Genomic DNA, 72089 nt, shown 5'->3' with positions numbered 1-72089 from the left:
TCTTACGTGAATGAGCTAAATAATATTATTTGATATTTTACGGTAATGTGTTAATAATTTCACACATAAGTCGCTCCTGAGTATAAGTCGCACCCCCGGCCAAACTATGAAAAAAAACTGTCACTTATAGTTCGAAAGATACGGTAGCTAATTGCTGTCGGAAACAGGGGGAGGCAGGGTGCAGGTAAAAAGGTGTCAAATACTTAAACCAAAAATAAACAAAAGGTGAGTGCCCCTAAGAAAAGGCATTGAAGCTTAGGGAAGGCTATGCAGAACAAAACTAAAACTGAACTGGCTACAAAGTAAACAAAAACAGAATGTTGGACGACAGCAAAGACTTACTGTGGAGCAAAGACGGCGTCCACAATGTACATCCGAACATGACATGACAGTCAACAATTTTCTACACGAAGGGTAAAAACAACTGAAATCTTCTTGATTGCTAAAACAAAGTAGATGCGGTAAATATCGCTCAAAGGAAGACATAAAACTGCTACAGGAAAATACCAAAAAAAGAGAAAAAGCCACCAAAATAGGAGCGCAAGACAAGAACTAAAACACTACACACAGTAAAACAGCAAAAAAGTCCAAATAAGTCAGGGCGTGATGTGACAGGTGGTGACAGTACACCTACTTTGAGACAAGAGCTATATTGATGCATGCTTGGTTATGGTTTAAAGTCATATCCAACAATTGCGACGACTTTTTACTGTCAACTGAGTTTATGATTTCTGCTGGTGGTGTGCCTCCGGATTTTTTCAACGCAAAAAATGTGCCTTGGCTCAAAAAAGGTTGAAAAACACTGACTTAGAATGTGTTCCCCATACTAAAGTGTTACCGTTCTTTTTTAATCCACAGTCATTATTAAAGGGGAACATTATCACCAGACCTATGTAAGCGTCAATATATACCTTGATGTTGCAGAAAAAAGACCATATATTTTTTTAACCGATTTCCGAACTCTAAATGGGTGAATTTTGGCGAATTAAACGCCTTTCTATTATTCGCTCTCGGAGCGAATAATAGACACATCGGGAAGCAATCCGCCATTTTCTCACTTTCGTCGGTGTGTTGTCGGAGGGTGTAACAACACAAACAGGGACGGATTCAAGTTGCACCAGTGGCCCAAAGATGCGAAAGTGGCAAGTAATTGGACGAAATTTGTTAAAAATACGAGGCTGTGGGGAAAGCCGACGAAATGGTCAGTCGTTTGTTCCGCACACTTTACCGACGAAAGCTATGCTACGACAGAGATGGCAAGAATGTGTGGCTATCCTGCGACACTCAAAGCAGATGCATTTCAGATCAGCTTTCAGGAATAAAGAGCGGATGAGGGTATGTCTACAGAATATATTAATTGATGAAAACTTTATTCATTACTCGCGGTTTTACGTAAATTATTATACATAAACTGTGTTTATCAATACATTAGCTTAAAAACATTTATTTTTTTCAATCATTCGAGTACATTCGGGTAGTCTTGTGTAATGCAGTATTTTGTGTCTATTTAGGTATGGTTAACCTGAGTGCTGAAATCGTGGAAAAATATATGTTCTTAGCGCGTCTGAAATGGGCTGTCTGCACTCTCAAAGTGCATGTTGTTGCCAAATGTATTTCATATGCTGTAAACCTAGTTCATAGTTGTTAGTAATTTATCTTATCAGACAGTGTTAAGCTGCTGAAATCCGAGTCTGAATCCGAGCTAATGTCGCTATTCCTTGCTGTTCTATCCGACATGTTTGTTTGTATTGGCATCACTGTGTGACGTCACAGGAAAATGGACGGGTGTATATAACGATGGTTAAAATCAGGCACTTTGAAGCTTTTTTTAGGGATATTGCGTGATGGGTAAAATTTTGAAAAAAAACTTCGAAAAATAAAATAAGCCACTGGGAACTGATTTTTAATGGTTTTAACCCTTCTGAAATTGTGATAATGTTCCCCTTTAAAGAAGCTAGCACTTTCCTATGGAGTGTGTCTTCTCGTGAACTCCTTGATTTTATCTTATGTTGTTTTTTTTGTTTTGTTTTTTTTGTTTGTTTTTTTATTCGCACAATATAAACAGTACAAGAGGTACCAGTAACATTGTAAAAAAAAAAAAAAAAAAACATGGAGAAAATAAATTAGTAATGAGAAATACGTAATAAGAAATAAGAAATAAGTGCAGGTGAGAAAAGAAACCCAAAAACGCTTATACAAAGTTCTCACCTAAAGCAGTAAATTAACAAACACAATTAAACATAGTATATAGAGAAAATAAGATATCAAGTAGTCTACCTTGTGTGGATTGAGCCTAGGTGAGTGTGAGGGTGTGTGTATATGCATACTTGCCATCCCTCCCGGATTTTCCAGGAGACTCCCGAAATTCAGCGCCTCTCCCGAAAACCTCCCGGGACAAATTTTCTCCCGAAAATCTCCCGAAATTCAGGCGGAGCTGGAGGCCACGCCCCCTCCAGCTCCATGCGGACCTGAGTCCGCTTTTCCACAATATAAAGAATGTCTACAGTAAAGCAGTCTGTCTGCAGTAAACAGCAATGTTGTGACACTCTTAAACAGGACAATACTGCCATCTAGTGCATTTGATGAAAGCACTTTTGTGCGTGCCACACAGCAATGCATAATCAGAGAGGGTGTTCAGCATGGTTAGAAAGATAGTGACAGAGAATAGAACAAGGTTGGACAATTCAACCCTTAACTCAACAATGAGTAGATGAGTGTTATGTGTGTGTATATGTGTAAATAAATGAACACTGAAATTCAAGTATTTATTTTATTTATATATATATATATATATATATATATATATATATATATATATATATATATATATATATATATATATTTTTTTTTTATTATTATTTTTTTTTTTATATATATATATATAGCTAGAATTCACTGAAAGTCAATTATTTCTTATATATATATATATATATATATATATATATATATATATATATATGTATATATATATATATATATATATATATATATATATATATATATATATATATATATATATATATATATATATATATATATATATATATATATCTCCATCCATCCATCCATCCATTTTCTACCGCTTATTCCCTTCGGGGTCGCAGGGATATATATACCGTATATATATATATATATATATATATATATTTATATATATATGAAATACTTGACTTGGTGAATTCTAGCTGTAAATATACTCCTCCCCTCTTAACCACGCCCCCAACCACGCCCCCCGCACCCACCCCCCACCTCCTGAAATTGGAGGTCTCAAGGTTGGCAAGTATGTGTATATGTGTTAGGAAGTGTAGGGCTACATTTCAAGGTAGGAACAAATAGAGAATGTTGATTCATCAGGCTGGCCCTTAAGCTATGTTTAAAGTTCGTGAGTGAAGATGAGGAGTTTGCAATACATCGGTGACTATTCCAGAGTAAAGGACCTCTGTGTTTGATGGAAAACTCAATATTATGTCAGACCCACTCGACATCCATTGCATTCGGTCTCCCCTAGAGGGGGGGGGGGGGGGGTTACCCACATATGCGGTCCTCTCCAAGGTTTCTCATAGTCATTCACATCGACGTCCCACTGGGGTGAGTTTTTCCTTGCCCTTATGTGGGCTTTGTACCGAGGATGTCGTTGTGGCTTGTGCAGCCCTTTGAGACACTTGTGATTTAGGGCTATATAAATAAACATTGATTGATTGATTGAAACTGGCCAAGAGTGATACGGCCAAAGATAGGACGGAGATTATCAGTTTGTCTAGTATTATGATAATGAACTTGCGAATTGGTCTTAAAATGATCTTTGAAAGGTGTAGGAAGTGTATTAGGTAGATAAAAGAAGAGGACTGAACTGTGTTGATATCATAAATAGATAGTACATTTAGTTTCCTAAAAAGGGGAGCAGATGGAGCCATATAGTTAGAGGAGGTAGCTATTCTTACAAATTTATTTTGCATAATGAATAATTTGTGTCGATTTGATGGATATGTACTGGCCCAGACAATATTGCATTAGATAAGTTATGGATAAATTAAACTGTAATAAAGAGATGTTGAACCAAACCCCTGATTCTTCTGATGATACCAAGAGATCTTGACAATTTGTTCGTTCCCTATGTGTTCTGTCCATGGCAATTTTTCATCCACTAGGATACCTAGAAACTTGGTAGATGAACCTTGACCAATTTCGATTCCTCCAATAGAAATCTTAGCACTCTGTTGACAGTATGTTTTGTTTTCACTTGCAAACACAATAAAGTTCAATCAATCAATCAATCAATCAAAGTTGACTTATATAGCCCTAAATCACGAGTGTCTCAAAGGGCTGCGCAAGCCACAACGACATCCTCGGCTCAGATCCCACACCAGGGCAAGAAAAAACTCAACCCAATGGGATGACGTCGAGTGGATCTAGCATAATATAGTAGTAGTAATACTATATTTTGCCTTTATATTATGGTAATAATATAAAGTTGGATTATTTTTTTTTACATTTAGTGATAGTCTATTAACAAGAAACCATTCAAATAGCACTGCTATACCAGAATTAGCTTCCCTTATGAGGTTTTCAAATTTCTTGTGAGTTAGGATCAAATTTGTATCATCAGCAAACAGAATCGGTGTAAAGGATGAAGATACAGTAGCCAGGTCATTGATGTAAATGAGAAATAGTAGGGGTCCAAGTATAGACCCTTGAGGAACTCCACATGGCATCTTAAGTTTGGATGAAGAACAACCATTGACATACACAAATTGCTCACAGTTAGAAACATAACAAGACAGCCATTTAAAAGCAATATTTTGAAAACCATCCATCCATCCATCTTCTTCCACTTATCCGAGGTTCGGTCGCGGGGGCAGCAGCCTAAGCAGGGAAGCCCAGACTTCCCTCTCCCCAGCCATTTTGTCCAGCTCCTCTTGAGGGATCCTGAGGCGTTCCCAGGCCAGCCGGAAGACATAGTCTTTCCAACGTGTCCTGGGTCTTCCCCGTGGCCTCCTACCGGTCGGACGTGCCCGAAACACCCCCCTCGGGAGGCGTTCAAGTGGCATCCTGACCAGATGCCCGAACCACCTCATCTGGCTCCTCTCGATGTGGAAGAGCAGCGGCTTTAGTTTGAGCTCCTCCCGGATGACAGAGCTTCTCACCCTATCTCTAAGGGAGAGCCCTGCCACCCGGCAGAGGAAACTCATTTTGGCCACTTGTAACCGTGATCTTGTCCTTTCGGTCATAACCCAAAGCTCATGACCATATGTGAGGATGGGAACGTAGATCGACCGGTAAATTGAGAGCTTTGCCTTCCGGCTCAGCTCCTTCTTCACCACAACGAATCGATACAGCGTCCCAAAACTGAAGACGCCGCACCGATCCGCCTGTCGATCTCACGATCCACTCTTCCCTCACTCGTGAACAAGACTCCTAGGTACTTGAACTCCTCCACATAGATATGTGATTTATCAAGTAAAATAGTATAAAAAGCTCTAGAAAGATCCAGGCATATGCCAAGCGCACTGTCAGCACAGTCGTTTGTTTGTCTGCCCGTCAATGTGCTCTGAAATGGCAGACCCGTCAGCGATCCTGTTCTGTCTCCCTGTAATGTTTGATCCTGTTCTGTCTCCCTGTAATGTTTGTCTGCTCTTGAATGGGATTCTGCTGAAAATCTTAATTTTCCCTCTGGGATTATTTAAGTACTTGTGATTCTGATTCTGAAGAACTATTTAATAACTTCCAATGATGAAGTAGTATTTATTAACTTCCAAAGGTGAAGTAGTATTCAATAACTTCCAATGATGTAGTATTTAATAACTTCCAAAGATGAAGTAGTATTTAATAACTTTCAATGATGAAGTAGTATTCAATAACTTCAAAGGATGAAGTGGTATTTAATAACTTCCAAATATGAAGTAATATTTAATAACTTCCAAAGATGAAGTAGTATTTAATAACTTCCAAAGATGAAGTAGTAGTATTTAATAACTTCCAATGATGAAGTAGTAGTATTTAATAACTTCCAATGATGAAGTAGTATTTAATAACTTTCAATAATGAAGTAGTATTTAATAACTTCCAAAGATGAAGTAGTAGTATTCAATAACTTCAAAGGATGAAGTAGTATTTAATAACTTCCAAAGATAAAGTAGTAGTATTTAATAACTTCCAAAGATGAAGTAGTAGTATTTAATAACTTCCAAAGATGAAGTAATATTTAATAACTTCCAAAGATGAAGTAGTAGTATGTAATAACTTCCAAAGATTAAGTATTTAATAACTTCCAATGATGAAGTAGTATTTAATAACGTCCAAAAATGAATTAGTATTTAATAACTTCCAAAGACGAAGTAGTAGTATTCAATAAGTTCAAAGGATGAAGTAGTATTTAATAACTTCCAATGATGAAGTAGTAGTATTCAATAAGTTCAAAGGATGAAGTAGTATTTAAAAACTTCCAAAGATGAAGTAGTAATATTTAATAACTTCCAAAGATGAAGTAGTAATATTTAATAACTTCCAAAGATGAATTAGTATTAAATAACTTCCAAAGATGAAGTAGTATTCAATAACTTCAAAGGATGAAGTAGTATTTAATAACTTCCAAAGATGAAGTAGTAGTATTTAATAACTTCCAAAGACGAAGTAGTAGTATTCAATAACTTCAAAGGAGGAAGTAGTAGTATTTAATAACTTCCAAAGATGAAGTAGTAGTATTTAATAACTTCCAAAGACGAAGTAGTAGTATTCAATAACTTCAAAGGATGAAGTAGTAGTATTTAATAACTTCCAAAGATGAAGTAGTAGTTTTTAATAACTTCCAATGATGAAGTAGTATTTAAAAACTTCCAAAGATGAAGTAGTAATATTTAATAACTTCCAAAGATGAAGTAGTAATATTTAATAACTTCCAAAGATGAATTAGTATTAAATAACTTCCAAAGATGAAGCAGTATTCAATAACTTCAAAGGATGAAGTAGTATTTAATAACTTCCAAAGATGGAGTAATATTTAATAACTTCCAAAGATGGAGTAATATTTAATAACTTCCAAATATGAAGTAGTAGTATTCAATAACTTCAAAGGATGAAGTAGTATTTAATAACTTCCAAAGATGAAGTAGTAGTATTTAATAACTTTCGAATATGTAGTAGTAGTATTTAATAACTTCCAAAGATGAAGTAATATTTAATAACTTCCAAAGATGAAGTAGTAGTATGTAACAACTTCCAAAGATTAATTATTTAATAACTTCCAATGATGAAGTAGTATTTAATAACGTCCAAAGATGAATTAGTATTTAATAACTTCCAAAGACGAAGTAGTAGTATTCAATAACTTCAAAGGATGAAGTAGTATTTAATAACTTCCAAAGATTAAGTTTTTAATAACTTCCAATGATGAAGTAGTATTTAATAACTTCCAAAGATTAAGTTTATAATAACTTCCAATGATGAAGTAGTATTTAATAACTTCCAAAGACGAAGTAGTAGTATTCAATAACTTCAAAGGATGAAGTAGTATTTAATAACTTCAAAGGATGAAGTAGTATTTAATAACTTCCAAAGATTAAGTTTTTAATAACTTGCAATGATGAAGTAGTATTTAATAACTTCCAAAGATTAAATTTTTAATAACTTCCAATGATGAAGTAGTATTTAATAACTTCCAAAGATTACGTATTTAAAAACTTCCAATGATGAAGTAGTATTTAATAACTTCCAAAGACGAAGTAGTAGTATTCAATAACTTCAAAGGATGAAGTAGTATTTAATAACTTCCAAAGATGAAGTAGTAGTCTTTAATAACTTTCGAATATGTAGTAGTAGTATTTAATAACTTCCAAAGATGAAGTAATATTTAATAACTTCCAAAGATGAAGTAGTAGTATGTAACAACTTCCAAAGATTAATTATTTAATAACTTCCAATGATGAAGTAGTATTTAATAACGTCCAAAGATGAATTAGTATTTAATAACTTCCAAAGACGAAGTAGTAGTATTCAATAACTTCAAAGGATGAAGTAGTATTTAATAACTTCCAAAGATTAAGTTTTTTATAACTTCCAATGATGAAGTAGTATTTAATAACTTCCAAAGATTAAGTTTATAATAACTTCCAATGATGAAGTAGAATTTAATAACTTCCAAAGATTAAATTTTTAATAACTTCCAATGATGAAGTAGTATTTAATAACTTCCAAAGATTAAGTTTATAATAACTTCCAATGATGAAGTAGTATTTAATAACTTCCAAAGACGAAGTAGTAGTATTCAATAACTTCAAAGGATGAAGTAGTATTTAATAACTTCAAAGGATGAAGTAGTATTTAATAATTTCCAAAGATTAAGTTTTTAATAACTTCCAATGATGAAGTAGAATTTAATAACTTCCAAAGATTAAATTTTTAATAACTTCCAATGATGAAGTAGTATTTAATAACTTCCAAAGATTACGTATTTAAAAACTTCCAATGATGAAGTAGTATTTAATAACTTCCAAAGACGAAGTAGTAGTATTCAATAACTTCAAAGGATGAAGTAGTAGTATTTAATAACTTCCAATAATGAAGTAGTAGTATTTAATAACTTCCAAAGATGAAGTAGTAGTATTTAATAACTTCCAAAGATTAAGTTTTTAATAACTTCCAATGATGAAGTAGTATTTAATAACTTCCAAAGATGAAGTAGTATTTTATAACTTCAAAGGATGAAGCAATATTTAATAACTTCCAAAGATGAAGTAGTAGTATTCAATAACTTCAAAGGATGAAGTAGTAGTATTTAATAACTTCCAAAGATGAAGTAGTAGTATTTAATAACTTCCAAAGATGAAGTAGTAGTATTTAAAACTTCCAAGGATGAAGTAGTAGTATTTAATAACTTCCAATAATGAAGTAGTATTTAATAACTTCCAATGATGAAGTAGTAGTATTTAATAACTTCCAAAGATTAAGTTTTTAATAACTTCCAATGATGAAGTAATATTTAATAACTTCCAATGATGAAGTAGTATTTAATAACTTCCAAAGATGAAGTAGTATTTTATAACTTCAAAGGATGAAGCAGTATTTAATAACTTCCAAAGATGAAGTAGTAGTATTCAATAACTTCAAAGGATGAAGTAGTAGTATTTAATAACTTCCAAAGATGAAGTAGTAGTATTTAAAACTTCCAAGGATGAAGTAGTAGTATTTAATAACTTCCAAAGATGAAGTAGTAGTATTTAATAACTTCCAAATATGAATTAGTATTTAATAACTTCCAAAGATGAAGTAGTAGTATTTAATAACTTCCAAAGATTAAGTTTTTAATAACTTCCAATAATGAAGTAGTATTTAATAACTTCCAATAATGAAGTAGTAGTGTTTAATAACTTCCAAAGATTAAGTTTTTAATAACTTCCAATGATGAAGTAGTATTTAATAACTTCCAAAGATGAAGTAGTATTTTATAACTTCAAAGGATGAAGCAGTATTTAATAACTTCCAAAGATGGAGTAATATTTAATAACTTCCAAAGATGAAGTAGTAGTATTCAATAACTTCAAAGGATGAAGTAGTAGTATTTAAAATTTCCAAAGATGAAGTAGTAGTATTTAATAACTTCCAAAGATTAAGTTTTTAATAACTTTCAATGATTAAGTAGTATTTAATAACTTCCAATGATGAAGTAGTAGTGTTTAATAACTTATAAATGATAAATGGGTTATACTTGTATAGCGCTTTTCTACCTTCAAGGTACTCAAAGCGCTTTGACAGTATTTCCACATTCACCCATTCACACACTGATGGCGGGAGCTGCCATGCAAGGCGCTAACCAGCACCCATCAGGAGCAAGGGGTGAAGTGTCTTGCCCAAGGACACAACGGACGTGACTAGGATGGTAGAAGGTGGGGATTGAACCCCAGTAACCAGCAACCCTCCGATTGCTGGCACAGCCACTCTACCAACTTCGCCACGCCGTCCCCAAAGATTAAGTTTTTAATAACTTCCAATGATGAAGTAGTATTTAATAACTTCCAAAGATGAAGTAGTATTTTATAACTTCAAAGGATGAAGCAATATATAATAACTTCCAAAGATGGAGTACTATTTAATAACTTCCAAAGATGAAGTAGTAGTATTCAATAACTTCAAAGGATGAAGTAGTAGTATTTAATAACTTCCAATGATGAAGTAGTAGTATTTAATAACTTCCAAAGATGAATTAGTATTTAATGACTTCCAAAGATGAAGTAGTAGTATTTAATAACTTCCAAGGATGAAGTAGTAGTATTTAATAACTTCCAATGATGAAGAAGTAGTATTTAATAACTTCCAATGATGAAGTAGTAGTATTTAAAGAGTAAAGTTAATGTAGTATTGTCATCAAAGTACTGTGGTGTTGTCAGGGTGTTGTGCTGCCCCCCAGCGGCCAATGATGGAGGTGCAGCGAGTGCATTTGTGAATGAACGATCTGTTTCACTTTCATTTCCCAAAACAAAACAACAAATCCTGCGAGCCTCGTCTTTCTGCCCTAAATCAGTGCATTGACGCACCGCGGCCAGCAGGTGGCAGCCTTGTCATTCACAGGCGGGAGAAAGAAACAAGACAGCCTCCATTATCGCTTCAGAAGGTACATTTCCACAAAGTATTTCATGTTTTTATACATATTTGATACATTTCAAGTACTTTAGCACACACTTGTTAAGCTCTTGAAACACTTCATGTGCGCTAAAGCAGGGGTGTCCAAAGTACGGCTGGGGGGCCATTTCCAGCCCGCCGCACTTTTCTAAATATACTATTAAAAAAACTTTGAAAAAAAATTAAAAAGTGGAATAAAAGAGCAAACAGGTGAAATGTAGCAAGAACATGTTGACTCTAATAACACAAAACTGCCATTGTTTGGAAAGAGTAATGAATCAAAATCAATGTTATGAATTATTGACATATTTAAGGCTACAATTATTTCACTTTAAATATTCCACTTTGAAATATTTTTGGGGGAAATATTGCATATTTTGTGTTTTTCATATGATAAAAAAAAGGGCATAAAACAAACAAGAAAAAACTTGAAAAATATTTAAAAATTATAATCGATAGATTGATTTACAGGTTTAAGGGTTGGATTTATTTATTTTTTTTAAATAGTTAATGACTTATTTTTTCAACACTTTTATGAGTGGAACCTTTTTGGATCCCCAATAGTTCTTTTTGGGAACTGGAACGATGCATGACGTCTTCCAGAGGGTGGTCGCTTTCCCCAGCTGCAGGCTGAGGCATACTTGCCAACCCTCTCGATTTTCCCGGGAGACTCCCGAATTTCAGTGTCTCTCCCGAAAATCTCCCGGGACAACCATTCTCCCGAATTTCTCCCGATTTCCAGCCGGACAACAAGGCACGCCCCCTCCAGGTCCATGCGGACCTGAGTGAGGACAGCCTGTCGTCACGTCCGCTTTTCCTCCATATAAACAGCGTGACGGCCCAGTCACGTCATAACATCTACGGCTTTTGGAGAGTGCACAACTGCGCACACAACAAGCAGGAGACAGAGCAGAAGAACGAAGAAGACACAGTCATGGCGACGACGAGTGACAGAGAATAGAACGAGGATGGCCAATTCACCCCTAAACTCACTCCTCTCCTGCAAATTAAATTTCCCAGATGCTGCCCATACCTATGCTCCTTCAAAGGCTGTGCTACTGGCTGCAAAGCATTGCACTTTCAAATACAACAATGAGTAGAGGAGTGTTATGTGTGTGTATATGTGTAAATAAATGAACACTGAAATTCAAGTATTTATTTAATTTATTTATATATATATATATATATATATATATATATATATATATATATATATATATATATATATATATATATATATATATATATATATATATATAGCTAGAATTCACTGAAAGTCAAGTATTTCTTGTATATATATATATATATATATATATGTATGTATATATATATATATATATATATATATATATATATATATATATATATATATATATGTATATATATATATATATATATATTAGGGATGTCCGATAATGGCTTTTTGCTGATATCCGATATTCCGATATTGTCCAACTCTTTAATTACCGATACCGATATCAACCGATATATGCAGTCGTGGAATTAACACATTATTATGCCTAATTTGGACAACCAGGTATGGTGAAGATAAAGTACTTTAAAAAAAAAATAATAATAATAAAATAAATAAATTAAAAACATTTTCTTGAATAAAAAAAAAAGTAAAAAAATATAAAAACAGTTACATAGAAACTAGTAAATAATGAAAATTAGTAAAATCAACTGCTAAAGGTTAGTACTATTAGTGGACCAGCAGCACGCACAATCATGTGTGCTTACGGACTGTATCCCTTGCAGACTGTATTGATATATATTGATATATAATGTAGGAAGCAGAATATTAATAACAGAAAGAAACAACCCTTTTGTGTGAATGAGTGTAAATGGGGGAGGGAGGTTTTTTGGGTTGGTGCACTAATTGCAAGTGTATCTTGTGTTTTTTATGTTGATTTAATAAAAAATAAAAAAATTGAAATAAAAAAAAAAATAAAAAAACGATACCGATAATAAAAAAACGATACCGATCATTTCCGATATTACATTTTAACACATTTATCGGCCGATCATATCAGCAGGCCGATATTATCGGACATCCCTAATATATAAATATATATATAAATAAAATAAATACTTGACTTTCAGTGAATTCTAGCAATAAATATACTCTTAACCTCGCCCGACCCCGCCCACCTCCTCCCCAATTTCCCGAATTCGTAGGTCTCAAGGTTGGCAAGTATGGGCTGAGGTTGAAGATCCGCTGGAGTGGTTCACCCAGTCCTGCAGCACAGGTCTTCAGGAGTCGGGGGCACACCTTGTCTGGGCCTGCTGCTTTCCCAGGCTGTAGTTTCCTCAGTTGACCTCTGACCTGGTCCACGGAGATGACTAATGTCTGCGTAGAGGTGGTGGAGGAGGAGGAGGGGGGGTGCTGCCATGGCTAGGGGGGGAGGTGTGTTGAGGAGAGAAGAAGAGGGGGTGGCTGCGATGAGGGGAGGGGGGGACACGGGCTGGTTGAACCGGTTGAAGAAGTTATTCAACTCATTGGCCCTCTCTATTGTCCCCCCATTCTGTAAATCCACTACACTGGTAGTTTTTAGCGCTTCCATAGCGAGATATAAGTTAGGCCTTTACGCTACTTTATATTAGAAATGGCAACAGCAGAGGGTGAATGTCCCATAAAAAGAAGATAGAGAAAAAGAAGAAGCTTATCAAGTACGTAATTGGCACAGACTACAGTGGCGGAGGAGCGCAAATTATCACGACTTATGCAGATCCCAAATACACATCAGCAGGTACCAGAAGGTAAGAAAATGTGGTTTTGCATAATATTGTGAAACAAAACGCCAAATAATATGTCTGCTAATGGGTGCCATTTTGCGGTCCTTATACACACACCATAGTATTGTACTGTCTTATGTGTGACTGCCATCTACTGGTCACACTTATACCAAATACCAAATAATCGTAACAAATAAAATGGCTTAGAGGTCGGTAAACACAACCAGAATTATAAGGCGCACTGTCGATTTTTGAGAAAATGAAAGGATTTTAAGTGCGCCTTATAGGCCGAAAAATACGGTGTATAAGACAATGTAACAATAGCATCAAAATGATACAATTATTCTCTCTTACCGCATTCAATTATTTGAGCCAACAGTAAAGTCAAAATAACGAAACAAAAAAGCAAAAACTATCATTTGCTCTCATTGTAATCTTTTAACTTTTGAGCCCAATCACCTTCTGTCTCATGAATTTGTAAGCAGTAACTAATATAAAAATATATATATACTGTATATATGTATGTATGTATGTATTAGTGTTGTCCCGATACCAATATTTTGGTACCGGTACCAACATGTATTTCGATACTTTTCGATACTTTTCTAAATAAAGGGGCCCACAAAAAATTGCATTATTGGCTTTATTTTAACAAAAAATCTTACGGTACATTAAACATATGTTTCTTATTGCAAGTTTGTCCTTAAATAAAATAGTGAACATACAAGACAATTTGTCTTTTATTAGTAAGTAAACAAACAAAGGCTCCTAATTTAGTTAGCTGACGTATTCAGTAACATATTGTGTCATTTTCCATTCTATTATTTTGTCATCATTATTAAGGACAAGCGGTAGAAAATGAATTATTAATCTACTTGTTCATTTACTGTTAATATCTGGTTATTTTCTCTTTTAACATGTTCTATTTACACTTCTGTTAAAATTTAATAATCACTTATTTTTCTGTTGTTTGGATGCTACCACAAATTTGGGTATCAATCCGATACCAAGTCGTTACAGTATCATACATTGGTCATATTCAAAGTCCTCATGTGTCCAGGGACATATTTGCTGAGTTAATAAACATAATTTTTTTTTTTTCTAAACGAAAGAAGATAGAAAAGAAAAAATATAGATGTAATCATAGTAGTATCGACTAGATACGCTCCTGTACTTGGTATCATTACAGTGGATGTTAGTTTTAGATCCACCATTGGCCTTTGTTTCCATTTTGATGCCGGTGAGAACATGTCTAGCTATTCCTCGTCTTGCAGGGATGATACTTGTAAGAAACTTACTTTATTTGTCGCCATGGAGACAAGGATTAGTGATTTAGAAGTAGCTTGCTACTTAGCCATGTCTTAAAGCACCTCTTCCTGAGGGCGTTTCAGTGTTATAGCTTCACCTTTATCGTTAGTTTTTAAGCCAAAATGCGTCCATTCTCCCTTTTCTGTCTACACACATTGTCTGCTTGTAAGTACTCTGTGATTGTGCGCTGCCGAACATGCTCCTCTGCTCGTGAAACCAGCAATGACACGATGTGACGACGACGGATGTTTGGGGGACCGGTACTTTTTAGAGGCGGTATAGTACCGAATATGATTAATTAGTATCGCGGTCATATACTAATACCGGTATACCGTACAACCTTAGTATGTATATATATATATGTATGTGTGTATAAATAAATAAAGTTACACAAATGTGTCATAACAAAGAAAAATAATCAAAGAAATTCAGTTAATCCACTTTGATCTGTTTAGATTTGATCAGATTATTATTAGTTTTATGTACATTGATGTTTTATTGAATTATAGGGCTGTTGATATACCAATTTCCTCTTCCTCTCTGTTGCCTTCTCATGTCCTTGATCTCAAGGCACTCACACACACCCAAATACAGACACATACGCACACACACACGCACACACACAAGCAGGCACACATGGAAGTCAGAGCAACCTTCAAGTCAACAGCATGGTGGTGTTTGTAAAAAATTAATAATAATAATAATAATGTAACAACTGATAAAAACTGGTATTATCTGACGAATATGATTTATTTTAAACTGTGAATGTAAACACCTAAAATTGTTATTCAACTTGTTTAACTCGAGTCACTGTTTAGCTTTCTAAATATTAGGAATTGAAGCTGAAGGGTATCTTATGGTGTTTATAACGTTGTACTTAGATCAGAACACAGCTGTAAACAAAGGCTGTAAATAAACTGTCACGCTGGCAAATCCTGTTAAACAAGTTCACTTTGTGCTGTACCAGGAAATAAAATATGACAGAAGCACACTGGCAACATGGAAAAAAACATGAATGAAAAAAATGTGTGTGGATGGAAAAAAAAAAAGGTGAAAATGTAAACATAGATTAGGTTTCACATTTATTTCTGTTTTTTTTTTTGTCTTTGTTAGTAACTTTTGACTGTTAGTACTCAAGTAGTTGTTAAAGTGACAAATGCTGTGTGTTAAATAATCTTGACTGACTCTGTTGAGGCCATCGAGACTACATCATTTGCAAATGAGCCAACTTTCAAAGTGTTAGTCTATAAAAACAATGATCTGATTCAGTGACAAAAGGCATCCTTGGCTAGGGCCAATGTTTACCATGAATTGATTAACGTGGACCCCGACTTAAACTAGTTGAAAAACTTATCCGGGTGTTACCATTTAGTGGTCCATTGTACGGAATATGTTCTGTACTGTGTAATCTACTAATAAAAGTCTCAATCAATCAATCAATGCCTTTGCATGCCGGCCCAATCACATAATACCTACGGCTTTTCACACACACAAGTGAATGCAAGCATACTTGGTCAACAGCCATACAGGTCACACTGAGGGTGGCCGTATAAACAACTTTAACACTGTTACAAATATGCGCCACACTGTGAACCCACACCAATCAAGAATGACAAACACATTTAGGGAGAACATCCGCACCGTAACACAACATAAACACAACAGAACAAATACCCAGAACCTCTTGCAGCACTAACTTTTCCGGGCCGCTACAATATACACCCCTACCCCCAATCTTACTTGGAGGGGAGGGAACAGGTTGTAGAAGTGAACGGCTAACGTCCCTCATCTGACGGTCTGCTTTGGGGTTGTGCCGGTGGTGCTTGGAGGTTCTGGGCACTGTGGGGAGTGTCCGGGCCTGGATCCTCCTCCGTCTCATCAGGTGCCGTACAGGGTACTGGCACTGTGCGTTGCACCACGGGTTTCCTTAGGCAGCCTATCTTGGTCTGATGTATCTTTAGGGTTTTTCGTAGCGTTGTATGGGTGCTCCCTTGCGAGAGCTGCAGCTTGGGATGCTACCCCTCCCTTCCCCGGTTGCCGTCTTTCCGGGCTGTCAACTGTCTCTCCAGTTGTCACCACTCTTTTGGGGTTGTCATCCAGCCTCTTCCTGGAAGTCAATGGCGATGCCATACTAGATTCGTTTTATAATACACCTCATGGTGCAACCTGGACACATCATCAGTGATTCTCCCGGGGTCATATAATGTAAATAATGTAAATAATTCAATGCATATACTCTGATGATTAACTTGTGTGATGACTGTATTATGCTGATAGTATATATTTGTACCATGAATTGATTAACTTAAAAAAGTTGAAAAACGTATTGGGGTGTTACCATTTAGTGATCAAATTGTACGGAATATGTACTGTACTGTGCAATCTACTAATAAAAGTTTCAATCAATCAATCAATCAATCAAATAGATCAATATATGAATTGATCAACTCAGTCCTACATTCCAGAGGGCTAATTGTGTTCCTACTGCTTGCATTTACATTTAGATTATGTATTTGTCAGAGTATCTTAAAGGGGAACATTATCACCAGACCTATGTAAGCGTCAATATATACCTTGATGTTGCAGAAAAAAGACCATATATTTTTTTAACTGGTTTCCGAACTCTAAATGGGTGAATTTTGGCGAATTAAACGCCTTTCTATTATTCGCTCTCGGGAAGCAATCCGCCATTTTCTCAAACACATTACAAACACCGAGTCAAATCAGCTCTGTTATTTTCCGTTTTTTCGACTGTTTTCCGTACCTTGGAGACATCATGCCTCGTCGGTGTGTTGTCGGAGGGTGTAACAACACGAACAGGGACGGATTCAAGTTGCACCAGTGGCCCAAAGATGCGAAAGTGGCAAGAAATTGGACGAAATTTGTTCAAAATACGAGGCTGTGGGGAAAGCCGACGAAATGGTCAGTCGTTTGTTCCGCACACTTTACCGACGAAAGCTATGCTACGACAGAGATAGCAAGAATGTGTGGTGTGCTCTCTCGTCCGGTATCCATTGCCTGACAGTGACCACAGGAACACCTGATAATCGTAAAAGAATATTTCAATTTACTCTTTCAAATGCACTGAGAAGGCAAGATGAACACACAATACAAACACTATCTTGACAACATTTTGAATTGAACTGGTGATTTCGAGATGCACTTATTTATTTATTTATTTATTATTTATTAACCACAATCGAGGCAGAAAGGAACGGATATGCGAAGGCTGTTCAAATGTCCAGATTGAGCCAGTACTTGCAATTAATAAATCACCCAAAAGCAATCACCCACTGATTTAATAATGGTGCCAGTGAAGCCAGAAAAACAGATAGTTAGTTTCAGTGATGAAGGGATGCCATTTTTTCCAGCGAAGATTGATTGCACATGGAAAAATGACAAAAAATAGTTAAAATCTTTTTAATCGGTCACTTCTGCTGTAACTGTAGGCTAGTATGTATCTTACTGGACAAAAACAGCACATTTAAAATGCTGAAATCGTGGAAATATATGTTCTTAGCGTGCCTGAAATGGGCTGTCTGCACTCTCAAAGTGCATGTTGTTGCCAAATGTATTTCATATGCTGTAAACCTAGTTCATAGTTTCCTTTAATGCCAAACAAACACATACCAATCGTTGGTTAGAAGGCGATCGCCGAATTCAATCAATCAATCAATCAATCTTTATTTATATAGCCCTAAATCACAAGTGTTTCAAAGGGCTACACAAGCCACAACGACATCCTCGGTACAAAGCCCACATACGGGCAAGGAAAAACTCACCCCAGTGGGACGTCGATGTGAATGACTATGAGAAACCTTGGAGAGGACCGCATATGTGGGTAACCCCCCCCCTCTAGGGGAGACCGAAAGCAATGGATGTCGAGTGGGTCTGACATAATATTGTGAGAGTCCAGTCCATAGTGGATCCAACATAATAGTAAGAGTCCAGTCCATAGTGGGGCCAGCAGGACACCATCCCGAGCGGAGACGGGTCAGCAGCGTAGAGATGTTCCCAGCCGATGCACAGGCGAGCGGTCCACCCCGGGTCCCGACTCTGGACAGCCAGCACTTCATCCATGGCCACCGGACCTGTGCCCCCCCCCCCCCTCAAGGAAAAGGGGAGCAGAGGAGAAAAGAAAAGAAACGGCAGATCAACTGGTCTAACAGGGGGGCTATTTAAAGGCTAGAGTATACAAATGAGTTTTAAGATGGGACTTAAATGCTTCTACTGAGGTAGAATAAGGTAATTCGTCCTCGCTTTCTCCCGTGTCGCTGGCTGTCGTGTCGTTTTCGTCGGTTTCGCTTGCATACGGTTCAAACCGATATGGCTCAATAGCTTCAGTTTCTTCTTCAATTTCGTTTTCGCTACCTGCCTCCACACTACAACCATCCGTTTCAATACATGCGTAATCTGTTGAATCGCTTAAGCCGCTGAAATCCGAGTCTGAATCCGAGCTAATGTCGCTATAGCTTGCTGTTCTTTCCGCCATGTTTGTTTGTATTGGCATCACTATGTGACGTCACAGGAAAATGGACGGGTGTATATAACGATGGTTAAAATCAGGCACTTTGAAGCTTTTTTTAGGGATATTGCGTGATGGGTAAAATTTTGAAAAAAACTTCTAAAAATATAATAAGCCACTGGGAACTGATTTTTAATGGTTTTAACAATTCTGAAATTGTGATAATGTTCCCCTTTAATGTGATTTTATTCTGGGGGAAAACATGTATGTGCGAGAGCAAATTGAGTAAGCATGTTCTTAGAGTCAAACATTTCCACCCACATTCCACAAACATGTTTGTTCGGTTCATTAAAGGCCGATTGTTTGTTCGCCGGTTTGAATAAGTGTCACTGTTTTGTCAGTCTGCCATTGACTCGCAGTAACATGGAGTAAACTCTTAAAAGCTTTCCATCAGCCTGGAAATGGATGAAAACATTTGATTTAGGGATGTTTCGGGTTTTTTTTTCTTTCACACCTGGCGTGACCTTTGAAGTGCAATAGGTGGAGAGAGAGAGAAAGAGAGAGCGAGAGAGAGAGAGAGCGAGAGAGAGAGAGAGAGAGGAAGTGGCGAAGTCGAAGCTTCTCACCACAGTCAGCCTGACCTGTAAAAAGTAAGACAACTTCTCTTATTTTTTATCTAACCTGTTTCCACTTCTTGTTCATATGTCTACAAATCAGTAAGGACTATTTTAGAGCAACTTCTGTGAAATGTTGTTAGTTTTCCTGACGCGAATGATAATCTGTCGCCGAAAGAAGATAACTGCTGTGTGTGTGTGTGGTGTAGAAAAAGGAAATAAACGTCACAACCCTTAAAATATATTTGGATTTCTTCCAAACAAAATAACTTTTAGCAACATTTTTACTACACATTCATTGACAATATTATGATTATTATTTTCATAGATGGAAGTCATAAAAAAAAAATTAAAAAAGGGGAAACAATAACAGTATTATTGTGTCACTGCGACCACAAAGTGGAATCAACAACATGTTGGACCTACTGAACTAGTGTTGTCCCGATAACAATAATTTTGGTAATTATTTTGATATTTTTCGTTACTTCTCTAAAGAAAGAGGACCACAAAAAATTGCATTATTGGCTTTATTTTAACAAAAAATCTCACGGTACATTAAACATATGTTTCTTATTGCAAGTGTGTCCTTAAATAAAATAGTGAACACACAAGACAGCTTGTCTTTTATTAGTAAGTAAGCAAACAAAGGCTCCTAATTTAATCTGCTGACATATGCAGGAACATATTGTGTCATTTTCCATTCTAATATTTTGTCAACATTATTAAGGACAAGTGGTAGAAAATGAATTATTAATCTACTTGTTCATTTACTGTTAATATCTGCTTACTTTCTCTTTTAACATGTTCTATCTTCACCAGTGTTTTTCAACCTTTTTTGAGCCAAGGCACATTTTTTGCGTTGAAAAAATCCGGAGGCTCACCACCAGCAGAAATCATAAAAAAACGAAACTCAGTTGACAGTAAAAAGTCGTTGTCGCAATTGTTGGATATGATTTTAAACCATAACCAAGCATGCATCAATATAGCTCTTGTCTCAACGTAGGTGTACTGTCACCACCTGTCACATCACGCCGTGACTTATTTGGACTTTTTTGCTGTATTCCTGTGTGTAGTGTTTTAGTTCTTGTCTTGCGCTCCTATTTTGGTGGCCTTTTTCTCTTTTTTTGGTATTTCCCTGTAGCAGTTTCATGTCTTCCTTTGAGCGCTATTTCCCGCATCTACTTTGTTTTAGCGATCAAGAATATTTCAGTTGTTTTTATCCTTCTTTGTGGGGAAATTGTTGATTGTCATGTCATGTTCGGATGTACATTGTGGACGCCGTCTTTGCTCCACAGTAAGTCTTTGCTGTCGTCCAGCATTCTGTTTTTGTTTACTTTGTAGCCAGTTTCGTTCTCAAGGTTCAACTTTATTGTCCCCGCGGGGAAATTTGTCTTGGGCACAGTGCATCATTGCTTTCTTAACATACCCCAAAACAACAGAATAAAAACACAAGCACAGACACAACCACAACCATACAACTAACATTTAAACATCAGAACATGGAGCTTGATAGACATAGGTGGCACTTTGATGTCGGCATAAAATCTACAGTACGGAGATAAAGATAAAGTACCAGTGTGCATTGCACTAGAGCTCATGGATAAAGTGCTGTGTGCTAAAGTGCTTAGTTCTAAAGTGCTATGTGCTAAAGTGCTATGTGCTAAAAAAGTGCTAACCTATGTATTAACATTCTATTGCACATTGTTGGTCAGCTTAATGGAGGCTGGGACAAATGATAATTTAAGGCGGTTAGATTTGCATAGTGGGACCCGGAGTCTTCTCCCTGATGGCATGGTTCCATATTCAGGGAGGGTGTTGTGAGTTGGAAATCATTTTCTTAGCTTTTTTCCTAACTGCCTGCTCATAGATGCTCTGTATAGGCTCATATTCTTTCCTCCCTACGATTTTCATTGCCGTTTTATGCCTGCCGGCCAGTTTGCTTTTTAGCTTAACGGTTAAGTTGCCAAACCATGAGGTGATCCCGTATCTAATGATGCTCTCTACAATGGCACGGTAGAAAATCATCATGATGTGGCTGCTTACGCCGTACAATCTTAATCTTCGCAAAAAATATAGCCTCTGTTGCAGTCTATTGCACAGTTTGTCAATATGTGTCTTCCAGCAGAGAAAATTATCAATATGAACCCCTAAATATTTGTATGAGGATACCTTGGTGATTTCCTGATTTTTGATGACCACTGGCTCATGGTCAGTCACTTTCCTCGGATCCAAAACCATTTCCTGTGTCTTGGTCACATTTAGAATAAGATGGTTGGTATCACACCACCTAATAAATAGGTCTATCTCGTCTTGGTACACAGAGGGGTCCGTACCCTTGTGTAGAAGGCTTAGGAGCACGGTATCGTCCGCAAATTTCACCATATAATTGTTAGGGTGCACAGTCGTACAATCATTGGTGTACAATGTAAACAGTGTTGGTGATACAACGCAACCCTGTGGGACGCCTGTGTTGCAGTGTTTGGTGTCTGACAGTGTTCTGTTGACCTTCACTTGCTGTGTTCTGTTTGTTAAAAAAGAGTGGAACCATTTGATCAAGGTGGAGTTTACACCCATGTCTTTGAGCTTCTCCAAGAGTATGTGAATTTGCACTGTATTAAAAGCTGAGCTGAAATCAACAAATACAATTCTAGCATAAGCTTTTGTGTTTTCAAGGTGCTTGGAGATCAAATGCAAGGTGCAAAGGATTGCATCATCAGTACTGCATTCCTGCTTGTACGCAAACTGGTACACATCTAAATTTGGCTTGACATCGTTCATGAGCAGTGACACAACAAATTTTTCAAAACATTTCATAACAATCGAAGTGAGAGCTACGGGACGAAAGTCGTTGTTTACTGTGACACCGGGCTTTTTAGGCACTGGAGTTATAATTGACTTCTTCCACAGAGCTGGAACAGTGTGAGTGTTAAGTGACTGTTGGAATATTGGACACCATGCTGTAGTTAGTTCCTCTGCACAGCTTTTGAGCAAAAAGCCAGGAGGCCGTCAGGGCCTGCGGCCTTGCCCGTACGTACTCTACTAAAGAGACGGCGGATGCTGGTCGGGTCGACTTCCAGGCAGCAGGTGTCATCAGTGTCTGGCAGGGACTGCAAAACACTGTCACACTCCTGAGAGAAGTTTTGACGGTCGAATCTCAAATAAAAGTCATTTAGCTCATTTGATTTTTGCTGCTCATCCAGGGTGATGATTTGTTTCTTTGCAGGGTTCATATTAGTGACTGATTTCATTGTGTCCCAAAGTTTTTTTGTATTTGACATTTGGAGATTATGTTCCATTGTTTGCCTATGTTGTTCTCTTTGACATTTGGAGATTATGTTCCATTGTTTGCCTATGTTGTTCTCTTGCATTAGTGAGAAGTTGTTTGAGTTCTTTTTGGACAACTGACAGTCCTGCTCTGTCTTTACTTCCAAATGCCTGCTTTTTCCTATTTATGCAGTCTTTTATTTCTTTTGTTACATAGGGTTTGTTATTGGGATAGACTACAATGTTTTTCTTGGGTACCACATTGCCAACACAAAACTCAATGTAGTCCGTTATAGTTACTGTAGCCTCATCTAGTCCTAGTGCATGGAACAGGGACCAGTCTGTGCACATGAAACACCCCTTCAGTGTCTCAATAGCATCGTCTGACCACACATTAATTGTCTTATGCTCTGCATAGCCTTCCCTAAGTTTCACTGCCTTTTCTTAGGAGCACTCACCTTTTGTTTATTTTTGGTTTAAGCATGAGACACCTTTTTACCTGCACGCTGCCTCCCGCTGTTTCCGACATCTGCAAATCAATTAGCTACCTGCTGCCACCTACTGATATGGAAGAGTATTACACGGTTACTCTGCCGAGCTTTAGACAGCACCGACACTCAACAACAACACATCATTTGCAGACTATAATTACTGGTTTGAATTTGACATTTAAAAAAAATATTTTTCACTAAAGAAGAGTTCGGTGAATGCGCATATGAAACTGGTGGGGTTCGGTACCTCCAACATGGTTAAGAACCACTGGACTAGATACTACTATTGTACTTGGTATCATTACAGTGGATGTCAGGTGTTTGCCTATGTTGTTCTCTTGCATTAGTGAGAAGTTGTTTGAGTTCTTTTTGGACAACTGACAGTCCTGCTCTGTCTTTACATTGTTTGCCTATGTTGTTCTCTTGCATTAGTGAGAAGTTGTTTGAGTTCTTTTTGGACAACTGACAGTCCTGCTCTGTCTTTACTTCCAAATGCCTGCTTTTTCCTATTTATGCAGTCTTTTATTTCTTTTGTTACATAGGGTTTGTTATTGGGATAGACTACAATGTTTTTCTTGGGTACCACATTGCCAACACAAAACTCAATGTAGTCCGTTATAGTTACTGTAGCCTCATCTAGTCCTAGTGCATGGAACAGGGACCAGTCTGTGCACATGAAACACCCCTTCAGTGTCTCAATAGCATCGTCTGACCACACATTAATTGTCTTATGCTCTGCATAGCCTTCCCTAAGTTTCACTGCCTTTTCTTAGGAGCACTCACCTTTTGTTTATTTTTGGTTTAAGCATGAGACACCTTTTTACCTGCACGCTGCCTCCCGCTGTTTCCGACATCTGCAAATCAATTAGCTACCTGCTGCCACCTACTGATATGGAAGAGTATTACACGGTTACTCTGCCGAGCTTTAGACAGCACCGACACTCAACAACAACACATCATTTGCAGACTATAATTACTGGTTTGAATTTGACATTTAAAAAAAATATTTTTCACTAAAGAAGAGTTCGGTGAATGCGCATATGAAACTGGTGGGGTTCGGTACCTCCAACATGGTTAAGAACCACTGGACTAGATACTACTATTGTACTTGGTATCATTACAGTGGATGTCAGGTGTAGATCCACCAATGGCGTTTGTTTACATTCTGACGCCGGTGAGCTACGGTGTGTAGTGAAGCATGTTTAGCTATTCCTCGTCCTGCAGGGATGATACTTGTAAGAAACTTACTTTATTTGTCGCCATGGTGGCGAGGATTAGTGATTTAGAAGTAGCTAAAACACTGCTGACGGCGGATGGTCGTTAGCCGCTAGCTACTTAGCCATGTCTTAAAGCACCTCTTCCTGAGGGCGTTTCAGTGTTATATCTTCACCTTTATTGTTAGTTTTTAAGCCAAAATGCGTCCGTTCTCCCTTTTCTGTCTACACACATTGTATGTTGTAGCGTCCCGGAAGAGTTAGTGCTGCAAGGGGTTCTGGGTATTTGTTCTGTTGTGTTTATGTTGTGTTACGGTGCGGATGTTCTCCCGAAATGTGTTTGTCATTCTTCTTTGGTGTGGGTTCACAGTGTGGCGCATATTTGTAACAGTGTTAAAGTTGTTTATACGGCCACCCTCAGTGTGAGCTGTATGGCTGTTGACCAAGTATGTCTTGCATTCACTTGTGTGTGTGAAAAGCCGTAGATATTATGTGACTGGGCCGGCACGCAAAGGCAGTGCCTTTAAGGTTTATTGGCGCTCTGTACTTCTCCCTACGTCCGTGTACACAGCGGTGTTTTAAAAAGTCATACATTTTACTTTTTGAAACCGATACCGATAATTTCCGATATTACATTTTAAAGCATTTATCGGCCGATAGTATCAGCAGTCCGATATTATCGGACATCCCTATTTTTGACAGTTACAGATGGTTTTCATGATATGATTTATGTAACTAAGGTGTTGCTGTAGCTCGTTTGCAGATGCAGTCAGTAGTCATTTATTCATCTTCTTTAGTTATACTAATGGTGGTCCTCAAAGTGTGGGCTATTCAACTGGTGGCCTACAAGTTCAGTAAAAAAAAACTTGTAAGAGACTCACATTTTTGCTGCAGATTTGTAAAAACTGATGAGTGCTGTCATAGAGACGTTCTTTGACTCGCAGAGCGCCCCTGTAACTCCGACAAAATAAATAAACCGTTGAGGAATGCTGGTTCTCTAGAATATATAAAATAAGACTAGAAGAAGAACAGGTCCTTTGCTTTCTGGAAATGTGGCCCCGAAAACAATTTAGTTGAATATCCCTGGTCTGTAGAAATTATAGTGTATTATTATTTTTGTACAAAATCCTGCTAAATGGTGTACTTCAATGTTTGCACACACAGGGCGTGATCTATCACCTGCTCAGTGGCCTTGTGGTTAGAGTGTCCGCCCTGAGATCGGTAGGTCGTGAGTTCAAACCCCGGCCGAGTCAAGCCAAAGACTATAAAAATGGGACCCGTTGCCTTCCTGCTTGGCACTCCGCATCAAGGGTTGGAATTGGGGGTTAAATCACCAAAATGATTCCCGAGTGCGGACACCGCTGATGCTCACTGCTCCCTTCCCAGGGATGGAACAAGGGGACGGGTCAAATGCAGAGGGTAATTTCACCACACCCCGTGTGTGTGACTATCAGTGGTACTTTCACTTTTTTTAAAGGCTTGTGTGTATTAAAACACCCAATTGACAGCACACGCAAAGCTGATCTACTAAACTTAAGTGAGCAGAATAAGGAGTGCAATCCATTTAGCGTGTGTGTCTTCATGAACATGCAGGATATGTGCTGACCATCAGAACGCACAAAATACTGGGAAGGAGAAAATGCAAACATAACTATTTAGCACACGCAGTGTAATTTATCATAACTAAAACTAAACTGCAAGTGCTATTTTGCGTCTTTGTTTAGCGCATCTGAAAAGTATGCGCAAACTGACAGTTACACACACGGCTGTGAGAAAGGAGCAACATCCTACTTGTGCTTGTCAACATAAATGTCAAAAATAAAAAATATTAGACATATTTTGTCTGTTCAGCAATATCATTTCACAATTGTATAGCTTCTGGGTGATTTAAGGGGCTGATTAAAACCAATACAATTGCTATGTTTTGATGTCTGCGAGCATTTTTTCAATAATGTTAGTTTTTTCCTATCTATGTGAAGAACACTTCTTGCTGTGTGCATTTTCTTGCGTCTGGCCTCCGGCGCGCACACTCGCAGTTAGTGCCATGAGCGCAAATTCAGCGCACTAAAAAAGTGATTTCCATTGTACAAACCCCAAAACCAGTGAAGTTGGCACGTTGTGTAAATCGTAAATAAAAACAGAATACAATGATTTGCAAATCCTTTTCAACCTATATTCAATTGAATAGACTGCAAAGACGAGATGCTTAACGTTCGAACTGGGAAACTTTGTTATTTCTTGCAAATATTAGCTCATTTGGAATTTGATGCCTGCAACATGTTTCAAAAAAGCTGGCACAAGTGGCAAAAAAGACTGAGAAAGTTGAGGAATGCTCATCAAACACTTGTTTGGAACATACCACAGGTGAACAGGCTAATTGGGAACAGGTGGGTGCCATGATTGGGTATAAAAGCAGCTTCCATGAAATGCTCAGTCATTCACAAACAAGGATGGGGCGAGGGTCACCGCTTTGTGAACAAATGCGTGAGCAAATTGTCCAACAGTTTAAGAACAACATTTCTCGACGAGCAATTGCAAGGAATTTAGGGATTTCACCATCTACGGTCCGTAATATCATCAAAAGGTTCAGAAAATCTGGAGAAATCACTGCACGTAAGCGATTATATTACGGACCTTTGATCCCTCAGGCAGTACTGCATCAAAAAGCAACATCAGTGTGTAAAGGATATCACCACATGGGCTCAGGAACACTTCAGAAAACCACTGTCAGTAACCACAGTTGGTCGCTACATCTGTAAGTGCAAGTTAAAACGCTACTATACAAAGCGAAAGCCATTTATCAACAACACCCAGGAACGCCGCCGGCTTCGCTGGGCCCAAGCTCATTTAAGATGGACTGATGCAACGTGTAAAAGTGTTCTGTGGTCTGACGAGTCCACATTTCAAATGGTTTTTGGAAACTGTGGACGTCGTGTCCTCCGGAACAAAGATGAAAAGAATTATCCGGATTGTTCTAGGCGCAAAGTTCAAAAGCCAGCATCTGTGGTGGTATGGGGGTGCAGTTTAACAAACGGAGAGCATTCAATTAACAGACAGTTGCGATAGCCGATCAGATGACAAGTTGTTGATAGTAGCCTTACGTTGAACGTGACTGTGATTGGATATTCACCTTTCACTCAAAAGTGAGTACCGCTGATTTCTCCGCTGGCCGGGTATGGTTCCGGCACCACTTTCTGCTTTCGTAAATCACAACTTGTGATTGGATGCTTGGGAGTGAAAGGTGAGTATCCAATCACATACTTGGATACTTGGGAGTGAAAGGTGAGTGTCCAATCACAAGTTGTGATTTACGAAAGCAGAAAGTGGCGCCGGAGTCATACCCGGCCAGCGGAGAAATCAGCGGTACTCACTTTTTTAACCAACAAAATAGCAGAGCAAAACGTTGATTAGGTGGCAAATATAATGGTTTGCCTGCCACTTCCACTCAAATCAACCAACTACGAGCGGTATTGTGAGTTCAAATATATTTTTTCAAATTCAACATGTTTTTGACAATTATTTTTTGTTTTGACAGTACCACGTCCGATGCGGGTTTATTGATTTTTAAATACGCCAAAAAATAGCCCTTTTTGTACACTAGTGACAAATTGAGTTTGACAAGTGTGTCTCTGTATAGTATTTTACAAGCCGGGGTCATGTGGCGACATAAATTATGGTATATTGAAGTCGGACTAAGTAGGACATCACTGAAGGCCTAGATGGGAAATGCACGGTCCGCCACTGCGTAACAGAGTATGTATTTTGAAAATGTACACTGTTTAAATAAATATCTTAAAGTCGTCAGACACGGTCCGTAGCACCATTAGGTACACCTGCACAACCTCAGATGGATTCAAACTGCATGTCTGTGTTATGTGCATGCTATGAGTAGATAAAAATAATACTTTCTTACCTTTTTTAGTGTTTCCTCATTGCCTGAAGCAGAGGGAGAAGAGCTCCTCCCCCAATGGCTGAGAACTTGACTTAATGTCCAAATAAGTACGTCCACCTTGCTGTGACATCACGACTTAGCCAGACTGCAATACAGCACAGACAAAAAGGCATCCAAAATTAGGCGCAAGATGCAGGAACCTTATTATTTGACGCTTTAGCTTTGTTTAACACAAATATTCAACATTGCAACAACATTCATAGGTCAGAAAAGACTAAATTCATCATAGGTGCCTTTTCAATATTTATTTATCATTCATGTGTATTTCTCCATGTTTTATGCATGTAAACCATTTTTTCTATAACATGTGTGTTGTGTTAATATTTGTTGATGTCTGTAATGCAGTGTTTTTCCACCACTGTGCCGCGGCACACTAGTTTGCCGTGAGATACAATCTGGTGTTTCCGTGGGAGATTATCTAATTTCACCTATTTGGGGTAAACAATATTTTTTGCAAACCAGTTATTATAGTCTGCAAATTATGTGTTGTTGTTGAGTGTCGGTGCTGTCTACAGCTCGGCAGATTAACCGTGTGATACTCTTCCATATCAGTAGGTAGCAGCAGTTGCAATTGCTTTGTAGATGTCGGAAACAGCGGAAGGCAGTGTGCAGGTAAAAAGGTGTGTAATGCTTAAACAAAAAATAAACAAAAGGTGAGTGCCCCTAAGAAAAGGCATTGAAGTTTAGGGAAGGCTATGCAGAACGAAACTAAAACTGAACTGGTTACAAAGTAAACAAAAACAGAATGCTGGACGACAGCAAAGACTTACTGTGGAGCAAAGATGGCGTCCACAATGTACGTCCGAACATGACATGACAATCGACAATGTCCCCACGAAGAAGGATAAAAACAAAGTAGATGCGGGAAATAGCGCTCAAAAGGAAGACATGAAACTGCTACAGGAAAATACCAAAAAAAGAGAAAAAGCCACCAAAATTGGAGCGCAAGACATGAACTAAAACACTACACACAGAAAAACAGCAAAAAACTCCAAATAAGTCAAAGCGTGATGGGACAGGTGGTGACAGTACACCTACTTTGAGACAAGAGCTATATTGAACAATTGTGACAACGACTTTTTACTGTCAACTGAGTTTCGTTGTTTAATGATTTCTGCTGGTGGTGTGCCTCCGGATTTTGTCAACACAAATAATGTGCCTTGGCTCAAAAAAGGTTGAAAATCACTGCTGTAATGGATTAGTTGGATTAAACTATTTCTTACAGAAAAATTGCTTCGGTTTTCCTTAGATATGGTTTCCGTCTGAACTTTGATTCAGATATGGTTTATCTTAAAAGGGGATGCTACATATCATTGACCATTTGACATGTAAATATGTGAGATTATAGCCAATTGCTAATTTTGAAACAGATTATTGATGAAAGCCAAGACACCTGTTGTATGCTGGCAGTGTTTGCGAGTCCAAAAACGCGGAGGACGAGGCTAGAATTAAATGTCATTAACAAGACATGAACATAAACTTCAGGGAGTAGCATAAAGCCGAACAAAACAGTTGTGTGTAGTGAACAATGAACCACCCCTCAAGCCTGGTTGAGACGGGTATAAATAAGGGCATTGATTAGTGATAAGGATGGCCAACCGCTATGAGTCCCAGTAGCCCAAACAGAAGCCGGTGTAAAGATAGTGCATCTAGCAAGGGAAAGTAGGCAAAGGAGACGCATGGCGCTAGGAACAAAACCAAAACACTAAACACAAGGGAATAATATAATGAAAACAACACAGGATATGTCCCCCCCTGTAGTTCAACACCTGAATAACAGATCAGGACTATCTATATACAATACTCTCTTCATGCCTGTGAATATTATAATATATATATAATATCAGGTCACTGTATTCTCAGGGCATTCAATTCATCCCAACTGGTCTGTTTAGATCGTCTTAGAAGATATTTGTGTCATGATTTGCTTTGTCGTAGTAGGACCCCAAAGCAGAGAAGAAATAATTAGAATATTAACAAAAGTGCACTCAAAAAGGAGTGAGCAAAAAATACCTAAGGAGGCACAAAAGGTGTACGGAGGAAACAGTTAACATGAGGAGGTAAACACAATTGGAAGGGTGAACCATCAGGAATTTGCTGGCGCCAAATTAATGGACTGCAGAGCTTGAAGTACCAGTAGAGTGGAAAAACAAGTTGACTTCAAACACTGCAAAAATTTAAATCTAAGTAAGATTAAATATCTCAAAAAAGGGTGATATTTGCTTATTTTCGGTCTGATAAGATAATTCTTCTCACTAAGCAGATTTTATGTTAGTGTTTTACTTGTTTTAAGGGTTTTGGTCCTAAATTATCTCAGTAAGATATTACAGCTTGTAGCTGAGATTTTATGACCTACAAACGTATATTGAGTAAAACATGCTTGAAACTTGAATATCAACTGTTGCAAAGCTGTGTCATCAACACTCACAAGTATAAAACTGCTTTTTCAAAAGTAATAATTTCTTATTTCAAGCATGAAAATAAAAATCATGATTTTGACACAAATGTGTCTCATGATTAAAACAGATGAGAGCCAAATGGACTTTGCTGTTTTATTTTCAATAAAACAAAAGAAAATACGTACTCATATAGTAGTACAGTTGGCACAGTACAGTAAACGGACAGTTAATATTTAAACATTTAACATGTGACATTTCAAACCATTTTGAACAGAAATAGTTCATGCACATTCAGATAAATTCTTCAAACTTACCATAAAAAAAAAGTGTATATATGCGCACTAATTGACTGAAAGAGCACGCACTTGGCGCGATGATGTCATGTTATCAATGGAAAAATGCATTTTTAGACAATATGATTTGCCTGAGTGGCTAGGAGACCCCGAGAGTAACAAGCGGTTGCCTTGTTGCCTTTCCATTAAGAACAATACATTAGTTTTAGTATAAGTTTGCTGGTTTCAAGAAATGTAACCGCATATCATTATGTCAAGATAATGGCAATAGCATTTACTTAATTTAAGAATATTTTTCAACATATTAAGCAAAAAGGTCTCTTTTTTTTCTACCAAGAAAAGTGCACTTGTTATTAGTGAGAATATTCTTATTTTAAGGTATTTTTGGGTTCATTGAGGTTAGCTAATTTTGCTTGTTTTGGAAAGTCTTGACAAGCCGAATGTTCTTGTTCTATTGGCAGATAATTTTGCTTAGTTCAAATAAAATACCCCTAATTTTTTTTTTTTCCCTTGTTTTTGAACACTGACTTTTTGCAGTGTATATGCTTAATTCTGTTTCATTGTATCCATTAAACCATATCCAATTGTATTTACAATCTGTACAGTATGTGAAAATACCGTCTAAACATCACAAAATGCCATTTTGAATATTCTGCTCCGAACGTCTTCGGTAATTTCCATAGGTTGACGTCACTGGAATAACACTTCTGCACTCTGACCATAGTATCAGAACAGTCATACTGGAAATATGCGGAAATTAGAGAGGGATGTGCTGTCTATCATTTACATTCCTTATATAAGGCATGAACACATGTTTGTTTTTGTGCATTCTTAGTCGTAAACAAATACTGTACATGGATAGTCTGTCAATGGGGGCTCTCTATTTTACCCACAAAACCCTCTAAATAACCATCTAAAACCCACCAACAGTACTTAACCAAATATTAGCCATGTTGTTATTATAAGCGCTAACGCAGACCAACTTTTTTTTAGCAGCGGATTGATAACACACAGCTAAGTACCCCTCTGTTGCTTTACCGTGAGCCGGCCGCGATGTCTTGCTGCTCCCGCATCATCGCGACTCGGCTTGTCAAAATTATTCTCCATTATAAATCATGCCTCACATCTGGATATTAGGAGGATTTAGCCATGAATCTAGAAGTTGTTCATCTGTGACATTAAATTTTTAACCGGAGATGGAGACAAACACACACAACCTAAGAGTTAATTAATTAATTCTTCATATAAACGGGAAAATATGGACATCCTATCAGTCGTCATCGAAGTAACAGCAGACATTGTGCAGTAAACTATCGTTTTATTATGTTTGTAGTTTGTATTTCTTGTTTAGCACTTAGCAATACTGCTACATGATGCTTCGTGTTTCGCTAAAGCTGGATCTGTTTAGCAGAGCATCCAAAACTTGTAGCTCATGCTCCTTATATTCAGGTTTAACAATATAAGATTCTTGATTCTTAATTTTTCCCAAAGTAATCATTGCTGGCTCTCACAAAGTCTGCTTGATTAGCATTGTTGTTGATGGGGAAGGGAGCTGTCGTTCCTACCTCTACGTTATGCAATCGTGTCTCCGTGAGATTGATACTATTTTGATCATACCTAAGTCTTTAAGTGTCATAAATCAGATATATATGATAATAGCTTTAATATAGAGGCAACTTGTTTTTCAAATACTACTGGTACTTTAATTAGGAGGAAATGGGAATCAGGTGGCTCCACCCCGTGACCCAGAAACCAGGCACTGCAACAAAAAGCAAACAGGCGGCAGCAGAGGTGACAGTTCATGACAGTTTGGTTCACTTCATGCTCACAGACTTTGATAAGAAAGATCAAGTCTGACAGGATGGATCATGGTCCGAAGTATGTATCCTCAAAATGAGGGGACATGTCCAGACAAGGATGTATTTGCTCTATTGTGGTACTGTCAGGTTCAAACACTGATGACATCTATTAAACAGACAAGAAGCAAGGAATCATGCGTACATACATCTCTGAGGCTGTCGCTGAGGGAAGGGGGTAATCTCAACAGCCCCAGTTAGACACAATATATGACTATTAATGAAATGCAAATGTGCTGACACTCGTGATATCGCCCTGTCTCTGCTTTGTCTGCGTCACGGTACTCGATGTTCGGCCTTGGCAGTCAGCAGGCCAAGTCTGGACACAACACTGATACGAGACGACTGGCAATCTTTTGGGTTGCCAGCTGTCCCTTTGCACAGATAGAAAAGTACAACTTCAGTACAATTGATAATAACTATAGCAACGGCCCTTAAGCATAAGAGTTGTGTGATAACGGCATGGCGCAGTGGAAGAGTGGCCGTGCGCAACCCGAGGGTCCCTGGTTCAATCCCCACCTAGTACCAACCTCGTCATGTCCGTTGTGTCCTGAGCAAGACACTTCACCCTTGCTCCTGATGGGTGCTGGTTAGCGCCTTGCATGGCAGCTCCCTCCATCAGTGTGTGAATGTGTGTGTGAATGGGTAAATGTGGAAGTAGTGTCAAAGCGCTTTGAGTACCTTGAAGGTAGAAAAGCGCTATACAAGTACAACCCATTTATCATTATTTATTATAATATATACATAATTATTTTAACAGGTACAAAACGACAGTTGTTGAGATAACAATGAAGTGAGACCTGTGCCAGCACAACAACAGTTGTTAAGATGGAATCACCCTCATGAGCATTCCATTCGGTTTATCAGTGGTGAAAGGTGCACCTAAAACCATAAACCTTAACAGTGGTAATTGTTTTGAACCGCAATAGTGTGAAACCATCCTTATCCCCTCTTGAAGAGGACAAATACGTTAGATTCTGCACCATCCTCTCAAGACTACAGCTCTTAAGTATGTACGCATGAACTGATGAAACCTTCTTGGATGAGAGGACAAACGTCTTCTAAGGCAGGGGTGTCAAACTCATTTTAGCTCAGGGGCCGCATGGAAGAAAATCTGTGCACACGCAGGCCGGACTATTAAAATGATGGCATTAAAACTAAAAAATAAAGACAACTTCAGATTGTTTTCTTTGTCTTACTTTGGCCAAAAATACAACAAACACATTCCGAAAATATTACAATAAATATATAGAAAAAAATACCGGCAGCTGTAAAGAAAGAAGAAAGTGAATGAATTTTTATAACTGAATAAATCTGCATATGCATAACAATGTTTTCTTTTGTATAATTTTTTTTAATGAATTAAGTAACGTTTGACATTTTTCCAAAACACAATATAGAATGTGAGATATAACAGGATAATGTATACATTTATCATGTTTTTAAAACGGTTACAAAAAAGTGGGACCCCAAAAAGTTACTGTGGGATCCCATTTTTATGACTTGAAGACCCCATTTTGAAAATTCCTTGCGCCAACACTGATGGAGTATTGGTGCGTGCAAAACAGCAGCAGGCGGCTGTAGCCTGCGGGCTGTTTCTAATACTAATCAAATATCATCCCGGGGGCCATAGATAATTAATTTGTGGGCCAGATCTGGCCCACGAGCCTTGACTTTGACACCCCTGTTTTAAGACAACCTAAACAGTCCAGTTGTGATGAATTCATATTCATATACAAATATCTAAATACAATATGAACAAACAAACAAACCTTATATATTTGAAAACACAAGAGACACAATCCAAATAAAAAAATCTGCGTACATGGAAGAAAGGTTTGAAAAAAATCAGTTATTCATATATCTCTGGAGAAATTCACAAATAAATCAAAGGCTAGTTTTGATTCTGACAACAGCTGTGTTGACAACCACTTATGTCGACGTCAGGAAGCCAATCCAAGGGGTGTCGAAATGAGTGTTCCAGTGTACAGTATTTATTTTGTGTGTAAATGTATTTCATTTTCATTGGTTAGGTCAGGGGTCGGCAACCCAAAACGTTGAAAGAGCCATATTGGACCAAAAATACAAAAAAACTAATCTGTCTGGAGCCGCAAAAAATGAAAAGCTGTATATAAATCTTATAATGAAGGCAACACATGACATAAGTGTCTATATTAGCTATAATAGCCTACTATCAAAATGACTATGTGTCGCAGGCTGACGCAAACCTTCGTTGATAGAAATGTTGAATTTTAATATTTATTCTACACATTAGAAACCAATAGTAATTCAGAGGCTTCTCACAGGACGAGATAACTTCTGGAAATTACTGGCTTTTAATGGCCAAAGGTATAGATGTGTGTGTTCAACTTAAAGGAAACGGCAGGCTGTCTTCTTTTATTTATTACAATCTTTGGCAAGTTAGGTAATGTTTGCTGTAGTCTGGAACAACATGGCACACAAAACAACTATCTGAAATGCGGCCAATATTACATACAGATAATGTGTCATGAGACATGCAAATATAAATTATACACAAAGAGGATAAAAGTAAAGGATATTAAATGAGCTCAAATATACCTACAAATGAGGCATAATGATGCAATTTGTACATACAGCTAGCCTGATTAGCATGTTAGCATTGATTAGCTTGCAGTCATGCACTGACCAAATATGCCTGATTAGCACTCCACACAAGTCAATAACATCAACTAAGTGCAATTTTGTGCATTCACACACACAGCATAAAACATTTGGTGGACAAAATGAGACAAAGTAGTGGAAGATTTTACATGTTAACAAACTGTTGCGTTTGTTTGTATTTTTCTATTTTCAATCATTTTTAAAAAATGCTCCAGGGAGCCACTAGGGCGGCATTAAAGAGCTGCATGCGGCTCGAGAGCCGCGGGTTGGTGACCCCCAGGTTAGGTCTTTGTAAACAGGAAATCATGAGTTTAATGATTTGGTGTAAAACGATGGTTGATTAATAAGAGTTAAACCAGTAAGTATTTTTCACTAGAATTTGGTAACAATAAATAATTATCACATATCCGTTTTGAACTTGGTGTTTGATGAATTTTGGGTTTGTTTGCATTCATCTTCCTCCTGTGTTCATGCACTTCCTGTCTCTGTTGTGAAGGTTTTAGCCATTCACATATTAGCGAAACAGTAGTTTGTTCTCTTCCAGAAGACATTTGGAGAACAGTGACCAAGATGCAGAGAACAGCAGTTGGAATGCATGTAAAAGATCTAATAGCAAATGCATAAGACACAAAACCACATACACTGTCTGGGTAGAGCAGCACCAACCAGCAACACCCAACAGGAGATAATGATCCAGCCCTGAATAAAGGGCAGGGCTGGCATGCTTTGTAGGAGCCTGATTGGCAACCAGGAACAGGTGTGTCCCAGTTGCCAATGAGGAACAGGTGTGGGAGTAAGCGCTCAGGAACAGACGTGGGTGAAGAAACACACAAGTCCACAACCTGTCACAGAGGTCATGACAATTTGTGTAGTTTTCTGACTGAGGACCTGATATTGAATTGTACAGACACAGACCACAAAAACACCATCCACAATTCTAAAAATAACACATACCTGCCAACTACTCCGGTTTTCCCGTAATTAGTACGGTTTTCATCAACCTATTCCGGGTTACGGTTGCAGTGATAAAAAATACGGTTTTTCATTAATTAAAAAAAAAAAAAAAAATTTAAGTTTTATTCACGAAATCGCGTAACAACAATGACAATCGACACTGCTTCCCGTAACTTCCTATCGAGCCATTCCGAATGCCATGCGCGAGGCTATTTATAGCACCGCTGCCAAGCACGAGGCACCAGTTGCCATTGTTTCCAAACGAGCGAACGATCATGGAATCAGCCGGAGAAAAATCGCAAACGAGTCTTAAACCGAAAAGAAAACTGCAGTCATTCCGTGAAGAATATTCAAAAGCCTATCCGGGAATAATTATCCGTTCCAAAAAGGGTGAAAACTACGCGAATTGCACCTTGTGCAGACAAGATTTTTCGATCGGACACGGAGGAATTAGCGATGTAAAAGACCACGTTGGGACAAAAAAACACAAGTCTAATGCCGTTGCTAGCGATACAAGTGGAAAACTTTCAACGTTTTTCGTCGCCCAAACAGATTCTTTGGATGTGATAAATGCCGAAGTTTTATTTACGGAGGCAATAATTTATTCTTCTTCAATTCTTTTGAAAGGCTTACAGAAAACTGCAATTGAATTGTAGTTCCATGCTAATGATGCTATTGAATTACATTTTAATGAAGTAAACTTATCATAAAGTTACCATATCATTTTTGCAGTATGATCAATCTGATAGAATAAATTTGGATTTTAGCCACAAAAATGTAATGACACCAATGTTCCATCCATCCATCCATCTTCTTCCGCTTATCCGAGGTCGGGTCGCGGGGGCAGCAGCCTAAGCAGGGAAGCCCAGACTTCCCTCTCCCCAGCCACTTCGTCCAGCTCTTCCTTTGGGACCCCGAGGCGTTCCCAGGCCAGCCGGGAGACATAGTCTTCCCAACGTGTCCTGGGTCTTCCCCGCGGCCTCCTACCGGTCGGACGTGCCCTAAACACCTCCCTAGGGAGGCGTTCGGGTAGCATCCTGACCAGATGCCCGAACCACCTCATCTGGCTCCTCTCGATGTGGAGGAGCAGCGGCTTTACTTTGAGCTCCCCCCGGATGGCAGAGCTTCTCACCCTATCTCTAAGGGAGAGCCCCGCCACTCGGCGGAGGAAACTCATTTCGGCCGCTTGTACCCGTGATCTTGTCCTTTCGGTCATAACCCAAAGCTCATGACCATAGGTGAGGATGGGAACGTAGATCGACCGGTAAATTGAGAGCTTTGCCTTCCGGCTCAGCTCCTTCTTCACCTCAACCACACCAATGTTATCTATTGGAATTGTTTAGTACTGTTATACTGTTAAAAGTGTTTATACTATTTATGCTTTCAAGTCCAAGTTGAAGAAATCTTGTTAAATGTTGACAGCATAACTACCAAAATACAGAAGTATGTCCTTAATATTTTTGCAGTGCTATTTCTGTTGAAAAGTTCAAATGATTACATTAGAGATGTGATGTGCCACTTTTCAAGTGTCTGATGGCTTAAATTAATTTTCATTAATTTTTCATATTTTGAATTCTTTTGAAAGGCTTACAAAAAAACTACATTTGAATTGTAATTCCATGCTATTGACAGGACTATTAATTTTAATGAAGTTAGCTTACCATGTTTACAGTATGATAATTGTGATAGAAATGTGAATTTTAGGCACAGAATATTTTTTACAATTGAACAAGGCAGTAGATTATACAAGCTTGGACAGAAAGTTAATAATGACACCAATTTTTTTTTTTATGGAATTGTTTAGTACTGTTTTACCATTTGTTTACTGTAAAAAGTGTTATACTTTCAATTAACAAATTGAAGTCTTGTGAAAGGTTGACAGGATAACTGGCATTAACTGTCAAAATAATGTCAAACTATTGAAGTTAGCTTACAGAATAAACATGTCAATCAACCCATATGATTTTTGCTGTAATATTTTTGTTTTGAAAAGTCACTGTGACTGATAGAAAAGTGATGGTTTTAGCAACATTTTAACCTGTCTGAATGCTAATAATCATTTTGCGTCGGGGGGCTGAACCCCCCACCAGGACTTTGTCCTGGACCTACCGGGGCCTGCGGCCCCTGGACCCTGGCTACTAGGTTTTTCTGATTTCAAAAGTTGGCAGGTATGATAACATAATTACCTCCGCCACTGGGGTTTGTTAGTTAGTTAGTTTTGCAACCCTAATATTTTGCTTCTTACCAGTATCGGAGGCTGAGGGGTTAAAAGCGGTTTACAGTTGAGTTTTTTTTGGATAATACTAGTTTTGTTGTCTTTCTTGCTAAATTCACTACAACGGCAGGACAAGCACGACTCCACTTTATTCAAGCTCCACAACACAGCAACACATCCAAACACATTGTGTTTGCCTCGCGCTCTCTTTTTCTTTCTCGAACTCTCATCCGTCCCCTATTCAGGCATACGGAAACAACAGGTAGAGTAGTAACTAGGGTTGTAAGGTATACCGAAATTAGTATAGTACCGCGATACTAATGAATCATATTCATTACTATACCGCCTCTGAAATTTACCGGTCTGCCATTGATGGATTTACACCTATCATCCACTGTAATGATACCAAGTACAGGAGCGTATCTAGTCGATACTACAATGATTACATCGATTTTTTTTGGCATCACAACATCGTCTTTCATTTTCTTTTTAATTTGTATTATGTTTAGAAACTCAGAAAATATGTCCCTGGACACATGAGGACTTTGAATATGACCAATGTATGATCCTGTTAATACTTGGTATCGGATTGATACCTAAATGTGTGGTATCATCCAAAACTAATTTAAAGTATCCAAACAACAGAAGAATAAGTGATTATTACATTTTAACAGAAGTGTAGATAGAACATGTTAAAATAGAAAATAACCGGATTTTAACAGTAAATGAACAAGTAGATTAATAATGCATTTTCTACCACTTGTCCTTAATAATGTTGACAAAATAATAGAATGGAAAATGACACAATATGTTACTGCATACGTCAGCAGACTAAATTAGAAGTATTTGTTTGTTTATTTACTACTAAAAGACAAGTTGGTTTGTATGTTTACTATTTTATTTAATGACTTAACTGCAATAATAAACATATGTTTAATGTACCCTGAATTTTTTTGTTAAAATAAAGCCAATAATGCAATTTTTTTGTGGTCCCCATTATTTAGAAAAGTACCGAAAAGTATCGAAATATTTTTTGTACCGCTACCGGTACCAAAATATTGGTATCGTTACAACACTAACCTGGACACAAGAGGACTTTGAATATGACCAATGTATGATCCTGTAACGATTTATACCCAAATTTGTGGTATCATCCAAAACTAATGTAAAGTATCGAACAACAGAAGAATAAGTGATTATTACATTTTAACAGAAGTGTAGATAGAACATGTTAAAAGAGAAAGTAAGCAGATATTAACAGTAAATAAACAAGTCTTGTCTTGTATGTTCACTATTTTATTTAAGGACAAACTTGCAATAAGAAACATATGTTTAATGTACCCTAAGATTATGTTGTTGTTAAAATATTGATGTTAAAATAAAGCCAATAATGCAATTTTTTGTGGTCACCTTTATTTAGAAAAGTATCGAAAAGTATATAAAAGTATCAAAATACATTTTGGTACCGGTACCGGTACCAAAATATTGGTATCGGGACAATACTGGTAGTAACTAAAGTGCAGGATAAATACAATATATTACTAAATTAAACACATGCGTTACTTCAAAATAATAATAATGTGGTCCAATAATATTTAAATAATAATTACTGCATAACGAAAGATTTACTGTACTTTCCATACCTAAAAAGGAATAGGAGACCCAATTAAAGGCTAAAGTTGGTTAGTTAGTTAGATCGTTAGCAACATGTGTGTCAAAATGTTATCGTCAGATTTTGTTGAAACTCTCAGAAAATCTCAGAAATTGGATGAGGAACAAGTGATTACATTTGAGGGCTCATCCCGATAATTTTTTGGATTCAGGATTTGTTGAAAGGATTATTTACTATTTAGAGATCAGACCTGGCGAAGTTCTGAGCTCCCCTGTGGTGCTTCTCAAGTTCTACTTGCAAATGATAATGTATTAAGAAGGTGTTACCGACGGTAAATACCGTATTTTTCGGACTATAAGTCGCAGTTTTTTTCACAGTTTGGCTGGGCTCCAGTGCGACTTATATATGTTTTTTTCTTTTTTTATTATGCATTTTTGGCAGGTGCGACTTATACTCCGATGCGACTTATACTCCGAAAAATACGGTACATGACATCTAAATACTATGAGTGAGATTTCTTTTGGAGACTTAGAGTACATTCTTTGAACAAAATTAGCTGACACAAATGGTAGCAATTTGAATATTTCATGTAAAATGTACACACTGGCATAAAAGGGGCTTTTTGCAACATATACGCGAATGCCAAGGGGCCTCTATCTTGCCAATGTGTTGTAAGCATTATATCACGACCTCTTACAATATCGAAATGCTAACGAGGTGAAATTCCACTTTAATGACTGTCGTTGGCATTGACAAAAGGATTGCTGTTTTGCATCTCAACAGTTTTTTCCCGACAATAGGGCAGAACCATCCTTGCTGAGGCGCACCCTCCTTGTGTTGAAGTATAAATAGTTGAGGTTTTGGCACCAGCTACCAGACTAAATCTGACCAGTCTATGAACATGAGCTGATGAAGCCGACTTGGATAAAAGGCGAAAAGGACAAACATGCTTTTAATGAAAATTTAAAACAACGTACATCTGCAGTGTGTTTGCTGTCTTGCCAGGTTTTTTACTTTGTTGGAAAACAGAATTTGTAATCCTGCTTTAGGAGCACTTGCATTCAGATGAGGAACTACACCATGTTTAGATGCCAGTTTCACACATTAATAAAACAAAATGTGGATTGTTACGGTCTAGCTTGGATTGTCAAAGATGTTTGGTCATATAATATGTGATATTTATACCTGAATAAATGCTTCTGATATTATGTACATTACATGTTGTACAAGGTAATAGTCTTCATATTGCTGCACGGCAATGTTTTAACCTTCTTTATTTACAAAACCCAAAACCAGTGCAGTTGGCACGTTGTGTAAATCGTAAATAAAAACAGAATACAATGATTTGCAAACCCTTTTCAACCTATATTCAATTGAATAGACTGCAAAGACAAGATAATTAACGTTCGAACTGGAAAACGTTGTTATTTTTTGCAAATATTAGCTCATTTGGTATTTGATGCCTGCAACATGTTTCAAAAAAGCTGGCACAAGTGGCAAACAAAGACTGAGAAAGTTGAGGAAGGCTCATCAAACACTTATTTGGAACATCATACAGGTGAACAGGCTAATTGGGAACAGGTGGGTGCCATGATTGGGTATTAAAACAGCTTCCATGAAATGCTCAGTCATTAACAAACAAGGATGGGGCGAGGGTCACCACTTTGTAAACAAATGCATGAGCAAATTGTCCAACAGTTTAAAAACAACATTTCTCAATGAGCTATTGCAAGGAATTTAGGGATTTCAACATCTAAGTTCAATATTATCATCAAAAGGTTCAGAGAATCTGGAGAAATCACTGCACGTAAGCGATGATATTACGGACCTTCGATCCCTCAGTCAGTACAGTATCAAAAAGCGACATCAGTGTGTAAAGGATATCACCACATTGGTCGCTACATCTGTAAGTGCAAGTTAAAACTCTACTAAGCAAAGCCAAAGCCATTTATCAACAACACCCATTAATGAAATGTAATATTCATCCTGCTAATCATTCTGTAATTGAGGACTACTGTATACAGTGTATATATATATATATATATATATATATATATATGTATGTATATATACATATATATATATATATATATATATATATATATATATATATATATATATATATATATATATATATATATATATATATACTGTATATAATTTAAAAAATACATTCATATTAATTAAGTCTGACAGAAATAGCGATACTGAACATTTTGTCTTTTGGGGGTGGCACAGCAGAGCACATAGAAGAGATTACTAGTATCAATCTGATACTGATACTCCACTTGGTATCAATACTGTGGTGGCTCTGTCCACCCCCTAATTAAGCGTTGTTTTTCCTCTGTATATTGTTATAAAACAGCAGGATTTGTTCAGCACATTTTTTTGCAATCCTTCTCAACAGGGATCAGGATGGATTTGTGAGCTTAAGACTCACTGAAATGCTGAAGAACTCTCAGAACACGGAAAACTTTGCCAAGGACTGAGGCTCTGCAGAATTTGTAAGAACTTTTTTATAAGTACTTACAGTGTGGACTTGTTGTTGGATCATAAAGGAAACATCACTTTTGTTTAAATATTAACATGCTGTGTTCTTCCCTCTACAGAGATGGTGGACAAGGACAATGCAGTAATGTCTGTTCTTGCTAAATAATAGCATCATTAGGCAAAAAGGAAGCTCATCCAGGAACAACATTCACACTTCCTTCTTGTAAAATATCGATCTGTGCAAACGATGTCAGCCACCAACACAACCAAAGCAAAAAGGGCAAGTCCAGCCTTCAAGCTGTCAAAGAATATTAAAAAGGTAAGAGAACTAATATCCAACTAAACATGACCCAAGAATTAAGCAACAATTAATGGTTAAAATATTTCAAATAATAATCATTTGAAGACGATATGCAATTTTTCTGACTGTTTTTTAATCGTATTTTAAAAGTCTATTGTATACAGGTAAGGTCCCTGTACACAACTTTGGTGCTTTCTGTTTGTTTTTAGGTGATTTTTAAATAAAGTTGTTTTGAAAATTGCAGAGGCGGGGGCCTCACCTGCCATCATGGAAAGAAAAAAAATGTAAAAAGAAAAAAAAAAAATTAAATTGTTATATGTATCCAGTAATTATACTATAAAGTTATTTTCCATTTAACTTCACCAGTTTTAGATTATTTTTATTCAAAATCGCTGAATTTTCACAATTGCCGTTCAAATACTGAGAAGAGACGGTGCGGTGAACAGCAGCCAGTTGAGGCACGTCACTCAGTGCCGCAACATGGATTGCGCAATGACTCGGCTAACTGCTGGCCTGCTGTGCAGTGAGACTGTATTGCTATATGAACTATATTATACATTTCCATAGTTTAGTTAGCTGAGGTATATAATGTACAGTGTATTTTGTCAACAACTGTATGTGTGTAAAGTATTTCTTGTGCTGAGCGATCATAAAACGGCTGCAAAAGACGCACTGGCTGAGGCTCGCCTCCTGCACCCCCGCCATAGAATTGTTATATCAACTAAAGCCCACACTTAAACTTTCCACGTGCAAGATTGAATCTATTTTTAAAAATTATTTCATAAGAAGCCAAAAAGTGCAAAAACAATAATGTTGGTGTTGGAGGAGTTGTGAATGACTGCAGGGACACAACATTAGATACACCTGCAGACTGCAGGTGTACCTAATTCACAACTCCTCCAACACGAACATTATTGTTTTTGCACTTTTTGGCTTCTTATTAAATAACTTTTGTAACCTATTTTCATGGGCTTTCCTCTTTGTGATGTTAAGTTCCTGTTATGCGCTGTTATACAGTATATGCCTTGAGCTCTTATTTTGAAGGCGCTAAGAGCGGAAGTGATGTCACGTTGCGGAGGTTTTTGAAAGAAGGTAAATAAAGTGGTCCTCGTGTAAACTGGAGCCTCTGTGTTTGTTATTTTGTAGTTTCATACAGTATAGGCGACATTTATAAACCCTCGGTAACACTTTTTTAAATAGATTCAATCTTGCACGTGGAAAGTTTAAGTGAGGGTTTTAGTTGCGGCGCATGGACTTAATTTCTAAGTAAAGGTAAAACCATAATAACGTTTTTTTTATTAAATGTGCTTTTTTTGTGTGCTACAGTTTGTATGTGTAAAGTTAAAGTTAAGTTAAAGTACCAATGATTGTCACACACACACTAGGTGTAATGAAATGTGTCCTCTGCATTTGACCCATCCCCTGGTTCACCCCCTGGAAGGTGAGGGGAGCAGTGGGCAGCAGCGGCGGGGCGCCTGGGAATCATTTTTGGTGATTTAACCCCCAATTCCAACCCTTGATGCTGAGTGCCAAGCAGGGAAGAATGCTGGTATGAGCTTTTAAACATAACCCGTTAACTGCTGCCAATCAAATGGTGAATAAGATACTCTTTAGGGTTCATGTGTTTGTAAATCTGACTGTCATGAAGTCAGTGCCTCACCAGCCATCAACCTCACCGCACGTCACTGCTATTTAATACGAGAAGAGGCAATTCCTGTAGGAATTGCGGGGGAATGCTCCAATGCTGAAGTTGAACTGATATCCTGGAATTATTTTAGAATAGTTGAAGTACAGCACACAATTCCTGAACAGGCTGAATATTTTGAAGTTTGAACAGTTTGAATTAGATGAAAAATGTGGGAGTTGTGGAACTTTGAAGAATGTCCCATTGATTTGAATTGGAAGTTTCCCAAAAAGTTGGGAATTTTTGTGAAAAGTGGGAAATTTAGGGAAAATGGTAAAAAAAAAAAAAAACTTGAATGGTCTGAATGAGTTGAATTGATTAGTGTTGGAATTTTTCCAAATCGGTCGAGAAAAGTTGAAGTAGTAACATGTTGAATTGAGAAATGGTATTAAGGAATTTCGGGAAAACCGGGAATTTTTCCACTTCTAAAAACAACTTCGGTTTTTGTCCTGATTAAGAGGAATGTTTTGACAGTGAAAAATGTGGAAGGAGTAGTCGCCAGAAAAAAGGATGGAATTAGGGCTTTGGAAAAACGGGAATTCTGGAAAATCCTGGAATTCTTTTGAACTTGGAAAAAGGGTAGTTTGAATTTCTCGAATGGGGAAATGTGTTGAAGGTGGAATGGTTGGAATTTTTCAAATCGGTCGAAAAATCTTGAAGTAGTAACATGTTGAATTGAGAAATGGTATTAAGGAATTCCTGGAATTTCGAGAAAACCTGGAATTTTTCCAGTAAAAAAAACAACTTTGTTTTTTGTCCTGATTAAGGGGAATGTTTTGACGTGGAACGGTTCAAAATGCGTTGAAAACTGTGGAAGGAGTAGTCGCCAGAAAAAAGGGTGGAAATAGGGCTTTGAAAAACCAGGAATTCTGGAAAGTCATGGAATTTTTTTTAACTTAGAAAAATGGTAGTTTGAATTTCCAGAATGGTGGAATGTGTTCAAAGTGGAATGGTTGGAATTTTTCAAATCTGTCAAAAAATCTTGGAAGTAGTAACATGTTGAATTGAGAAATGGTATTACAGAATTCCTGGAATTTCGGGAAAACCGGGAATTTTTCCAGTTCAAAAAACAACTTTGTTTTTTTGTCCTGATTAAGAGGAATGTTTTGACGTGGAACGGTTCAAAATGCGTTTCAAAATGTGGAAGGAGTAGTCGCCAGAAATAAGGAAGGAAATAGGGCTTAGGAAAACAAGGAATTCTGGAAAATCCTGGAATTTTTTGGAACTTGGAAAAATGGTAGTTTGAATTTCCAGAATGGTGCAATGTGTTCAAAGTGGAATGGTTGGAATTTTTCAAATCGGTCGAAAAATCTTGAAGTATTAACATGTTGAATTGAGAAATGGTATTAAGGAATTCCTGGAATTTTGGGAAAACCGGGAATTATTCCAGTTCAAAAAACAACTTTGTTTTTTGTCCTGATCAAGGGGAATGTTTTGACGTGGAACGGTTCAAAATGCGTTGAAAACTGTGGAAGGAGTAGTCTCCAGAAAAAAGGGTGGAAATAGGGCTTTGGAAAACCAGGAATTCTAGAAAATCCTGGAATTTTTTTTTAACTTGGAAAAACGGTTGTTTGAATCTCCAGAATGGTGCAATGTGTTGAAGGTGGAATGGTTTGAATTGGTCGAAAAATGTGGAAATGGTGGAAGTTTGAAAAATGGCCAATTAATTTTGAATGGGAAAAATGTCCCGGAAAACCTGGAATTCTGAGAAATCTGAGAATTTTTGGAATTTGTCATGGGAAAGCCTGTGATTCCCGAATAGGCTAAACAGCTTGAAGTTGGAAAGATTTGAATCAGATGAAAAATTTGGAAGTTAGAGCGCGCCAAAATCTGGAGAAGAAGAAGAAGAAGAATAAAAAACCATATGTGTGAATGCTTTGGAGCATTCACACAATAAATAGATTATTTTTGGTGTAGAAAACCATATGTGTGAATGCTCCAAAGCATTCACACAATTACAGTATATGTTGCTTAACGCTGACAAGTAACAATAAACATTTTGAACTGTCAAGACTGCAATAATACACATCATTAACTAGACACTGGCAATCAAGGCTGAGTACAGCAATGTTTTTCAACCTTTTTTGAGCCAAGGCACATTTTTTACGTTGAAAAAATCCGGAGGCACACCACCAGCAGAAATCATAAAAAAAATGTAACTCAGTTGACAGTAAAAAGTCGTTGCAATTGTTAGATATGACTTTAAACCATAACCAACCATGCATCAATATAGCTCTTGTCTCAAAGTAGGTGTACTGTCACGACCTGTCACATCACGCCGTGAATTATTTTGAGTTTTTTGCTGTTTTCCTGTGTAGCGTTTTAGTTCTTGTCTTGCCCTCCTATTTTGGTGGCTTTTTCTCTTTTTTTTGGTATGTTCCCGTAGCAGTTTCATGTCTTCCTTTGAGCGATATTTCCCGCATCTACTTTGTTTTAGCAATCAAGAATATTTCAATTGTTTTTATCCTTCTTTGTTGTACTTTGTGGACGCCGTCTTTGCTCCACAGTAAGTCTTTGCTCCACAGTAAGTCTTTGCTGTCTTCCAGCATTCTGTTTTTGTTTACTTTGTAGCCAGTTCAGTTTTAGTTTCGTTTTGCATATCCTTCCCTACGCTTCAATGCCTTTTTTTAGCGGCACTCACCTTTTGTTTTTGGTTTAAGCATTAGACACCTTTTTACCTGCACACTGCCTCCCGCTGTTTCCGACATCTACAAAGCAATTAGCTATCGGCTGCCACCTACTGATATGGAAGAGTAGTACACGGTTACTCTGCCGAGCTCTAGACAGCACCGACACTCAACAACCGCACATCATTTGCAGACTATAATTACTGGTTTGCAAAGAATATCTTTAACCCAAATAGGTGAAACTAGATAATCTCCCACGGCACACCAGACTGTATCGCACGGCACACTAGTGGTTAAAAAAAAAACTGGAGTACAGTATGATCATCTTGTGCTAAATCGTGCATAATATCTTCCTGCTTAAATGCAGAATAAAATGATTTTTCTATTGTTGTGCTTCTTTCAGCCCACAGCTGCTACTCTGAAAGGTGCCATCCAGCTGGCCATTAGCTATGCTGTGGGAAACCTCAGCTCCAAACCTGACAGAGATGTTCTCATGCAAGACTTTTCTCTGGTGGAGAGTGTCTTCTTGCCAAGGTCCCATTTCAAGTGCTTTCGTGGTTGGACATCCAAAAATAAAGTTTTTTTTTCTGGTCTACAGCGAAGGCAGCAGTTTGACTCCAGCACATCACTACTCAGACTTCCACCTGAAGACATACGCACCACTGGCATTCCGCTACTTCAGAGAGCTTTTCGGAATCAAAGCAGACGACTACTTGGTGCGTTGTGAGTGTGTTACTGCGATCATGACATTATCACTAATGAGGTTTTTGTGATTTTCAGTACTCCATGTGTAAGGAGCCTCTAATCGAGCTGACCAACCCTGGTGCCAGCAGCTCCTGGTTCTACCTTACCAGTGATGATGAGTTCATCATCAAGACTGTGCAGCCTAAAGAAGCAGAGTTCCTACAGAAGCTTCTTCCTGGATACTACATGGTGACAATTATTTACCTGCTTTATGTATTCCTTTGCATCGTGAAACACACAAAAACGTTCATTCGTACGTAGGGGCTCCGAAAAGGGGGGGTAAAGGAGACGGATTCTAGGGGCCCATGATGGAGGGGGGCCCAGAGAGTCCCCTAATGATGATGAAATTATAATACAGAAAAAATAATGACACTGTGTTGGGGGCCCTGTAAAGATTATTTTCATGGGGCCCAAAATCCCTAGCGGCGCCCCTGTTCGTACGCAATATGAACATAAGTACAGTAGTGCCTCAATTTACCAGCACATTTCGTTCCACGACTGAGCTCGTAACACTAATCCCAAATCAACGTTATCCTTTAAAATTAATTGAAATCAATTCAATTCAAAACATCAGGATTATTATTAAGATGTAAAATATGCTGTACCGTATGTTTGCTTAGGTCCCTTTTTCCAGGAACACTATTACAAAAACTCAAACAATAACGTCCGATAGAATTCTAAAAATGAGAGACCACCTCAAAAAATGGAATGGAATTTTACAGTTGATTTTTTACGGAAATAGACATTTACATGAAAATAAAGAATGTGTGATATGCAATATTAGCTATAAATGATAAAACATTGAATATTAAGAACATATGAACTTCGCTCCCTTTTACTTCCTGGAGCATTTTCTTTATAGCTAAGTCAAAATTAATCTTGGTTAATCTCAGATAGATTTAATTTTTCATCATTAATAAGTGTATACCCAAGACCTAAGTTTTAACACCATGACTGGACAATTAACTTGCTTTAATGAAATGTATTTTAACCCTTGTGTGGTGTTCGGGTCTGTGGGACCCGTTTTAATTTTTTAGTAAAAGAAAAATTATACAATTAATTAATTTTTCAAACTGAGACTCACTGACTGCGGCTCATTTTCTGTGAAGAACATATATCAGAATACATATTTAATGACCACACACCATACACCCCCCCTACACATTTCTATTCTATATAAGATGTCCGGGTCCACTGGACCCGGGGCTAATAGAAGTGTGGAAATTGATGTTCTGTGTACCACACACACACACATACACACACACACACTCTCACACACACGCACCAGGCCTAGACAGGCGGAGGACAGAGTGTAGGTACACAGAACATCAGAGGGTCAAATGTGCGAGAAAATGAGAGCAGACAGTGTTGACAAACAATGTTGCAACCTTGTGTGGGAACCGCAGGTGCAGAAACACAAAAGAAGAATCCCTGTGGGATGCAGAAACTGGCAGAAAAAATTTCTGTGCAACGTTCATATTGTTGTTACTCAGTCAGCGTTTGTGGGTCTGATGGACCCGTTGCATTTTGTGGCTTTTAATGCCTCACAATCAAACACTTTAATGTTACAATACTGAACAGATGTTTATTGGGATAAACAGATGTTTATTGGGATAAGGTAATCATCTGTTCAGTATTTTAACATTAAAGTGTTTGATTGTGAGGCATTAAAAGCCACAAAATGCAACGGGTCCATCAGACCCACAAACGCTGGCTGAGTAACAACAATATGAACATTACACAAGGGTTAAACATTATGCTTTTTTTAAACAGCTCAAACGAAAAGGACAAACACGCCTTTAATAAAAATAAAAATAAACAAACACCTGCAGTGCGTTTGTTGTCTTGCCAGATTTTGTATTTTGTTGGAAAACAGAATTTGTATTCCTGCTTTAGGAGCACTTGCATTCAGATGAGGGACTACACCATGTTTAGATACCAGTTTCACACATTAATAAAACAAAATGTGGATTGTTACGATCACGCTTGGATTGTCAAAGATGTTTGGTAATGTAATGTGTGATATTTCTACCTGAATAAATGCTTCTGATATTATGTACATTACATGTTGTACAAGGTAATGGTCTTCATATTGCTGCATGGCAATGTTTTAACCTTCGGTATTTATTAATGAAGTGTAATATTCAGCCTGCTAATCATTTTGTAATTGATGACTACTGTATGTATGTATATATATATATATATATATATATATATATATATATATATATATATATATATATATATATATATATATATATATATATATATATATATATATATATATATAATTTTAAATAATACATTCATATTAATTGTTAGAGATAAAACATTTTAACAATTGCATTGTCGGACAGAAATAGTGATACTGATCATTTTGACTTTTGGGAATGGCACAACATAGCACATAGAAGAGATTACTAGTATCAATCTGATACTGATACTCTGCTTGGTATCAATACTGTGGTGGCTCTGTCCACCCCCTAATTAAGCGTTGTTTTTAAGATGTAAAATATGCTGTACAGTATGTTTGCTTAGGTCCCTTTTGCCAGGAACACTACTACAAATACTCAAACAATAACGTCCGATAGAATGCTAAAAACGAGAGACCACCTCAAAAAATTTAATGGAATTTTACAGTTGTTTGTTTTACTGAAATAGACATTTACAAGAAAATAAAGAATGTGTGATATACAATATTATCTATAAATGATAAAACATTGAATATTAAGAACATATGAACTTCGCTCCCTTTTACTTCCTGGACCATCTCCTCAATCGACATCTTTTACAATCAAGCAAAGCGCAACAATAATGCAAAAAAGACGGCTTTGTTGTAGAAATCTGCGCTGGTTGCTCAGTAAACAAACTCTGCTCACTCTGTTCATTCATGACCTTGTGGTGTTTATACTTACCATATTTTTTGGAGTATAAGTCGCACCGGAGTATAAGGCGCACCGCCGAAAATGCATAATAAAAAGGGAAAAAACATATATAAGTCGCACTGGAGTATAAATCGCATTTTTTGGGGAAATGTATTTGATAAAACCCAACACCAAGAATAGACATTTAAAAGGCAATTTAAAATAAATAAAGAATAGTCAACAACAGGCTGAATAAGTGTACGTTATATGAGGCATAAATAACCAACTGAGAACGTGCCTGGTATGTTAACGTAACATATTATGCTAAGAGTCATTCAAATAACTATAACATATTGAACATGCTATAGGTTTACCAAACTATCTGTCACTCCTAATCGCTAAATCCGATGAAATAATATTATTTGATATTTTACGGTAATGTGTTAATAATTTCACACATAAGTCGCTCCTGAGTATAAGTCGCACCCCCGGCCAAACTATGAAAAAAACTGCAACTTATAGTCCGAAAAATACGGTACATGTCACAGAGCTTTTATTTAAAAAAAACTAATAATTTTTGGATTGTGCAAGATTTTTTTTCTTCCAAACTGTGAATTCATGTCTAATGTCAAATTATGTTTGCTTCGTCAACTGTAGAACCTGAACCAGAACCCAAGAACTTTGTTACCAAAGTTTTATGGCCTTTACTGCATCCAGTGGGCTGGTTTCACTGTCCGTGTGGTTGTGATGAATAACGTGCTGCCACGCGCCATCAAGATGCACTACAAGTACGACCTGAAGGGTTCGTCGTACAAACGCCGCGCCTCACAAAAAGAACGCGTTAAGTCTTCGCCCACATTCAAAGACTTGGACTTCCAGGAGATACACGAAGGCTTGTTCTTTGATGCGGAGACCTACAACGCCCTAATGAAGACTCTGCAGAGAGATTGCAGGGTATGTTACTTTAATATTTTCATGTTTACTAAGCTTTATTCTATTTCACCGGTGTGACGTAACCGGTGCCACTTAATGGAGGATTAAGACCTGGTAGACGTAAACACCGAATGATCAGCAGCATCTGACTTGGTATTAGGTGAGAGTTCTCAAGGAAGTCTTTGTTCAGTTCTGTGATATCCCGACGTGGCCTGAAGGATTGGGGTGAGCTTGTACTTGTACTTTGGTACGTACTTTTAATACGCCTTCATGTGGACCTGCTCTTGTCAGGCCAGAAGGTATTACAAAGTTCTGAATTACAGACTGTTGAGTTGAGTTGAGTTTGAGTTTATTTCGAACATGCATGCATACAACATGAAACATCACAATTTCCAGTTTCTCTATTCAACATATTCGAAAAGGAGTAGGAAGAAGCAGAGCTTATTTAATCTCACCCTTAAAGGGGAACATTATCACCAGACATATGTAAGCGTCAATATATACCTTGATGTTGCAGAAAAAAGACCATATATTTTTTTAACCGATTTCCGAACTCTAAATGGGTGAATTTTGGCGAATTAAACACCTTTCTATTATTCGCTCTCGGAGCGATGACGTCACATCGGGAAGCAATCCGCCATTTTCTCAAACACATTACAAACACGTTTTTTCGACTGTTTTCCGTACCTTGGAGACATCATGCCTCGTCGGTGTGTTGTCGGAGGGTGTAACAACACGAACAGGGATGGATTCAAGTTGCACCAGTGGCCCAAAGATGCGAAAGTGGCAAGAAATTGGACGTTTGTTCCGCACACTTTACCGACGAAAGCTATGCTATGACAGAGATGGCAAGAATGTGTGGATATCCTGCGACACTCAAAGCAGATGCATTTCCAACGATAAAGTCAAAGAAATCTGCCGCCAGACCCCCATTGAATCTGCCGGAGTGTGTGAGCAATTCAGGGACAAAGGACCCTCGGTAGCACGGCAAGCAATGGCGGCAGTTTGTTCCCGCAGACGAGCGAGCTAAACTCCCTGGATGTCTTGGGTCACACCGTCCCTTATGCCACCGAAGATGATCAAGAGAAGAATATCGACCCTAGCTTCCCTGGCCTGCTGACATCAACTCCAAAACTGGACAGATCAGCTTTCAGGAAAAGAGAGCGGATGAGGGTATGTCTACAGAATATATTAATTGATGAAAATTGGGCTGTCTGCACTCTCAAAGTGCATGTTGTTTCCAAATGTATTTCATATGCTGTAAACCTAGTTCATAGTTGTTAGTTTCCTTTAATGCCAAACAAACACATACCAATCGTTGGTTAGAAGGCGATCGCCGAATTCGTCCTCGCTTTCTCCCGTGTCGCTGGTTGTCGTGTCGTTTTCGTCGGTTTCGCTTGCATACGGTTCAAACCGATATGGCTCAATAGCTTCAGTTTCTTCTTCAACTTCGTTTTCGCTACCTGCCTCCACACTACAACCATCCGTTTCAATACATGCGTAATCTATTGAATCGCTTAAGCCGCTGAAATCCGAGTCTGAATCCGAGCTAATGTCGCTATAGCTTGCTGTTCTATGCGCCATGTTTGTTTGTGTTGGCATCACTATGTGACGTCACAGGAAAATGGACGGGTGTATATAACGATGGTTAAAATCAGGCACTTTGAAGCGTTTTTTAGGGATATTGCGTGATGGGTAAAATTTTGAAAAAAACTTCGAAAAATAAAATAAGCCACTGGGAACTGATTTTTAATGGTTTTAACCCTTCTGAAATTGTGATAATGTTCCCCTTTAAACTAACACTTTTGTTCACTTCCTGTTCTCAATTTATACACAATATACTCTATAAGTAATAACATTAAAAATAAATAATTAGTGAAGTAAGTTATATTTCATAAGGTGAGATAAATAAGATTATCTAGAAAATGAATGGATGGATGAAATAAATGCAGAATGTTTATCATGGTTCTTTTTCTTTGTACTTTGTAAACACTTTAAGTTTGAAGATTTTCTTGAAGTGGATCATATTAGTACATTGTTTGATTTATTTGCTTAATCCATTCCATAATTTAATTCCACATACATACTGTATATACTGAAGGTCTTAAGTGTTGTACGTGCGTACAAATGTTTTCAACATTTTTCTCCCAAGATTATATTTCTCCTCTTTTGTTGAGAATAATTGTTTTATATTCTTGGGTAGCAGATTGTAGTTTGCTTTGTGCATAATTTTAGCTGTTTGCAAATTCACTATGTTGTGGAAATTTGGTATTTTTGGTTCAATTAATAAAGGGTTTGTATGTTCTCTATATCCAACATTGTGTATTATTCTAACTGATCATTTTTGTAACATAGTTAATGAATGAAGTGTACTTTTGTAGTTATTTTCCCATATTTCTGCACAATAACTCAGATATGCTAACACTAGCGAGCAGTAGAGAATATGGAGTGATTTTTGGTCTGTTTTGCTTTATTCAGTATTGACGTGTTTCTTTCCACTTTATGTTGTATATTGTTTATATGAGTTTTCCAGTTAATTTTATCATCAATTATTATACATATACATTTGGTTTAATTTACTCTATTCCATCTATTTGTATTTGTGTTTGACTTTCCCTTCTACTGTTACCGAATAGCATTATTTTAGTTTTAATGAGATTCAACGATAGTCTGTTTTTGTCAAACCATCTTCATTTCGTCTGTTATTATTTGTATTAGCTTCTGTGTGTTCTCTCCTGAACAAAACGCTGTTGTATCGTCCGCTGTGGGGAAACAAACACAACATCCACATTAATGAATAACGAAAGTCTTTGTTCTTGTAGGTTCTAGAGAGCTTCAAGATCATGGACTACAGTCTTTTGCTGGGAATCCACGTTTTGGAATACAAAGTGTTCAGCAGGCAGAGCAGACTCGACAGTAGGAAAGGTCAAAAAGTCCTCTACTCCACCGCCCTGGAGTCCATCCAGGGGACCGTGAAAGACCCAGCAATAGTGAAAGATGACGACACGTGAGCAGTTTTTAATAAATACATTTTCCTCTTATGGTAATTTGATTTACAGGAGGAGAAAAAAAATGTAAACAGATTTTAGATTGACTTATTTCGCTTCATTCCATAAGCAAATTATGTTGAATATACTTTTCTTTTCAGATTGGGTGGAATTCCTGCCAAACATAGAGATGAAAAACTCCTCATCTTTCTGGGAATAATTGACATCCTTCAGTCCTACAGGTTGACAAGTTAAAAGTTACATACTGCACTATTGTAGTGTACTTTATATCAGTACTCCAGTACATTTTTAACACTCTAGCATGCATAGGCGCCGATCCCGTAGGTCAGGGGTGTCAAACTCAAATACAGAGTGGGCCAAAAGTTAAAACTGAACAAAGCCGCGGACCAAGGTTGAACAAAGTAACCTTTTAATAGGGACCCAAACAAGTTTTGCATTGAATATTGAACAAGCAAGGCTTATATAACTTTATAGTGACATGCAAAATCGAGTTTCAAATAATAATAATAATAATTTAAAAATATCAATGGCATATTTAATACAAATTGAATGCCTCTTTTCTATTTGCAGCCTTCTGAGGTAAATATCAACATTCACTTTCTCCACAGGCTAATAAATTAGAAAATAAAATAACAATGAAAAACCAACTATTCAGGACTTTAAACTGTTCAGTTTGCAGCACACTGATCTAATCTGATGTGCCCAAGCCAGATACCTGCCATCTTTTCTTGGATGCTAGTTCATTAATGTCGGGGCTCAAGCTTTGAGCTGAGGCAACCTTCATTATCGAACGAAGGTGTTCATCAGTCATTATATCTCGTAGTCCAACCGGACCACAGTCTTGGGGGCGTGCCTTTAAGGCACAGCCTTTAACGTACTCCACGAGCTATCGTAACGTCCGCTTTTCATCCATTCTAACAACGTGCAGACCCAGTTTCAAGATATGTGCGGCTTCTGTACACACACACACACACACACACACACACACACGTGAATGCAACGCATACTTCATCAACAGCGATACAGGTTACACTGAGAGTGCCCGTATAAAAAACTTTAACACTGTTAGAAATATACGCCACACTGTGAATCCACACCAAACAAGAATGACAAACACATTTCGGGAGAACATCTGTACCGTAGCACAACATAAACACAACAGAACAAATACCCAGAATCCTTTGCAGCACTAACTCTTCCGGGACGATGCGGATGTTCTCCCGAAATATGTTTGTCATTCTTGTTTGGTGTGGATTCACTGTGTGGCGTATATTTCTAACAGTTTTAAAAAATGTTATTTGGCCACCCTCAGTGTAACCTGTATCGCTGTTGGCCAAGTATGTCTTGCATTCACGCGTGTGTGCGTGCTGAAGCCGCACATATTATGTGACTGGGCCAGCCAGCACTTGTTGGACTGGGTGAAAAGCGGACGTGGCGATTTTCGGGAGGAGCACTGAAATTTGGGAGTCTCCCGGGAGGTTTGGCAAGTATGAGAATTAGCGGTGAATGCGGCAGTACCATGGCATCGCCGCAATATATAATCGATGGGCCAGCTTTAGTGTTAATTTGATATCGCCTCAAGGGCCAAATTAAATTACACGGCGTCCAAAGTTGGCCCACGGGGCAGAGTTTGACACCCATGCCGTGGGTGCTTCGGGGCCGAGCACCCACGTGGAATTGATGGCAACTTCCAATATTTAAAATAATTTTTGAAAAATCATTCTTGTTGTTACTTTTGTGGCCAATGTTATCCTTTTTACGTAATAACAACGTCACAAATCATATCATCTTTAATTAACACAGCCTAACCAGGGTTTCATTGTCTATCCATCCATCCATTTTCAACTACTTATCCCTATCGGGGTCACGGTAGAATCTAGAGCATATCTCAGCTGCAATTGGGCAGAAGGTGGGGTGCACTCTGGACCAAACACCCAACAATTAACCTATGCATCATCCATCTTAATTTTGAACATATTACATGCAAGTGAATGAAGCGCATACTTAATCAACAGCCATACATGTCACACTAAGGGTGGCAGTATGAACAATGCCAACACTGTCATAAATAAGTGCCACAAAGTGAAACCACACTAAACAACAACGACAAACACATTTTGGAAGAATATTTGCACCTCAACACAAAATAAATACTACAGAACAAATTCCCAGAATTCCCTACACCACCAACTCTTCCGGGACGCTACAATATAAACAAACGCCATTGGTGGATCTACACCTGACATCCACTGTAATAATACCACGTACAATAGCGTATCTAGTCGATACTACTATGATTACATCGATATTTTTTAACATCACAAAATCTTATTTCGTTTTTTTTTATTTAAATGATGTTTATAAACTCAGGAAATATGTCCCTGGACACATGAGGACTTTGAATATGACCAATGTATGATCCTGTAACGACTTGGTATCAGATTGATACCTAAATTTGTGGTATCATCCAAAACAACAGAAGAATAAGTGATTATTACATTTTAACAGAAGTGTAGATAGAACATGTTGAAACAGAAAATAAGAAGATATTAACAGTAAATGAACAAGTAGATAAATAGTTCATTTTCTACCACTTGTCCTTAATAATATTGACAAATTAATAGAATGATAAATGACACAATATGTTACAACATACGTCAGCAGCTAAATTAGGAGCCTTTGTTTGTTTACTTACTACTAAAAGACAAGTTGTCTTGTATGTTCACTATTTTATTTAAGGACTAAATTGCAATAAGAAACATATGTTTAATATACAGTAAGATTTTTTTTGTTAAAATAAAGCCAATAATGAATTTTTTTGTGGTCCCCTTTTATTTTATTTTATTTTATTTTATTTATTTATTTATTTATTTTTTTGTGTCCTGTCCAGCTTCTCAGGCAAATCATATAGTTGATGTAGATGCCCATGTCGGCTGTTCAGATTTACTTTACAAAAGAGAAGTGTAGGATACTTCTCTTGTTGCCTTATTTGTATTTGACTTTATTAAATGTATTTATATTATCATTTAGTGCAGCCGGGCCGGAGCAGGAGGGGATAGAAAGAGAAAAAAAGAAGACAGAGGGGGAAATTGTGGGGACAAGAGGGGGATTAGACAGAGAGACGAAAACAACAACAGCAAACAACAACAACAAAAACAATAGAGCAACATCAGCAAATACGACATGTACAAATATGATGGTAAAAGTAATAGCAAATAAGCAGTTAGCGAAAAATAAAAAATAATACAGAAATGACAATGAGCATTATTACACTACAAATGGATCAATACAAATACCAATAGAAATAGCGCTATTGATAATGAACAATACCAATAATTTACCTTTATTATCAACAATACAGTTGTTTAAATGCAACAATACATATACGTAATGATAACTTGAGATACGAAAGAATGCAGAAAAATGGAGGGGGAGAAAGAGAAGCAACCTACATTAACCTTGTAGATTGTTATAGTAACAATAGGTTAAGCTTTGTCAGTGTGCCATGTGTTACACCCAGTTTACCCTAGGGCAACAACGTTAATATATGTTTGATGAAATGTGATTATGTGCATGAGTGTTAGTATGCATATGTACTTGTATATGTACAGAACGTGTATATGTGTTTGTACAGTGAATGTATATGTACAGAGTGTGTATATGTGTTTGTACAGTAAGTGTATATGTACAGTATGTGTATGTTTGTATATTGAATGTGCGTGTGGATGTACGAACTTTAGGTATGTAAATATGTACTGTATTTGTGTATGTATGTGGGAGCGTAGGTACCTATGTACGTATGTGAGCATATGTGAATGGTCCCCTTTTATAAAGTACCGAAATACTTTTGGTACCGGTACCGGTATATATTGGTATCGGGACAACACTAATACACACACACCGAGTACCCACTGGCAGAAATGTAGGTCGGCGCCTATGGTAGCATGCATCAGTGCCCTAGTATATTTTAATACTGTACTATATATATATATATATATATATATATATATATATATATATATATATATATATATATATATATATATATATATATATATGTATATGTATATATATGTATATATTATTTTGATACTGTAGAATATATCAACATTTTATAATAACATGCTTTGGTGTACATTAATACTGCAGTATATTTTTTATTTTTAGTGTGTAAATGGTGAGATAATCATATGTTTATTGTCAGGTTTATTAAGAAGGTGGAACATTCCTGGAAAGCCCTTCTACATGATGGGGTATGAAACTATACATTTGTATTTTGTGTATTTTTTGTTTTCTGTTTTTTGTGTGTTTGGTGTATTTTGTGTGTTTGTGTATTTGGTGTATATTTTGTTTGTTGTGTGTGTTTTCTGTAGTTTGTGTATTTTGTGTGTTTATGGTAACATTTTTATTGTGTGTATAAAAGTTAAAGTTTAAGTCCCAACGATAGTCACACACACACTAGGTGGGGTGAAATTACCCTCTGCATTTGACCCATCCCCATGTTCACCCCCTGAGAGGTGAGGGGAGCAGTGAGCAGCAGCGGTGGCCACGCTCTGGAATCATTTGGTGATTTAACTCCCAATTCCAATGGGCCCATTTTTATAGTCTTTGGTATGACTCGGCTGGGGTTTGAACTCACGACCTTCCAGTCTCAGGGCGGACACTCTAACCACAAGGCCACTGAGCAGGTGTATAACATATAAAATAACATGTATTTTGTGTAATGTGTATTTTGTTTATTCTGTGTGTTTTGTTTATTTTTTATTTTGTGTGTATATTTGACGGTCTGCTTTGATTTTCAGGACACGGTTTCGGTTCACAGGCCCAGTTTTTATGCCGACAGGTTTCTGAGGTTCATGGGGACGGTGGTGTTCAAACGTATGCAAAGTAAGTCATTCTGCTTCCTTTGAAACGACTAAAAAAGTATAACTTTTACATTGTTAACGGAGTGAGTTTTGTTTACCAGCATTGAGAGGAACGTCTTCAAGGAGGGTGAAGAATTCTTTTGTTACTGCTCGCTCAGCCTCTCAGGAGTTACTCTCGCCTCACAATGTGCAACAGAAAGAAGAGAAGAAAGCTCAAAGCATGGAAGACATCAATGGTAATTATTTGCATAAACTAACAATGACATTTATTAAAAATGCTTAGATCAGGACTGTCCAAAGTGCAGCAATGTCATGATCATCTCACATTTGCTTTTATTAGTCATACGCTTATTGTAAAAATTTTAATGTAATTGTTATTTGTTATCTACAGTGGTGTCTGGACATACAAGTCTAATTATTTTGTAACCCAAAATAGTCATATATGAAATAATTTTTTATCATTGAAATGACATCAGATCTACAAACCCCGTTTCCATATGAGTTGGGAAATTGTGTTAGATGTAAATATAAACGGAATACAATGATTTGCAAATCATTTTCAACCCATATTCAGTTGAATATGCTACAAAGACAACATATTTGATGTTCAAACTGATAAACTTTTTTTTTTTTTTGCAAATAATCATTAACTTTAGAATTTGATGCCCTCAACACGTGACAAAGAAGTTGGGAAAGGTGGCAATAAATAATGAGAAAGTTGAGGAATGCTCATCAAACATTTATTTGGAACATCCCACAGGTGTGCAGGCTAATTGGGAACAGGTGGGTGCCATGATTGGGTATAAAAACAGCTTCCCCAAAAAATGCTCAGTCTTTCACAAGAAAGGATGGGGCGAGGTACACCCCTTTGTCCACAACTGCGTGAGCAAATAGTCAAACAGTTTAAGAACAACGTTTCTCAAAGTGCAATTGCAAGAAATTTAGGGATTTCAACATCTACGGTCCATAATATCATCAAAAGGTTCAGAGAATCTGGAGAAATCACTCCACGTAAGCGGCATGGCCGGAAACCAACATTGAATGACCGTGACCTTCTGTCCCTCAGACAGCACTGTATCAAAAACCGACATCAATCTCTAAAGGATATCACCACATGGGCTCAGGAACATTTAAGAAAACCACTGTCACTAAATACAGTTGGTCGCTACATCTGTAAGTGCAAGTTAAAGCTCTACTATGCAAAATGAAAGCCATTTATCAACAACATCCAGAAACGCCGCCGGCTTCTCCGGGCCCGAGATCATCTAAGATGGACTCATGCAAAGTGGAAAAGTGTTCTGTGGTCTGACGAGTCCACATTTCAAATTGTTTTTGGAAATATTCGACATCGTGTCATCCGGACCAAAGGGGAAGCGAACCATCCAGACTGTTATCGACGCAAAGTTCAAAAGCCAGCATCTGTGATGGTATGGGGGTGCATTAATGCCCAAGGCATGGGTAACTTACACATCTGTGAAGGCACCATTAATGCTGAAAGGTACATACAGGTTTTGGAACAACATATGCTGCCATGTAAGCGCCGTCTTTTTCATGGACGCCCCTGCTTATTTCAGCAAGACAATGCCAAGCCACATTCAGCACGTGTTACAACAGCGTGGCTTCATAAAAAAAGAGTGCAGGTACTTTCCTGGTCCGTCTGCAGTCCAGACCTGTCTTCCATCAAAAATGTGTGGCGCATTATGAAGCGTAAAATACGACAGCGGAGACCCCAGACTGTTAAACGACTGAAGCTCTACATAAAACAAGAATGGGAAAGAATTCCACTTTCAAAGCTTCAACAATTAGTTTCCTCAGTTCCCAATCGTTTATTGAGTGTTGTTAAAAGAAAATGTGATGTAACACAGTGGTGAACATGCCCTTTCCCAACTACTTTGGCACGTGTTGCAGCCATGAAATTCTAAGTTAATTATTGTTTGCAAAAAAAAAAAAGTTTATGAGTTTGAACATCAAACTCATGTAGTGCATTCAATTGAATATGGGTTGAAAAGGATTTGCAAATCATTTTATTCCGTTTATATTTACATCTAACACAATTTCCCAACTCATATGGAAACGGGGTTTGTATTAAGTCGATGCTTCAGCCCCCAAAACCTCACAATTTTAACATGTGACATGTCTTTTAAAAAGAAAAACAAACTCTTAGATAGTACATTTTGTATGAAAAACATTGCAATAGTATGTACAAACAAGTACAGTAGTTTTATAAAGTCATGTAATAATAATGTACAATATGCATCTTGGAGAGTGAACTTCAGTGGTATTTCCTTCGTACATCAGCAGCTTCTCCATATTTTCATGGGTAAATGTCTGCTGTTAACATATTATTTTAACGTCCTTGGCTGGCGTTATCGACTCATTCAGGTTCAGTATGGTGCAGACTAGCAACGCTATGCTCAAACTGCTTCACCAAGTTCGCTAGCTACACACTCTATCATGTTTTTTTGGAAAAACAAGTGCCTCTGTCTGGCTATTCATTCACAAACAAAGCTCGTGCTAGGAATCTGTAACATTTGCTATGCCAACTAACGGTGGAGATGTACCTGAAGCGAGCTCAAAACTCTATTTGTTGCTCACAACTTAAAACAAAACAAAACTAAAAACACAATAAACACAATAAAACATACTCGCTCAGTTAATCTCGCACCCTCGTAAGGTATCAATAGACACTAGGGTTGTACGGTATACCGGTATTAGTTTAGTACCGCGATACTAATGAATTATATTCGGTACTATACTGCCTCTGAAAAGTACCGGTCCCCCAACCCCTCTTGCCCCCGTCGTCGTCACGTCGTGTCATCGCTGGTTTTACAAACAGACGAGCGTGTTCGGCAGGGCACAATCACAGAGAACTTACAAACAGACACAGTGTGTAGGCAGAAAAGGGAGAACGGACGCATTTTGGCTTAAAAACTAACGATAAACAAGTATAACACTGAAACGCCTTCAGGAAGCGGTGCTTTAAGACTAGCTAGCTAGTGGCTAAAGTCCAGTCGCATTCGGCAGTGTTTTAGCTACTTCTAAATCACTAATTGTCAGGTTCAAACACTGGCGACATCTATTAAACAAGACAAAAAGCAAGGAATTAAACAGAGACAGAATTAAATTTAGCTCAATTGAGGAGAAACGGGTAGACACTGTACCCTTGCACAGTGTCGTCCCACGCTCTGACGAAAGATTGTACGCCTCTTCTTTTATTTGGACTTTCCCTGATTACATGGCAACAGCTGTTTCTAAGGGAGGGGGGTCGTAAACAGCCATCGCCTTTGGTTTCAAAACAGTTCAAAGAAAAGGTCGTAAAACAGTTCAAAGAAAAGGTGCCTGGAGGGAAGTCAGGCCTAGATCTCTATAAATCTTCCTGTGGATTACAATACATCAAATAAACCGACACACTCCATCCTACCCAGTGGAGTTTTACAAGCCTTTTGCTTGGTAGGATAAAAGACAGCTTTTGTCCTCTCGCAGGGCGAGCTGAACTCAATGTAACACAAAGATTTGTGATAACTTCGATACAATTATTCTGACACTAATCCTCGCCTCCATGGCAACAAATAAAGTAAGTTTCTTACAAGTATCATCCCTGCAGGACAAGGAATAGCTAAACATGCTTCACTACACACCGTAGCTCACCGGCATCAGAATGTAAACAAATGCCATTGGTGGATCTACACCTGCGTCCACTGTAATGATACCAAGTACAGGAGCGTATGTAGTTGATACTACTATGATTACGTCGATATTTTTTGGCATCACAACAGCTTCTTTCGTTTTTTTTAAATTCATATTATGTTTATAAACTCAGGAAATATGTCCCTGAACACATGAGGACTTTGAATATGACCAATGTATGACCCTGTAACGACTTGGTATCGGATTGATACCCAAATTTGTGGTATCATCCAAAACTAATGTAAAGCATCCAAACAACAGAAGAATAAATGATTATTACATTTTAACAAAAGTGTAGATAGAACATTTTAAAAGAGAAAGTAAGCAGATATTAACAATAAATGAACAAGTAGATTAATAATTAATTCTCTACCACTTGTCCTTAATAATTTTGACAAAATAATAGAATGATAAATGACACAATATGTTACTGTATATGTTAGCAGACTAAATTAGGAGCCTTTGTTTGTTTACTTACTAATGTATGTTCACTATTTTATTTAAGGACAAACTTGCAATAAGAAACATATGTTTAATGTACTCTAAGATTTTGTGTTAAAATAAAGCCAATAATGGACTTTTTTGTGGTCCCCTTTATTTAGAAAAGTATCAAAATAATTTTGGTAACGGTACCAAAATATTGGTATGGGGACAACACTAATACACACACACACACAGATGTTTGTATACTATAACTTTGTAAACGTGACAGGACATGCTTTAATAATTCTGGGTCAAGAAAATGTAAATCACATCATGAGATTTTAATTAAAATATCTCATTAATACTGCTAAATAGACAATCGTTCTGTACAACTACTATAGTCTGATGTTGCAATCCTTCTGTTTGAACAGAATGTGCTTTTTTGGTCACGGATAAATGTAGGTCGGCACATAAACGTGATACTAAAATGAAATGGAAAGTTTAACAAACATTTTAAAGCAATAATGAAGTATAATACTACATACAACCAGCGATTAGGTCTAATTTTTGAGGGAATCCTCAGTAGACTATTATTTCAATAAAACACACAGAAACATGTTTTAGCGCTGTCGGTGCAGTGATCATAACATAACTACATATATGTCACATTATATTGTACGGTCCCGAAAGAGTTACTGCTGCAAGGGGTTCTGGGTATTTGTTCTGTTGTGTTTATGTTGTGTTACGGTGCGGATGTTCTCCCGAAATGTGCATGTCAATCTTGTTTGGTGTGGGTTCACAAGTGGCGCATATTTGTAACAGTGTTCAAGTTGTTTATACGGCCACCCTCAGGGTGACCTGTATGGCTGTTGACCAAGTATGCTTGGCATTCACTTGTGTGTGTGAAAAGCCGTAGATATTATGTGACTGGGCCGGCACGCAAAGGCAGTGCCTTTAAGTGCCTTTAACATGACATCATCGCGCCAAGTGCATGCTCTTTCAGTCAATTAGTGCGCATATATACAGCCCGGGCCCCGGACAAATTTTTCTCATTTTAATTTTGAGGAATTTATCTGAATGTGCATGAACTATTTATGTTCAAAATTGTTTGAAATGTTAAATGTTTAAATATTAACTGTCAGTTTACTGTACGGTGCCAACTGTACTACTATATGAGTACGTATTTTCTATTGTTTCATTGAAAATAAAACAGCAAAGTCCATTTGTCTGTCATCTGTTTTAATTATGAGACACAATTGTGTCAAAATCATGATTTTTTTTTTTCATGCTTGAAATAAGAAATTATTACTTTAAAAAAGTAGTTTTTTACTTGTGAGTGTTGATGACACAGCTTTGCAACATTTTATATTCTAGTTTCAAGCATGTTTTACTCAATATAGGTCATACAATCTCAGCAACAAGCTGTAATATCTTACTGAGATCATTTAGGACCAAAACCCTTAAAAAAAGTAAAACACTCTAACATAAAATCTGCTTGGTGAGAAGAATTATCTTATCAGACAGAAAATAAGCAAATATCACCCTTATTTGAGATATTTAAAGGGGAACATTATCACCAGACCTATGTAAGCGTCAATATATACCTTGATGTTGCAGAAAAAAGACCATATATTTTTTTAACCGATTTCCGAACTCTAAATGGGTGAATTTTGGCGAATTAAACGCCTTTCTATTATTCGCTCTCGGAGCGATGACGTCACATCGGGAAGCAATCCGCCATTTTCTCAAACACATTACAAACACCGAGTCAAATCAGCTCTGTTATTTTCCGTTTTTTCGACTGTTTTCTGTACCTTGGAGACATCATGCCTCGTCAGTGTGTTGTCGGAGGGTGTAACAACACGAACAGGGACGGATTCAAGTTGCACCAGTGGCCCAAAGATGCGAAAGTGGCAAGAAATTGGACGTTTGTTCCGCACACTTTACCGACGAAAGCTATGCTACGACAGGGATGGCAAGAATGTGTGGATATCCTGCGACACTCAAAGCAGATGCATTTCCATCGATAAAGTCAAAGAAATCTGCCGCCAGACCCCCATTGAATCTGCCGGAGTGTGTGAGCAATTCAGGGACAAAGGACCTCGGTAGCACGGCAAGCAATGGCGGCAGTTTGTTCCCGCAGACGAGCGAGCTAAACCCCCTGGATGTCTTGGCTCACATCAACTCCAAAACTGGACGGATCAGCTTTCAGGAAAAGAGGGCGGATGAGGGTATGTCTACAGAATATATTAATTGATGAAAATTGGGCTGTCTGCACTCTCAAAGTGCATGTTGTTGCCAAATGTATTTCATATGCTGTAAACCTAGTTCATAGATGTTAGTTTCCTTTAATGCCAAACAAACACATACCAATCGTTGGTTAGAAGGCGATCGCCGAATTCGTCCTCGCTTTCTCCCGTGTCTCTGGCTGTCGTGTCGTTTTCGTCGGTTTCGCTTGCATACGGTTCAAACCGATATGGCTCAATAGCTTCAGTTTCTTCTTCAATTTCTTTTCGCTACCTGCCTCCACACTACAACCATCCGTTTCAATACATTCGTAATCTGTTGAATCGCTTAAGCCGCTGAAATCCGAGTCTGAATCCGAGCTAATGTCGCTATAGCTTGCTGTTCTATCCGCCATGTTTGTTTGTGTTGGCTTCACTATGTGACGTCACAGGAAAATGGACGGGTGTATATAACGATGGTTAAAATCAGGCACTTTGAAGCTTTTTTTTAGGGATATTGCGAGATGGGTAAAATTTTGAAAAAAACTTCGAAAAATATAATAAGCCACTGGGAACTGATTTTTAATGATTTTAACCATTCTGAAATTGTGATAATGTTCCCCTTTAATCTTACTAAGATTTCAGTTTTTGCAGTGTTTATCGCAAAAGTTTTAGATCTTTGAGTTCAACTCGTGAAAAAAATGGGAGCAAAAACCAAAGTGTTGCGTTTATATTTTTGTTCAGTGTAGCATCAGACTAACTGACCACGTGACCTCAGGCTTTTCTTACTTATTTGATTTCATTCACAGCTTTGATTTACTTTCAGATTCCATTTCCTGCGAACAAGCTCCCTCCTCCATGTCTACTGAAGAAGAAGAACACCTTGAAAACAGGTGTGTGTTATAGGATATTCTCATCTTTTCCAGCATAAGGACTTGATTAAATTACATTAAACATTTTATTTGTATTAATGCAGTGAAGAAAGACGAGCTTCTTGTTCAACGATCGCACTTGATGATGCCTTGCCACCAGTCGCCAGAAGCCTGTCAGACACAGATATTGATGTCCATTTGGTATGAAAATCAACAATATACACGTCTTTATTACGCACATGAACTAGAAGACACACACACACACACACATATATATATATATATATATATACATACAGTACAAGCCAAAAGTTGGGCCACACCTTCTTTATTTTCATGACTATTTACATTGTACATTGTCACTGAAGGCATCAAAACTATGAATGAACACATGTGCAGTTATGTACTTAACAAAAAAAAAGGTGAAATAACTGAAAACATGTTTTATATTGTAGTTTCTTCAAAACAGCAACCCTTCGCTCCGATTACTTTTTCGCACACTCTTGGCATTCTCTCGATGAGCTTCAAGAGGTAGTCACCTGCAATGGTTTTCACTTCGCAGGTGTCATAGTTTTGATGCCTTCAGTGACAATCTACAAGGTAAATAGTCTTGAAAATTAAGAATACGCATTGAAATGAGAAGGTGTGTCCAAATATATATATATATATATATATATATACATACACTATATTGCCAAAAGTATTTGGCCACCCATCCAAATGATCAGAATCAGGAGTCCTAATCACTTGGCCCGGGCCACAGGTGTATAAAATCAAGCACCAAAACATTTTGGACAATTCCATGCTCCCAACCTTGTGGGAACAGTTTGGAGCGGGGCCCCTTCCTCCTCCAACATGACTGTGCACCAGTGCACAAAGCAAGGTTACATAAAGACATGGATGACAGAGTCTGGTGTGGATGAACTTGACTGGCCTGCACAGAGTCCTGACCTGAACCCGATAGAACACCTTTGGGATGAATCAGAACGGAGCCTTCTCGACCAACATCAGTGTATGACCTCACCAGTGCGCTTTTGGAAGAATGGTGGGAAAATTCCTGTAAACACACTCCGCAACCTTGTGGACAGCCTTCCCAGAAGAGTTGAAGCTGTAATAGCTGCAAAAGGTGGACCCACATCATATTGAACCCTATGGGTTAGGAATGGGATGGCACTTGAAGTTCATATGTGAGTCAAGGCAGGTGGCCAAATACTTTGGGCAATATAGTGTATATATACATGTATACATATATACACACATATATATACACATTTATACATATACATACATATACAGGTAAAAGCCAGTAAATTAGAATATTTTGAAAAACTTGATTTATTTCAGTAATTGCATTCAAAAGGTGTAACTTGTACATTATATTTATTCATTGCACACAGACTGATGCATTCAAATGTTTATTTCATTTAATTTTGATGATTTGAAGTGGCAACAAATGAAAATCCAAAATTCCGTGTGTCACAAAATTAGAATATTACTTAAGGCTAATACAAAAAAGGGATTTTTAGAAATGTTGGCCAACTGAAAAGTATGAAAATGAAAAATATGAGCATGTACAATACTCAATACTTGGTTGGAGCTCCTTTTGCCTCAATTACTGCGTTAATGCGGCGTGGCATGGAGTCGATGAGTTTCTGGCACTGCTCAGGTGTTATGAGAGCCCAGGTTGCTCTGATAGTGGCCTTCAACTCTTCTGCGTTTTTGGGTCTGGCATTCTGCATCTTCCTTTTCACAATACCCCACAGATTTTCTATGGGGCTAAGGTCAGGGGAGTTGGCGGGCCAATTTAGAACAGAAATACCATGGTCCGTAAACCAGGCACGGGTAGATTTTGCGCTATGTGCAGGCGCCAAGTCCTGTTGGAACTTGAAATCTCCATCTCCATAGAGCAGGTCAGCAGCAGGAAGCATGAAGTGCTCTAAAACTTGCTGGTAGACGGCTGCGTTGACCCTGGATCTCAGGAAACAGAGTGGACCGACACCAGCAGATGACATGGCACCCCAAACCATCACTGATGGTGGAAACTTTACACTAGACTTCAGGCAACGTGGATCCTGTGCCTCTCCTGTCTTCCTCCAGACTCTGGGACCTCGATTTCCAAAGGAAACGCAAAATTTGCATGGTTGGGTGATGGTTTGGGGTGCCATGTCATCTGCTGGTGTCGGTCCACTCTGTTTCCTGAGATCCAGGGTCAACGCAGCCGTCTACCAGCAAGTTTTAGAGCACTTCATGCTTCCTGCTGCTGACCTGCTCTATGGAGATGGAGATTTCAAGTTCCAACAGGACTTGGCGCCTGCACATAGCGCAAAATCTACCCGTGCCTGGTTTACGGACCATGGTATTTCTGTTCTAAATTGGCCCGCCAACTCCCCTGACCTTAGCCCCATAGAAAACCTGTGGGGTATTGTGAAAAGGAAGATGCAGAATGCCAGACCCAAAAACGCAGAAGAGTTGAAGGCCACTATCAGAGCAACCTGGGCTCTCATAACACCTGAGCAGTGCCAGAAACTCATCGACTCCATGCCACGCCGCATTAACGCAGTAATTGAGGCAAAAGGAGCTCCAACCAAGTATTGAGTATTGTACATGCTCATATTTTTCATTTTCATACTTTTCAGTTGGCCAACATTTCTAAAAATCCCTTTTTTGTATTAGCCTTAAGTAATATTCTAATTTTGTGACACACGGAATTTTGGATTTTCATTTGTTGCCACTTCAAATCATCTAAATTAAATGAAATAAACATTTGAATGCATCAGTCTGTGTGCAATGAATAAATATAATGTACAAGTTACACCTTTTGAATGCAATTACTGAAATAAATCAAGTTTTTCAAAATATTCTAATTTACTGGCTTTTACCTGTATACACGTATATGCATATACAAACATACATACATACTAGGGATGTCCGATAATGGCTTTTTGCCGATATCCGATATTCCGATATTGTCTAACTCTTTAATTACCGATACCTATATCAACCGATATATGCAGTCGTGGAATTAACACATTATTATGCCTAATTTGGACAACCAGGTATGGTGAAGATAAGGTACTTTTTTTTTTTAAATAATAAAATAAAATAAGATAAATAAATTAAAAACATTTTCTGTAATAAAAAAGAAAGTAAAACAATATAAAAACAGTTTCATAGAAACTAGTAATTAATGAAAATGAGTCAAATTAACTGTTAAAGGTTAGTACTATTAGTGGACCAGCAGCACGCACAATCATGTGTGCTTACGGACTGTATCCCTTGCAGACTGTATTGATATATATTGATATATAATGTAGGAACCAGAATATTAATAACAGAAAGAAACAACCCTTTTGTGTGAATGAGTGTAAATGGGGGAGGAAGGTTTTTTGGGTTGGTGCACTAATTGTAAGTGTACCTGTGTTTTTTATGTTGATTTAATAAAAAATTAAAAAATAATAACCAATACCGATAATAAAAAAAACGATACCGATAATTTCCGATATTACATTTTAACGCATTTATCGGGCGATAATATCGCCTTGTGTTTTTTATGTTGATTTAATAAAATTTTTTAAAAAATAACCGATACCGATAATAAAAAAAAACATACCGATAATTTCCGATATTACATTTTAACGCATTTATCGGCCGATAATATCGGCAGGCCGATAATATCGGACATCCCTAATACATACATATGTATATATATACATACATACCTATATATACACATATACATATATATACACATATATAAATATACACACACACATATATACTGTATATATATATATATATATATATATATATATGTATATATATATATATATATATATATATATATATATATATATATATATATATATATATATATATATATATATATATATATATATATGCATATTTAAAATGTAAATCACAATCAAATCAAGGATGCATTGTGGTAAAAACTTTTTTTTTTTTACATATTTTGCTTCCTTTATTGACATTTGGCGGGGTTTTGTAGTGAGCTGACGACGATGCCGGACGTGTTCCTGGAAGACATTCCTTTCAACGGACCTCTGACCTCCCACTCTTGCACACATTAACACGCGATACTGTGTGACAAAACGGAGTAGAGAAAATACTCAAGATGCTGACTCGACTTGAAATCATTAGAGACTTGCAGTGTCTTGTACTACACTAAACTCAAATGCACATACACGTTGGGTGTAACACAACACAATATATTACAACACATTACAAAACAGGGCGGGACAGCACGGGGGTTAGTGCATGTGCTTCACAATACAAAGGTCCTGGGTTCGATCCCCAGGCTTGGGATCTTTCTGTGGGGTGTTTGCATGTTCTCCCCCGTGACTGTGTGGGTTCCTTCCGGGTACTTCCTCCCACCTACAAAAACATGCACCTGGGTATAGATGATTGGCAACACTAAATTGGCCCTAGTATGTGAATGTGAGTCTAGCTGTGTTGGCCCTGCGATGAGATGGCGACTTGTCCAGGGTGTACCCCGCCTTCCGCCCGAATGCAGCTGAGATAGGCTCCAGCACCCCCCTGTGACGCCGAAAGTGGTAAAAAAAATGGATGGATGGGCGTTACAAGACAATAACAACATGTTACATTATGATGCAATACAATACAATAACAAGGCTTTTCAGTTTCCTGCACACGTTGATAATAATTTAAGAAAACTCATATTTTCTGATCAGTGGCTGGATCACTGTGCATAGGTTTTGTCA

At 37.5% G+C, this 72089-nt stretch overlaps 1 protein-coding gene across 2 annotated transcripts; it reads left to right on the top strand.

Moving 5' to 3' along the window:
- Positions 1-19528: 19528 nt before the first annotated feature.
- Positions 19529-71737, top strand: LOC133619635 (phosphatidylinositol 4-phosphate 5-kinase type-1 beta-like). Of its 2 annotated transcripts, XM_061980782.2 has the most exons (15): positions 19529-19770; positions 43035-43131; positions 43237-43436; positions 48133-48263; positions 48328-48445; positions 48510-48662; positions 51995-52291; positions 55093-55277; positions 55419-55499; positions 59483-59531; positions 60081-60165; positions 60245-60379; positions 67305-67371; positions 67455-67551; positions 71357-71737. In XM_061980782.2, the coding sequence occupies exons 3-15, from the start codon at positions 43365-43367 to the stop codon at positions 71357-71359; spliced, it is 1473 nt and encodes a 490-aa protein (XP_061836766.1). In that variant the 5' UTR covers positions 19529-19770; positions 43035-43131; positions 43237-43364; the 3' UTR covers positions 71360-71737. The 2 variants fall into 2 exon arrangements, with proteins under 2 accessions (XP_061836766.1, XP_061836765.1); XM_061980781.2 differs by lacking the exon at positions 71357-71737 and having other exon boundaries at positions 67455-67557.
- The last annotated feature ends 352 nt before the right edge of the window (positions 71738-72089 follow it).

Source organism: Nerophis lumbriciformis, linkage group LG20, assembly GCF_033978685.3.
Source record: "Nerophis lumbriciformis linkage group LG20, RoL_Nlum_v2.1, whole genome shotgun sequence".
Lineage (NCBI taxonomy): Eukaryota > Metazoa > Chordata > Actinopteri > Syngnathiformes > Syngnathidae > Nerophis > Nerophis lumbriciformis.
The sequence above is the reverse complement of the archived record's forward strand: the minus strand, read 5'-3'. Positions and strand labels throughout refer to the sequence as shown.

Excerpts from the sequence above, each read along its gene's own strand:
- LOC133619635 (XM_061980781.2), top strand. The coding sequence starts at position 43,365 with ATGTCAGCCACCAACACAACCAAAGCAAAAAGGGCAAGTCCAGCCTTC. Across the intron at positions 48,446-48,509 it reads TCAAAGCAGACGACTACTTG|TACTCCATGTGTAAGGAGCC; the intron begins GTGCGTTGTGAG and ends TGTGATTTTCAG. Across the intron at positions 52,292-55,092 it reads CTCTGCAGAGAGATTGCAGG|GTTCTAGAGAGCTTCAAGAT; the intron begins GTATGTTACTTT and ends TTGTTCTTGTAG.